The sequence below is a fragment of the Oryx dammah genome, unplaced genomic scaffold, assembly GCF_014754425.2.
Source record: "Oryx dammah isolate SB20612 unplaced genomic scaffold, SCBI_Odam_1.1 HiC_scaffold_29, whole genome shotgun sequence".
In the NCBI taxonomy this organism is placed as follows: domain Eukaryota; kingdom Metazoa; phylum Chordata; class Mammalia; order Artiodactyla; family Bovidae; genus Oryx; species Oryx dammah.
The window spans coordinates 60,008,635-60,076,346 of NW_024070213.1; the positions used below are offsets into that span (position 1 = coordinate 60,008,635).

The window sequence follows — 67,712 nt, forward strand, 5'->3', positions numbered from 1 at the left end:
GGAATGTATTAACAGAGACTAATTAGATAGTAGTAAGAATACACAGAGAACTATACAAAGAGGTTTTAATGATCCAGATAACCACGATGGTGTGGTCCCTCACCTAGAGCCATACATCCTAGAGTGCAAAGTCAAATGGGCCTTAGTAAGCATTACTATGAACAAAGCTAGTGAAGGTGATGAAATTCCAGCTCAGTTATTTCAAATCCTAAAAGATGATGTTGTTAAAGTGCTGCACTCAATATGCCAGCAAATTTGGAAAACTCAGCAATGGTCACAGGACTGGAAAAAGTCAGTTTTCATTTCAATACCAAAGAGTGTTCAAACTACAGCACTGCTGCTGCTGCTAAGTCGCTTCAGTTATGTCTGACTCTGTGCGACCCCATAGACAGCAGCCCACCAGGCTCCCCCATCCCTGGGATTCTCCAAGCAAGAACACTGGAGTGGGTTGCCATTTCCTTCTCCAATGCATGAAAGTGAAAAGTAAGAGGGAAGTCGCTCAGTCATGTCTGACTCTTAGCGACCCCATGGACTGCAGCCTACCAGGCTCTGCCGTCCATGGGATTTTCCAGGTGAGAGTACTGGAGTGGGGTGCCATTGCCTTCTCCATTGTGCTTATTTCACATGCTAGCAAGGTAATGCCCAAAATTCTTCAAGGTAGGCTTCAACAGTATGTGGACAGAGAACTTTCAGATGTACAAGCTTGATTTAGAAAAAGCAGAGGAACCAGAGATAACAGCTGATGGATCATAGAAAAAGCAAGGGAATTCCAGAAAAACTTCTACTTCTGCCTCATTGACTATGCTAAAGCCTTTGACAGATCATAACAAACTGTGGAAAATTCTGAAAGAGATGGGAATACCAAACCACCTGACCTGCTTCTTGAGAAACCTATATGCAGGTCAGGAAGCAACAGTTAGAACTGGACATGGAACAACAGACTGGTTCCAAATAGGAAAAGCAGTATGTCAAGGCTGTATGTTGTCACCCTGCTTATTTAACTTACATGCACAGTGTTGTTGTTCAGCTGTTCAGTTGTGTCTGACTCTCTGCCACGCCAGGGACTGCAGCACACCAGGGTTCCCTGTCTTTCACCATCTCCCAGAGCTTGCTCAAACTCATGTCCATGGAGTGGGTGATGCCATCCAACCATCTCATCCTCTGTTGTCCCCTTCTCCTCTAGCCTTCAATCTTTCCCAGCATCAGGGTCTTTTCTAATGGGTCAGTTCTTTGCATCAGGTGGCCAAAGTATTGGATTTTCAGCTTCAGCATCAGTCCTTCCAATGAATATTCAGGACTGATTTCCTTTAGGATTGACTGGTTTGATCTCCTCACAGTCCAAGGGACTCTCAAGAGTCTTCTCCAACACCACAGTTCCACAGTTCAAAAGCATCAATATATGCAGAATATATCATGTGAAATGCTGGGCTGGATGAATCACAAGCTGGAATCAAGATTGCCGAGAGAAATAACAATCTCAGATATGCAGATAATACCACTCTAATGGCAGAAAGCAAAGAGAAACTAAAGAGCCTCTTGATGAAGGTGAGAGAGTAGAATGAAAAAGCTAGCTTAAACCTAAACCTTAAAAGAAAAAAAGATGACATCCAGTCCCATCACTTCATGGCAAATAGATGGGGATAAAGTGGAAACAGTGACAGATTTTATTTTCTTGGACTCCAAAATCACTGCAGATGGTAACTGCAGCCATGAAATTAAAAGATGCTTGCTCCTTGGAAGAAAAGCTATGACAAATCTAGACACAGTATTAGAAAACAGAGACATCACTTTGCTGACAAAGGTCCATATCGTCAAAGGGATGGTTTTTCCAGTAGTTTTTCATGTACTTTTATGAAAGCTGGACCATAAAGAAGGCTGAGCACCAAAGAATTGATGCTTTCAGGGACTTCCCTGGTGGATCAGTGGTTAAGACTTTGTGCTTCCACTGCAGGGGGCACAGGTTCAATCCCTGGTCCAGGAACTAAGATCCCACACACCACGTGGTGTGACCTAAATAAATAAAATAAAATACATTTTTTAAAAAAGAATTAATGCTTTCAGACTGTGGTGCTGGAGAAGACTCTTGAGAGTCCATTGGACTGCAAGGAGATCAAACCAGTCAATTCTAAAGGAAACCAACCCTGAATATTCATTGGCAGGACAGATGCTAAAGCTGAACCTTCAATACTTTGGCCACCTGATTTGAAGAGCCTTTGGAAAAGACCCTGATGCTGTGAAATTTGTGGGCAGGAGGAGGAGGTGACAGAGGATGAGATGGTTGGATGACATCACCAACTCAATGGATATGAGTTTGAGCAAACTTCGGAAAATAGTGAAGGACAGGGAAGCCTGGTATGCTGCAGTCCTTGGGGTCGAAAAGAGTAGGACACAATTTAGCAGCTAAACAACTTTATTCAGAAAGCTGACTGACTGAGAAGATTGCAGACTAATGTTTCAAAATAACTATCTGGACGGATCTGGATGCCAAGTTCTTTTATAGGACAGAGAGGGGGAGGAGTTGAAGTAAAGACCATTATCTTGCAAATATCTCCTGGAATCAGAAGGGGAGGTGTTAATCTCTTTAGGCAGAGTGACAGGGTTCCCTGAGGCAGGTTGTTATGTATGATTATAGTAACAAAAGCAATGAAAAACAAAGACTAAAGTTAAAGAAACAGATCCATCATGGAGTCAGAATCGTCTCTTCTCTGCCACAATAGGTAAGAAGTGGATTTATTTAGAGAGATACACACTCCATAGACAGACTATGGGCCATCTTAGAAGGCAGAGTGAAAACGTTTACCTCAGAATGGGACTTTGAACCCATGTGCTGGGACTCAAACCCAGCTGAAACCCAGTTTAGGACTTGAACCCTCATGGCCAAGACTTTCGGTCGCTCAGTTCAGTTGCTCAGTCATGTCCGACTCTTTGCGACCCTATGGACTGAAGCACGCCAAGCCTCCCTGACCACCACAAACTCCTGGAGTTTACTCAAAGCCATGTCCATTGAGTTGGTGATGCCATCCAACCATCACATCTTCTGCTGTCCCCTTCTCCTCCTGCCTTCAATCTTTCCAAGCATATGAGTCAACTCTTTGCACCAGGTGGCCAAAGTATTGGAGTTTCAGCTTCAACATCAGTCCTTCCAATGAATACCCAGGACTGATCTGCTTTTGGATGGACTGGTTGGATCTCCTTGCAGACCAAGGGATTCTCAAGAGTCTTCTCCAACACCACAGTTCAAAAGCATCAATTCTTCAGCACTCAGCTTTCTCTATAGTCCAACTCTCACATCCATACATGACTACTGGAAAAACCATAGCCTTGAGTAGATGGGATTTGATTTAAGTCATACCTGAATGGTCTAGCAGTTTTCCCTACTTTCTTCAATTTAAGTCTGAATTTGGTAATAAGGAGTTCATGATCTGAGCCACAGTCAGCTCTTGGCCTTGTTTTTGTTGACTGTATAGAGCTTCTCCATCTTTGGCTGCATAGAATATAATCAATCTGATTTCGGTGTTGACCATCTGGTGATGTCCATGTGTAGAGTCTTCTCCTGTGTTGTTGGAAGAGGGTGTTTGCTATGACCAGTGCATTTTCTTGGCAAAACTCTATTACTCTTTCCCCTTCTTCTTTCCACATTCCAAGGCTAAATTTGCCTGTTACTCCAGGTGTTTCTTGACTTCCTACTTTTGCATTCCAGTCCCCTATAATGAAAAGGACATCTTTTTTGGGTGTTAGTTCTAAAAGGTCTTGTAGGTCTTCATAAAACCGTTCAACTTCAGCTTCTTCAGCATTACTTGTTGGGGCATAGACTTGGATAACTGTGATATTGAATGGTTTGCCTTGGAGACAAACAGAGATCATTCTGTCGTTTTTGAGATTGCATCCAAGTACTGCATTTCGGACTCTTTTGTTGACCATGATGGCTACTCCATTTCTTCTGAGGGATTCCTGCTCGCAGTAGTAGATATAATGGTCATCTGAGTTAAATTCACCCACTCCAGTCCATTTTAGTTCACTGATTCCTAGAATGTCAACCTTCACCCTTGCCATCTCTTGCTTGACCACTTCCAATTTGCCTTGATTCATGGACCTGACATTCCAGGTTCCTATGCAATATTGCTCTTTACAGCATCGGATCTTGCTTCTATCACCAGTCACATCCACAACTGGGTATTATTTTTGCTTTGGCTCCATCCCTTCATTCTTTCTGAAGTTATTTCTCCTCTGATCTCCAGTAGCATATTGGGCACCTAATGACCTGGGAAGTTCCTCTTTTGGTATCCTATCATTTTGCCTTTTCATACTGTTCATGGGGTTCTCAAGGCAAGAATACTGAAGGGGCTTGCCAGTCCCTTCTCCAGTGGACCACATTCTGTCACACCTCTCCACCATGATCCACCCATCTTGGGTTGCCCCACAGGCATGGCTTGGTTTCATTGAGTTAGACAGGGCTGTGGTCCTAGTGTGATTAGATTGACTAGTTTTCTGTGAGTATGGTTTCAGTGTGTCTGCCCTCTGATGCCCTCTTGCTTAGATATGCAGATGACACCACCCTTATGGCAGAAAGTGAAGAGGAGCTAAAAAGCCTCTTGATGAAAGTGAAAGAGGAGAGCGAAAAAGTTGGCCTAAAGCTCAACATTCAGAAAACGAAGATCATGGCATCCGGTCCCATCACTTCATGGGAAAAAGATGGAGAAACAGTGGAAACAGTGTCAGACTTTATTTTGGGGGGCTCCAAAATCACTGCAGATGGTGACTGCAGCCATGAAATTAAAAGACGCTTACTCCTTAGAAGAAAAGTTATGACCAACCTAGATAGCATATTCAAAAGCAGAGACATTACTTTGCCGACTAAGGTCCGTCTAGTCAAGGCTATGGTTTTTCCTGTGGTCATGTATGGATGTGAGAGTTGGACTGTGAAGAAGGCTGAGTGCCGAAGAATTGATGCTTATGAACTGTGGTGTTGGAGAAGACTCTTGCGAGTCCCTTGGACTGCAAGGAGATCCAACCAGTCCATTCTGAAGGAGATCAGCCCTGGGATTTCTTTGGAAGGAATGATGCTAAAGCTGAAACTCCAGTACTTTGGCCACCTCATGAGAAGAGTTGACTCATTGGAAAAATCTCTGATGCTGGGAGGGATTGAGGGCAGGAGGAGAAGGGGACAACCGAGGATGAGATGGCTGGATGGCATCACGGACTCGATGGATGTGAGTCTGAGTGAACTCCAGGAGATGGTGATGAACAGGGAGGCCTGGCGTGCTGCAATTCATGGGGTCGCATAGAGTCGGACACAACTGAGCGACTGAACTGAACTGAGTAGATGGACCTTTTTTGACAAAGTAATGTCTCAGTCTTTCCCATTCTATTGTTTTCCCCTATTTCTTTGCACTGATCACTGAGGAAGGCTTTCTTATCTCTCCTTGCTATACTCTGGAACTCTACATTCAAATGGGTATTCTTTCCTTTTCTCCTTTGCTTTTGGCTTCTCTTCTTTTCACAGCTATTTGTAAGGCCTCCTCAGATAGTCATTTTTGGTTTTTGCTCTTCTTTTTGGGGGGGATGGTCTTGCGCCTTGTCTCCTGTACAATGTCATGAACCTCTGACCATAGTTCATCAGGCACTCTTGTCTATCAGATCTAGTTCCTTAAATCTATTTCTCACTTCCACTGTATAATCATAAGGGGTTTGATTTAGGTCATACCCCAATGGTCTAGTGGTTTTCCCCACTTTCTTCAATTTAAGTCTGAATTTGGCAATAAGGAGTTCATGATCTGAGCCACAGTCACCTCCCAGTCTTGTTTTTGCTGACTGTATAGAGCTTCTCCATCTTTGGCTGCAAAGAATATAATCAATCTGATTTCAGTGCTGACCATCTGGTGATGTCCATGTGTAGTCTTCTCTTGTGTTGTTGGAAGAGGGTATTTGCTATGACCAGTGTGTTCTCTTGGCAGAACTCAATTTGCCTTTGCCCTGCTTCATTCTGTACTACAAGGCCAAATTTGCCTGTTACTCCAGGTGTTCCTTGATTTCCTACTTTTGCATTCCAGTCCCTGATAATGAAAAGGACATCTTTTTTGGGTGTTAATTCTAAAAGATCTTGTAGGTCTTCGTAGAACCGTTCAGCTTCAGCTTCTTCGGCATTACTGGTCAGTGCTTAGACTTGGATTGCCATAATACTGAATGGTTTGCCTTGGAAATGAACAGAGATCATTCTGTCATTTTTGAGATTGCATCCAAATACTGCAATTCAAACTCTTTTGTTGACTATGATGGCTACTCCATTTCTTCTGGGATTCTTGTCCACAGTAGTAGATATAGTGGTCATTTGAGTTAAATTCACCCATTCCAGTCCATTTTAGATCACTGATTCCTAAAATGTTGATGTCCATTCTTGCTATCTCCTGTTTGATCACTTCCAATTTGCCTTGATTCATGGACCTGACATTCCAGGTTCCTATGTAGTATTGCTCTTTACAACATCAGACCTTGCTTCAATCACCAATCACATCCACAGCTGGGTGTTGTTTTTGCTCTGGCTCTGTCTCTTCATTCTTTCTGGAGTTATTTCTCCACTGATCTCCAGTAGCATATTGGGCACCTACCAACCTAGGGAGTTCATCTTTCGGTGTCCTATCTTGCCTTTTCATACTGTTCATGGGGTTCTCAAGGCAGGAATACTGAAGTGGTTTGCCATTCCCTTCTCCAGTGGACCACATTTTGTCAGTTTAGGACTTGAACCCACATGGCCAAGACTTGAATCCGACCAAAACCCTGCTTGACACTTGAACCCACGTGGTATTGAAACACCTGGTTTCAGGACCTAATGGAGCTCAGGTTCTTGAGGTCTTATCACAGAAAGAATTCCATGAGAGACAAAGTATTAGGAAAAAGTGGATTTATTCAGATTCAGAGAGAAGCAAATGCCAAAGGCTGAGTGTGGGCCATCACAGAAGATGAGTCTGACAGCTGTGAAATGTGGTGTGATTAGTTTTTATTCAGTTCAGTTCTGTTCAGTTGCTCAGTATTGTCTGACTCTTTGTGACCCCATGGACTGCAGTACGCCAGGCTTCCCCTTCCATCACCAATTCCTGGAGCCTTCTCAAACTCATGTCCATCGAGTTGGTGGTGCCATTCAACCATCTCATCTTCTGTTGTCCCCTTCTCCTCTTGCCTTCAATCTTTCCCAGCATCAGGGTCTTTTCTAATGAGTCAGTTCTTTGCATCAGGTGGCCAAAGTATTGGAGCTTCAGCATCAGTCCTTCTGTTAGGGGAAGCACACTGATTGAAACCACCCACCCTGGTCAGGCACCATAGTAACCATTTGCATGAGTTGTTTTATGACAGGAGACCCTGATAAGGAATACGGAACTGATAAACCACCAACAACCAGAAGAGTTTGGGAAAAGTTGAGAGGAGACACCACGTGTCCATCCACTTCCGAGAATCCCTCTCGCTAGCATGCATCTTGGCTGAGCGATGTGTGTGCCACCAGGAAAGACTGTGAATTAGAGTGATTGGCCAAAGACCACCTGGAAACTAATCCCATCACCATAAAACCTTGAGACTGCTGAGCCACAGGTAGAGCTGTTCTCCTGGATTCCCTTACCCTACTGCTCTCCACCCAGGTGCCCTTTCCCAATAAAATCTCTTGCTTTGTCAGCACATGTGTCTCCTTGGACAATTCATTTCCGAGTGTTAGACAAGAGCCCAGTTTGGGGCCCTGGAAAGAGTCTCCCTTCCTGCAACACTTCCAATAAATATTCAGGAATGATTTCCTTTAGGATTGACTGGCTTGATCTCCTTGCAGTCCAAGGGACTCTCAAGAGTCTTCTCCAACACCACAGTTCAAAACTATCAATTCTTCAGCGCTTAGTTTTCTTATAGTTCAACTCTCACATCCATACGTGACTACTGGGAAAACCATAGCTTTGACTAGATGGACCATTGTCAGCAAAGTAATGTCTCTGCTTTTTAATATGCTGTCTAGATTGGTCATAGCTTTTCTTCTAAGGAGCAAGCGTCTTTTAATTTCAGGGCTGCAGTCACCATCTGCAGTGATTTTGGAGCCTGAGAAAATAAAATCTCTTACTGTTTCCATTGTTTCCCCATTTATTTGCCATGAAGTGATGGGACCGGATGCCATGATCTTAGTTTTCGGAATGTTGAATTTTAAGCCAGCCCAATGAGTGGGAGGATTATTCCATCTATTTGGGGGAACGGCTTGAGATTTTCAGTAATTGGGCCACCACCCATTCCTTGGTCTTTTGAGAATGCCTTGGAACTTTCATGGCACTTCTGGGTGTGTCATTTAGCTTGCTGACTGAGGATCAAGTTCTTGTCTTATCTGCCATCTTGGTCCCATTTGATTCTAATTGGTTTATGTCGTGTCCTTGGGCTGTGTCATTCTTCCAAAAGTTGTGCCCCGCCACTTCCCTCCTGTTACAAGAAAGTGAAGTGAAAGTGAAGTTGCTCAGTCATGTCCAACTCTTTGCGACCCCATGGACTATAGCCTACCAGGTTCCTCCATCCATGGGATTTTCTGGGCAAGAATACTGGAGTGGGTTGCCATTTCCTTCTCCAGGAGATCTTCCCAACCCAGGGATTGAACCCAGGTCTCCCGCTTTGTAGGCAGACACTTTACCATCTGAGCCACCAGGGAAGTCCATTCCCATTACAAAAGCAGCCTTGAACTATGGCATGGTTAGTTTTTATGGACTGAATAATTTCATAGACTAATGAGTGGGAGGATTATTGAAAATTATTTCAGAGGGGGGTGTGAATTTCTAGGAATTGCGCCACTGCCCACTTTTTGGCCTTTTATGGAGGGTCTGTCCCAAAGAAAGGCAATGCCAAAAAATACTCAAACTACCACACAATTGCGCTTGTCTCACATGCTAGTAAAGTAATGCTCAAGATTCTCCAAGCCAGGCTTCAAAAGTACGTGAACAGTAAACTTCCAGATGTTCAAGCTGGTTTTAGAAAAGGCAGAGGAACCAGAGATCAAATTGCCAACATCTGCTGGATCATCAAAAAAGCAAGAGAGTTCCAGAAAAACATCTGTTTCTGCTTTATTGACTATGCCAAAGCCTTTGACTGTGTGGATCTCAATAAACTGTGGAAAATTCTGAAAGAGATGGGAATACCAGACCACCTGACCTGTATGCAGGTCAGGAAGCAACAGTTAGAACTGGACATGGAACAATAGACTGGTTCCAAATAGGAAAAGGAGTACATCAAGGCTGTATATTGTCACCCTGCTTATTTAACTTATATGCAGAGTACATCATGAGAAACGCTGGGCTGGATGAAGCACAAGCTGGAATCAAGATTGCTGGGAGAAATATCAATAACCTCAGATATGCAGATGGCATCACTCTTATGGCAGAAAGCGAAGAAGAACTAAAGAGTCCCTTGGACTGAAAGGAGATCCAACCAGTCCATCCTAAAGAAAATCAGTCCTGAATATTCATTGGAAGGACTGATGCTGAAGCTGAAACTCCAATAATTTGGCCACCTTATGTGAAGAGCTGACTCATTTAAAAAAGACCTTGATGCTGGGAAAGATTGAAAGCGGAAAGAGAAGGGGACAACAGAGTATGAGATGGTTGGATGGCATCACCGACTCAATGGACATGAGTTTGAGTAAACTCCAGGAGTTGGTGTTGGACAAGGAAGCCTGGCATGCTGCAGTCCATGGGGTCATAAAGAGTCGAACATGACTGAGCAACCGAACTGAACTAACTGATGGAGGGTCTCAGAACTGTCATGGCACTGATGGGTGTGTCATTTAGCTAATGTACTACAATGAAGGTATAATGAGGCTCAAGTTCTATTAGAAGTGGAATCTTCTACCATTTTAGACCTAGTTGGTTCTAACCAGTTTTTATCATGTCCTTATGGCTTTGTCATTCTTTTAAAGGTTGTGTGCCCTGTCCCCTTCCCTCTTGTTTCAAAATGATGTCAACTACAAATTGGTGCTTGCCAAGGGCATTTGCCATCTGTCTCTAAAGAGATTGAATCTCATCCTCCTGCAGCTGTTGACCTTCAATACACCCTAAAGGGAGTTCAAGGTGGAGAACGAGACACTCTGTGCTCCAAGGAAACTGGTGGAGCAGATCTTTAGATAACTAGTCATTTTCAGGAACTGATTTCAGGATTCCAATCCTTGCATCTTCTCATACCTAAGTGAAGTGAAAGTTGCTCAGTTGTGTCCGACTGCGACCCCATGGACTTTGCGACCCCATGGAGAGTATTCTGGCCTGAATTCTCTAGGTAGTCTTTTCCCTTCTCCAGGGAATCTTCCCAACCCACGAATCGAACCCAGGTCTCCAGCTTTGCAGGCAAATTCTTTACCAGCTGAGCCACAAGGGAAGCCCAAGAATACTGGAATGGGTAGCCTCTCCCTTCTCCAGCAAACCTTCCTGATCCAGGAATCGAACCAGGGTCTCCCACAGTGCAGGTGGATTTTTTACCAACTGAGCTATCAGGGAAGCCCTCTCATACCTAGAAAAGTGCTAAATCCCTTTAACTTGACATCAACTCCTCGTGACTAGCAGAAAACCTTCTGTAAGATAAGTGCTGGATTGCATTGAACTCCCCCTTCACCACAATTATGTATATTGACCTTCCCCCTCTACCTCTTTGGAACAGTTTCTCAGAGCTACCTGAAGTGCTGTCTCCCAGGTTGCAGTCTTCCTTTTGCCCCAAGTAAAATTTGCAACACTCAGGTTGTGTATTTTTTTTAAGTTGACAATGACAAGTTTGCCTCAAAACAGTATTCGGTAGGGGTGGGAAGGGAAAGTGGATGAGCATGTAGATGAAGCAAGATTGCCCATGGTTTGAAAGTTGTTGGGACTGGATGATGTATACATGGGTGCATTATACTATTTTATTAATTTTTGTTCAAATTCAAATTTTTCCATTATACAAAGTTTTAAAAAAGAGAGAATGATAAGATATAAGAAGAAGGAGAAAAAAGTCAGGGGGAGGGGGAGATTGAACGGAAAAATAAGGAGAATAAATTAAGTCCTAGGTTTTTGCTTGAGCAATTGAGCAATTGATTGTGCCATTATTGAGCTGGTGAAGAGAATGGGCAGAGTTAAACAAGAGGTTTGAGGGGTGTCATAAGTCCCATTTTGGACACATCAAGTTTGACACATCCAAGAAACATACTGAGGAAGATGTAAACAACTGAATATGCAAGTCAAATGAAACTCAGAGGGAAAAACTGCCCCAAGGAGATAAATATGTGAAAAAATAGCATAGACATGGTATTTAAAGTCATGAAAATGAGTGGTATTACTTAATGAGAGAATATAGACAAAGGGAGATCCAAAATCAAACCCAAAGAAACAAAATTTAGAAGACTGAGCAAATGAGAAAGACCTTAAAAGGGGCAAGGAGGAGTCTAAGAAGTAACACCTAGGGGGACGATATAAAAACAAGAAGACTGGGGAGTTCCCTAGTGAACCAGTGGTTAAGAATCCATCTTCCAATGCAGGGTTGCTGCTGCTAAGTTGCTTCAGTCGTGTCCGACTCTGTGCGACCCCATAGACGACAGCCCACTAAGCTCCACCGTCCCTGGGATTCTCCAGGCAAGAACACTGGAGTGGGTTGCCATTTCCTTCTCCAATGCATGAAAATGAAAAGTGAAAGTGAGGTCGCTCAGTCGGGTCCGACTCTTCGTGAACCCATGGACTGTAGCCTACCAGGCTTTTCCGTCCATGGGATTTTCCAAGCAAGAGTACTGGAGTGGGATGCCATCGCCCTCTCCACCAATGTAGGGTACACCTGTTCAATCCCTGGTGAAAGTGAAAGTCGCACAGTCATGTCCAACTCTTCGCAACCCCATGGACTATACAGTCCATGGAATTCTCCAGGCCAGAATACTGGATTGGGTAGCTTTTCTCTTCTTCAAAGGATCTTCTCAACCCAGGGATCAAACCCAGGTCTCCTGCATTGCAGGCAGGTTATTTACCAGCTGAGCCACAAGAGAAGCCCCAGTCCCTGATCAGTTCAGTCCCAGTTGAGCTCAGTCTCTCAGTCGTGTCCAACTCTTTGCGACCCCATGAATTGCAGCACACCAGCCCTCCCTGTCCATCACCAACTCCTGGAGTTCACTCAAACTCATGTCCATTGAGTCAGTGATGCCATCCAGCCATCTCATCCTCTGTCATCCCCTTCTTCTCCTGCCCCCAATCCCTCCCAGCATCAGGGTCTTTTCCAATGAGTCAACTCTTCACATAAGGTGGACAGAATTTTGGAGTTTCAGCTTTAGCATCATTCCTTCCAAAGAACACCCAGGACTGATCTCCTTTAGAATGGACTGGTTGGATCTCCTTTAGAATGGACTGGTTGGATCTCCTTTAGAATGGACTGGTTGGATCTCCTTGCAGTTCAAGGGACTCTCAAGAGTCTTCTCCAACACCACAGTTCAAAAGCATCAATTGTTAGGGACTCAGCTTTCATTATAGTCCAACTCTCACATCCATACATGACTACTGGAAAAACCATAGCATTGACTAGATGGACCTTTGTTGGCAAAGTAATGTTTCTGCTTTTGAATATGCTATCTAGGTTGGTCATAACTTTCCTTCCAAGGAGTAAGCGTCTTTTAATTTCATGGCTGCAATCACCATCTAGGGTGATTTTGGAGCCCAAAAAAATAAAGTCTGACACTGTTTCCACTGTTTCCCCATCTATTTCCCATGGAGTGATGGGACCAGATGCCATGATCTTCGTTTTCTGAATGTTGAGCTTTAAGCCAACTTTTCCACTCTCTTCTTTCACTTTCATCAAGAGACTTTTTAGTTCCTCTTCACTTTCTGCCATAAGGGTGGTGTCATCTGCATAGAGGTTATTGATATTTCTCCCAGCAATCTTGATTCCAGCTTGTGTTTCATCCAGCCCAGCATTTCTCATGATGTACTCTGCATATAAGTTAAACAAGCAGGGTGACAATATACAGCCTTGACGTACTCCTTTTCCTATTTGGAACCAGTCTGTTGTTCCATGTCCAGTCCCTGATAGGGGAATTCAAATTCCACATGCCACCTGACAACTAAGCCTGACCACCACAACCAGAGTACTCATGCACCAAAATGAAGACCAAGTGATGCCGAGCAGAGCCCTGCAGGACTCCTGGCATGGAGGCTTTTTTGTCCCCCATTTCTTATAAGCAAGACTTCAGCCTCCATGACCTTTTCTCAGTTCCCAACAGCAGAACAGTTACTAATCATAGGAGGAACAGCAATGAAACCACCTGGGGCAAGATTAAAGGAACAAAGAAGTTCATCAAGATTAGGAGACTGGACCACCTAAGACCCTAGTGTATACATGCTCAGTCATGTCCGACTCTCTGTGACCCCATGGACTGTAACCTGTCAGGCCTTCCTGTCCGGGGAATTTTTCAGGCCAGGATACTGGAGTGAGTTGCCATTTCCTACTCCAGAGGATCTTCCTGACCCAGGGATTGAACTGCCTCTCTTGCTATCTCCTGTATTGGTAACCTAAAACCCTGCACACACCCTAATCTTGTCAGCAACCTCACCTTTTTGACACTTTACAGAAGCAAGAATACAAGACTGTTACTACCTTGGTGCTAATCACATACTCCTGCCTGACTATATAACCTTTCCCTACTCACCAGGGACAGGAGGCACAGTTCTTGAGGTGCTATCCTACCGTCTTCCCCCTTTACCTGGCAAACTAATAAAGCTACTCTTTTCTTCTCCTCCATAATTCTGTCTCTGTATTTCTGTTTGGCTTTGGTGCACAGAGAGCCAAGATTTGGTTAATATAAATGCAGCCCCCCAAAAATGAAGAATAAGACTGTTGTCCTCAACATTCAGAAAATGAAGATCATGGCATCTGGTACCATCACTTCATGGGAAAAAGATGGAGAAACAGTGGAAACAGTGTCAGACTTTATTTGGGGGGGCTCCAAAATCACTGCAGATGGTGACTGCAGCCATGAAATTAAAAGATGCTTACTCCTTGGAAGAAAAGTTATGACCAACCTAGATAGCATATTCAAAAGCAGAAACATTACTTTGCCAACTAAGGTCTGTCTAGTCAAGGCTATGGTTTTTCCAGTAGTCATTTATGGATGTGAGAGTTGGACTGTGAAGAAGGCAGAGCGTCGAAGAATTGATGCACTTGAACTGTGGTGTTGGAGAAGACTCTTGAGAGTCCCTTGGACTGCAAGGAGATCCAACCAGTCCATTCTGAAAGAGATCAATCCTAGGATTTCTTTGGAAGGAATGATGCTAAAGCTGAAACTCCAGTACTTTGGCCACCTCATGCAAAGAGTTAACTCATTGGAAAAGACTTTGATGCTGGGAGGGATTGGGGGCAGGAGGAGAAGGGGACGACAGAGGATGAGATGGCTGGATGGCATCACTGACTCGATGGACGTGAGTCTGAGTGAACTCCGGGAGTTGGTGATGGACAGGGAGGCCTGGCATGCTGTGATTCATGGGGTCGCAAAGAGTCGGACACGACTGAGCGACTGAACTGAAATGAACTAAACTGAACTGGGACAGCCTACAGAAGATAATATTTTAAGGAGGATGTAGTAGGCAACTGAAGCTGTTAAGGGGTCAAATAATATATAAGAACAGGGAATAGCCACTGGATCTTGCTATGTGAAGTTCATCAACAGCCATCATAAGAACAGTTTTTATTGGAGCAACGGGTGAGGGGGCGTGGAAGCATGAATTAAAGGTGAGGAAATTTAGATAACATTAGCAGTGACTCAGTGTGAAGTCGATCTATAAAACAAGGTTGTAGCTAAAAAGAGGTGTGGAGTCAAGAGAGTTGAGTTTTTATTAAACTGGCATATATTAGAGCATGTTAGTATGTTGAAAGATCCATGAAGAGATAGAGATAAATGATTTAGGAGAAAGAGGAGATAAAACTAACATTAGAATTCATAGTAATATGGGCTTCCCTGGTGGCTCAGAAGGTAAAGCATCTGCCTGCAATGCAGGAGACCTGGGTTTGATCCCTGGGTAGGGAAGATCCCCTGGAGAAGGAAATGACAACCCACTCCAGTACTCTTGTCTGGAAAATTCCACGGACAGAAGAGCCTAGTATGCTACAGTGAATGGGATCACAGAGTCCTGAAGTGATAGAGATAAATGATTCAGGAGAAAGAGGAGATAAAACTAAGATTAGAATTCTTAATAGCATTGCTCATAACACAGAAAAAGTCTAAACAACCCGAATGAACATCACCTATGAATACGTAAACAAATTATAGTACATCATACATTGGAATGTTGTCTGGACATAAACAGGGTAAAGCATTGATACATGCTTCAACATAAGTTAACACTGAAAACATTAAACAATGTGAAAGAAGCCCATCACAAAAGGCTACAAATAGAATGATTCCATTTACGTGAAATGTGCAGAATAGGTAAATTCAGAGAAACAGAAGGCAGTTTGGTGGCAATGGGAAAGTTGGCAAAAACAGACTGAGCACTACTTAAGCCTAGAGTTTCTGTCGGGGGTGATGAAAATGTTCTAAAATTGACTGCTGTGATGCTTGCCCAGTTCTAAACTTACTGAAACCACTGAACTGCATAATTTAAATGGGCAAATTTTACGGTATGTGAATTGTGAATTATCTCAATAAAGTTGTTATGTAAGTAATACAAAAAGGTTGGGATATAATAGAGACCTAAACAGAGAGATTAACCCTAGGCAGAACAACACAGCCTCCATTGTAATAAAGGAAGGAAGGACTGGAGAAGATGCAGAAAACCTGTAGGTCTTGTGATAGAAAATAAAGTTTACATCTGATCATTTCTCCCATAAAGTGTGAGGTAAATTCATCAACTGGGAGTAAGGATAGAAGCAAAGTTACAATAGGATTGAGGACAGAGGACTCGGTGTGAAAGATGCATCTCAATACTTACTTAACACTATTAAGTACTTTTATCACAACCTCAAAGTCCACATATTCTGAATGGATGCGTTAGTCAAGGTCAACTCTAGCAGTTCCAAACAGAAGCAATGTAATGTACAGAACTGGTTTCAATGGAGATGTTAGGGAGGTTGAAGAAGGAAAAGGAAGAAAGGATGATACCCAGAGATCATAAGCTGCAAACACCCCAGGGCTGGATCCCACCAATTCCTGCTGCTATTCTGTTGTCAACACTGTCACAACATGTTCTCCACTTGCCAAACACGGCAGAGCTAGAGTTGCTGAAAAAAGTACAGCCTTTGGCTCAGGCTTATGGAGCCTTGAATCACCCATCCCCACTGCGGCTCCTGAACTGCCACTGCTAACAACAGCCACACTGTCCAGCTGGAAACAGGAGGCGCCCTCTTCTTCCCACAGTCTGATCTCCTCGAATGCTTACTATTGGCAGATCTCACAAGCAAGGGAGCCAGGTAAATGTAGCCTGCAGACTTTTAATCCCAGAAATATAGAGCAAAGTATAAAAGGGCGGGTGAAAGCCTGAGAAAAAAATACGTATAACCTGTGGGACAGTATTAGAACTATTCCTATTAATTTCAAGAACAAGAAAAAGGTATGGCAGAAACCAAAACAACATTGTAAAGCAATTATCCTCCAACTAAATCTTTTTTAAAAAACTACAAATAGAAGAGGAAAAAAAAGAACAAGATCAGGAATTTAGTATCGATACTACTATTCCCTGGTGGCTCAGAGGTTAAAGCATCTGCCTGCAATGCAGGAGACCTGGGTCGGGAAGATTCCCTGGAGAAGGAAATGGCAACCCACTCCACTATTCTTGCCTGGAGAATCCCATGGATGGAGGAGCTTGGTGGGCTACAGTCCACAGGGTCGCAAAGAGTCAGACACGACTGAGCGACTTCACTCACTCACTCACTCACTCACTCACTACTATTTAACATTGTTCTGAAGGCATAGTTAAAGCAAGTAAATAAAAGAAAAAATAAAAGATATAAAAATTGGAAAGGAAAAAGTAAAATCATCATCATTTACACAGATGATTTTAGACCCAGAAAGTCCAAATAATTAAATAGAAACAATTATTATAAATAATGAAAGGGATTTCCCTGACAGTCCAGTGGTTAAGACTTCACCTTCCAATGCAAGGAGTGTGTGTTTATTCCCTGGTCAGAGAGCTAAGATCCCACATACCTCATGGCCAAAACCCCAAAGTATAAAACAGAAGCAATATTGTAACAAATTCAATAAAGACTTTAAAAAATAAGTAAATAAAATAAACAATGAGAGTATTTATAAGATGACTAGGTACAAAAGAAACAGAAATCAAAAATTATATATATGTGTAAATGGAAACCAGTTAGAAGATACAAATGAAAAACAGATGTCTTATATTGACCAAAAACTAAAATAACTAGAAATACACTTAAGAAACGTTCGATATATCTGAAATACTGCTGAGAGGACCAAAGACGATGTGAACAGAGCACGTATGACCCACTCTTGAACAAGATATGTCGGTTCCCTCTAAAATATCATTAACACTATCCTAGTAAAATGGCCACTGCAAACATCATACTCGTAGCAAAAGACTGAAATCTCCTTGAAAGTAAGGAACAACAAAAGGATAACTGCTTTCACCACTTCTATTCTACGCGGCACTATAAGTTCTAGCCAGAGAAATTAGGCAAGAAAAATAAATTTTAAAACAATGAAATTGAAAAGAAAGAAGTAAAATTATCTTTGATTGCATATGATATGATCTTTTATGTAGAAAACCCTAAAGATTACACACACACACACACCCAAAAGCTTTTAAAACTAATAAATAAATTCAGCAAAGTGGAAGGTTACAAAGTCAATACACAAAAGTCAGTTGCACCTCTATACATGAACATAAACAATATGGGAAAAATCGATTTACAATAGAAAATAACAAAATATTTCAGAATTAATCAAGGAGGTGAAAGATGTACAATGAAACTATAAACTATTGCCAAATGAGAGACTTCCCTGGCGGTCCAGGGGTTAAGACTCAACTTTCACTGCAGGAGGCACAAGTTCGATCTTTGGTCAGAGAACTAAGATCCCACATGTTGTATGCAGCCATAAAAAAGAGAGAGAGAGATTTCAGCCTTAAAAAGAAAAAAATTCTTCTATATGCTACAACATGGATAATCTTGAGAACATTATGCTCCGTGAAATAAGCCAGTCACGGGAATATAAACACTGTATGACTTCACTTACATGAGGTACTTAGAGCAGTCACATAGAATCACAAGGACAGAAAGTACAGTGGTGCTTGCCAGGGGCTACGGCAAGGAGAGAATGGAAAGTTACTGTTTAATGGATGCAGAGTTTCAGTTTTACAAGAAAAAGAGTTATGGAGATGAATGGGTGATGCCTACACAACAGTGTTAATAGATTTAACACCATTGAATTGTACACTTAAAATGGTGAAGACGGTAAGTTTTATGTTATATGTATTTTACCACAACCAAAAAAAATTAAATGACATTGCCGAAACAAAAGAATATTTGTTGTTGCTGTTGTTCAGTTACCAACTCTTCATCCAACTGTTTATGACCCCATGGATTACAGCACGCCAGGCTTCCCTGTCACTCACCATCTCCCAGAGTTTGCCCAAGATCATGTCCAAGAATAATTACACATTCTAAATAAATGCATACATAGCCATTCCACATACAGGTATTTACGAACATGGGAAATGCAAGCATATATCCACACAAAGACATATATAAAAATGTTCATAGCAGTTCTGTTCATAACAGACAAAAACTGAACACAACTCAAATGTTCATCAACAACTGAACAGACAAATAATTTGTGGTAAATCCATAAAATAGAATACCACTCAACTATTTTCCATAAAATAGAATACCACAAATCAGTTTTGCTGATTATCAAAAGTTGTTGATTTTCTTTTCTCTAAATGAAAACTTCCTTTGGCCACTGTGCATGGGGACTATACAAGAGAGAAATGACAATCTAAAATCTCACAAACAGCCTTTTCCAGGGCCAGTGATGGCCTCTGGGGGAGGATGAGTTTAAACAAGGTCCCTGGTTGGGGCAGGTGCTCTGTCAAAGTCCATTGCCTCTGCCCTGCTGGTCAAACCCACTGCCCGGTCCAGTGGGGGCACTTAGGGGAAAGGTGTGGGGACAACTCCTGAGTCAAGCAGGGCTGAACTATTTCAGGAAAGTGTCCTTTACACAGGGCTGCTGTTGGTGGAGCTGGGGCAGCCCCTGGGCCAGTGCCCAGCAGAGAAGTTTTGTGACCCCAACGCGCCCCCCTCCCAAAGTTAAGACACTTTCGTTTCTGTGCTTCTATCTGGGGCAGAGGCCTAACTGGTTACAGTTTACAAAGCCCTGGGGGTGTTCCAGGGGCACTCAACCAGAATCCCCAGCTTACATAAACTGAGCAGAACCTGAGGCCAGGACATGCCTATGAGTCAGCTCTGCCTTGGCATTTGGCCCCCCGAAGCTGTGATCTGAGATGGAGCTCCCTTCCCCCTCCCCACAGCCCTCTGAGATGACTACACACACCAACCTCTTCAACCTGGCAGAGCGTCCCAGAACTCAGGACACACCAGCACCACCTGTTTCTTCGCCCCCGCTTTATTATGCCCCTATGTAACAAAATTTGTTAAAGAGCCTGTGGGACTTTGGGATTGCTGCTCTCTGCAGGAATTCAAACATCCACTGAACCCCAGCAGAGAGGAAACTGCCAATTAGGAAACGGAGCAAAGTCCTCTTGCAAGGCGAAAGGAGACTCGCACGCAGGTCAGCGGCAGCAGAGACCGGCCAGTCTCCCCAGGGAAGCTCCACTCAGGGCCAGGCTGCCATGGACGTCCTGGTCCGACTCCTGCAGCTGCTGGTGTTTCTCCTGACCCTCCCCTTGCACCTCATGGCTCTACTGGGTTTCTGGGAGCCCCTGTGCAAGACCTATTTCCCCTACCTGATGGCCGTGCTGACGGTCAAGAGCAACCGAGTGATGGAGAGCAAGAAACGGGAACTCTTCAGCCAGATAAAGGGGCTGGCAGGTACCTCGGGGAAGGTGGCCTTGCTGGAGCTGGGCTGCGGCACCGGTGCCAACTTCCAGTTCTACCCAGCTGGCTGCAAGATCACCTGCCTGGACCCCAATCCTCACTTCGAGAAGTTCCTGACAAAGAGCATGGCCGAGAACAGGCATCTCGAGTATGAACGGTTTGTGGTGGCTTTCGGAGAGGACATGAGACAACTGGCCGATGGCTCCATGGACGTGGTGGTCAGCACCTTGGTGCTGTGCTCAGTGGAGAGTCCAAAGAGAGTCCTGCAGGAAGTTCGGAGAGTTCTGAGGCCGGTGAGCAGAAAGGGAAGGATCTGGACGTGGAGCAGCAATGTAGCATCGGCCACCCCAGAGTCCAGGGCACCAGGATGGGGTATCTCGTGTACCAGAACATGAGTCACCCATCCCCAACTGCTTTTGATCAGGAGATATGACCAGGGCCTGGATGGGGCAGGATAGAGTGCTGTAGAAGTACACAGCAGAGCCCGAACAAAGTGGGGGCAGATCTGTGAAGGACATTTAGGGACATGGTGTTTAAATTGAGACCCGAGGGATTAAGCAGGGGGTGGAGAGAGTATGGGAAACAAAAACGCGTTCTAGGTAAAGATGTTAGGAGACGTGGAATCCGTAACAGGACTTCCGTAGTAGCTCAGATGGTAAAGAATCTACCTGCCTACCAGAAGATCCGAATTCGATCTCTGGGTCAGGAAGATCCCCTGGAGAAGGGAATGGCTACCCACCCAGGTATTCTTGCCTGGAGAATTCCATAGACAGAGGAGCCTAGCGGGCTTCAGTCCATGAGGCCACAAAAAGTCGGACACGACTGAGCAACTAACACACAGAATCCATAAGACTGGGAACCGGACGTGGAGAGAAAGGAGTTTAGGATGGTTTCCAGGTTTCTGGCATAAATGACTAGTGGAGGGAGTGAAGGGGGGTAGAGGGAAGTGCCATCTGCAAGAAAGGAGAAACCTGTTCTGAACTTATGAGGTCTGAGGTGCTATGGAGACAGCCAGGCAAGAGACACAGAGGCAGCTGGATGTCTAGATCTGTAGGTCAGCAAAAGATGTAGGCTGGAGCTTTAGATTTGGAAGTCTTCAGCTTGTAACTGGTAAATTCCAAGCATAGGGGTGAGATCACCGAGGGAGGGTACAGTGAGGAGGGAAGAGCTGGAGGAGCTCTTGCTTAATAAGGAGCCCAAGTGCAAAGTGTCCCTGGGATGCTGGCTGAGATGTCCGGAACACAGGCATCTGGGTCTCTGGGAGGGCTCTGGGAGGGCTCTAGGGGAACGTCTTTGTGTCCAGTGAGGTCTGTGCCTCTGGTTCTCCACCTCCCCATCTGTCTGCCCACAGCTAAGCTGTCCTGGTCATGGTTTAAAGATCTCTCTCCAGGCAACCCCCTGGGTCACCGGAGGCTTTTCACATTGGCTTCAAGTAGACGGGTAGGAGTCAAGGGAGACAGAGAAAGTCAAGAGCAGGATGCTGTCTGCTCCCTAAACTCATACACTGGCACCTCCCACACCACCAGGAGGCTCTGACTGGGCTTGGTCAGCGGGATGGCATGAGGTCAGAGGAAGGCTGCAGAGTGGAGCAGGTAGGTGACGAGCTCTCTTCTCTCACAGGGAGGAGTGTTCTTTTTCTGGGAGCATGTGGCGGAGCCGCTTGGAAGCTGGGCCTTCCTGTGGCAGCAAGTTTTAGAGCCCACGTGGAGGCACATTGGGGACGGCTGCCGCCTCACCAGAGAGACCTGGAGAGATCTGGAGAATGCCCAGTTCTCTGAACTCCAAGTGGAACAACACCCCCCTCCCATCAAGTGGTTACCTGTAGGGCCCCACATCATGGGAAAGGCAGTGAAATAACCCGTCCCCGAATCCTGCTTCCAGTCGGTCAGTCGGACGATCCCACCTACCCAAGTCTCCCTTCTCCTAAGAGGGATCCAGGCAGACCGAAACCATCCCCCGCCACCCCAATCTCTCCTCCCCCCATGTCTGCTGGGGAGACATCTAACTTCAACCCTTCTTCAGTGAAAAAGCTCCATTCCCACCCTTACCACAGGGAGAAGAGAGTTATACTCTGTCATCTCCTCAACTGCAAAGCCATGCACTGGGTCTCCCAATTTTTTCCCACCCACCCTTAGGACCCCTCCCCATCCCTTCCCCGTGGTTCCCCTCCCCTGCTTCTATGACTACACCCAAGTGCCCACTGGATGTGATCACAAACGTCAGCAAAGTCCCTGCCAGGCCCCTGCGCCCCCTCCCACCACCACCTGAGCTGTGGGGATGCAGAGAGAACAGGCCTCTCTGGAGACCCTGGGCATGAGGAAGCAGTACTCAGCATAAAAGACAGAGGTTTTGTCCTCAAATATTTTTTAATAAATAGACAAAATCCACTACATTGATGCTGCAAACTAGGGTCAGAGGAGAGGGGAAGCTAGGGAGAGAAGAGCCCCTGAGTCAGCAACGTAACCTCCTCCCCACCCTCTGGGCTTAAGGCACTTTCGGGAGACAGGTCCTCGGGGTCCCATTATACAGACTGAGTGGGAAAGGGAGGGACTAGAGTCCCTTCTCCCCACTTTTGAATCGGGACACCGCTGTCCTTCTCACCCTCCCCCACGACCCATCCCTGATTTACCCCCTCTCATCTCACAGCATCATAAGGGGAAGTTTTGCGGGGAGGTGGTCCTCATGGGGGGCAGAGATCTGTGCCCCAGAGGAAAGAGATCCTGCCAAATCTGGATGGGACACCAGCAACCCCAGTCTACCCTCGTCATCCCCAGGAGCCATCTCTGGAGAAGGGGTGCAAGGGGCCTATGGGCCAGGCCAGGGTGGAGAAGGCTAGGCTGTGCCTGGCACCGGGTGCCCATCAGAGCCCAGCTCTGGGTGCCCATCCCCAGCCAGGATGGGGTGGGCGTCTGGGCCCTCCCGCCGGGGGCTGCCCCAGTTGTTCCTCAGGATGGTGCCCGTCTTCTCCTCCTTGAACTGCTGCCGGTCTTCCCGCGGGATCTTCACCGCATGGTACTGGGGTATGGTGGCTTCGGGGTACCGCGCTCGCTTGAAGAATCCCATCTGGAAGAACAGCAGGCCAGACATGAGGAGCCTGTGGGGCTGGGGTCCCTGGAGCACAGGCCCAGCACAGCCTGGTTGCTGTCCCACTATCCCTGGGACAGAAAGAACCAACGGCGGCCTGCGCCAGAAGCAGCCCGCACAGGTGCCACCATCGTGGCTGGGTTCCCCCGGTCCTCATGCACAGCAAGAGAAAGACCAGGAGGGGCCTGAGCTGCAGGACCAAGGATATCTCCCTTGGCGCCTGAAACAGGGGTTGAAGGTAGAACTTCAGGACCGCTGTCCCAAAGATTTCAACACCCCTAAGCTTTTTAAGAGACGAAACAGCATCCCTGAGAAGACAAACAAGATCTAAGGGAAAACGTGACTCCCTAGACTCCTGCAAGATCTAAGAGGGGTTGAAGGTAGAACTTCAGGACCACTGTCCCAAAGATTTCAACACCCCTAAGCTTTTTAAGAGACGCAACAGCATCCCTGAGAAGACAAACGAGATCTAAGGGAAAACGTGACTTCTTAGACTCCCACAAATTCCAGAATGAGTCTTCTCAAGCCTCATGCACACAGTGCCTGGCTACTGGGCAGCATCTCCCTTAGGGGGGCCCTCTCCTCTGTGGCCACCCCCGCTAAGTCATGAGCATGCTGGCCCTTACATACCAAGATGGAAGTGTTCCCCTTGCACACTCACACTCAAGACTTCCCAGGACTCTGACATGCTGGACTGCATGGCACCTCCTTGCACTTGTGTCTCTGCACTCTCATGCCCAAAACAAGGCATGCAGGGCACCTCCCAGCACTCCCCACATGCTCACACTCCAGGAGCCCACCCAACCCGGCACATGCCTCAGGCTGGGTTATGCTCACCCTTATAACCTCACCCTACTAGTTACCTCCCACCCCAGTTCCTGGAACTCACACCACCCTCATGCAATCTCCTTTCTTCACTTTGCACATTCCTGAATGCTGGGAGCTTGACTTACACACACATACCTACTCCCTGACACATACAAATCTGGACACACACATGCTCACACCCAACAATTACCCCACAGTCCCTGGACCCCCAGCTTCCACAGCTGAGGGCTGCACAGCCAGCCGGGCCCGGTGATAGTTGGTGGGAAAAGATGAGCTCTGGCTGCTCCGACGGAAGAAGCCACACTGGGATGTAAGGGAGGAGGGGAGCAGAGGAGGTGGAGGATGGGAAGGCTGAGGAAGGATGGGGACCCCTATCTCTGCTTTGTCCCCCTTCCATGGTAGTGAGAAGGAGAGATCTTGGATCCAGTTTCTCAAAGGCCTCAATCTCCCTGAAGAATGGCAAGGTTCCCAACAGTCTGGATACCCAGAGGCCTGATGATACACATTTGCCAGAGGCTGTGCCTGGTCTGTGATTGGTCCTGGGGAGGAGGGCAGCTCTCCGGAGGGGCCCCAGGGCATGTGTGGTTCCACCTGGCTCAGATGTGGCATGTGTTTCGGGGGATGGCCGCTGATGATGGACGTGATTCTCGGTATTGACATATACATGTGTGTGCTCTTATGTGGAACCCCGGATGCACACATGATTCTGGCTACGCTGTGTGAGCAAGAATGGTTCCATGTAGAGCCTGGTATGTGGCAGCTCAGAGTTCAGTCCTAGAGACAGTTCCCTGGAGGCAGTTCTCCACACTGGTTGGCTTTCTTGGGCCTGGCTTTCTTCCCAGCCTTAGCCACCATGCTCTAGTTAAATCAGACCACACTTCCCTGCCTCCATGACTTTCCCCTCCCATGGTCTTCTGAAAGGCCCAGACCCACATTCCATTTCCCACATCCAGATCCTATTACTCTTCTAAGGCCCCTCCAGGGCCACCTGCTCTCAAGCTTTCCCTCCCCTGAATTCCCACTGTGCTTTCTTGACTCAGTCCGCTGCCTCATCCTGGATGACAAGGCTCCCCTCCCTGGCTCGACTACAAAAGCCCTGAGAACAAGATCTACATCTGACTTATCCCTGAAACATCCAGGGCCTGATAGAGATGTTGGCACACGTGGGTAAGTGCTCAACACAGATGTGCTCAGTAAATGGGACAGTGGGTGCAAAAACCACACCACAGCCTGACAGGGGAGCCCCACCACCAGCAGCACCACCCTCCCCAAGCCTCACCTTCCACATGAGCAGCACCAGCAGCGCCAATACCAGCAGCCCGGCTAGTACAGCCAACAGGATGACCCACCAGGGGACTCCTTCTGCCGCCACAGCCGCTGGGTCGAGGTACACCATCACCGGGATCTGGGGAGGGAGGGGCGAAGGGCGCAAGGGGTGGAGCAACTGGAGAGACGAGCTCCCCTGGCCGCACCACCCGTGAACCTTGCGCCGGGCAGCTCACCACCGTGGAAGCATCTCTGAGCAGCAAGTTCTTGATGGAGGATTTCACGGTGATGTTGGCCCGAACAATCACTTCCAGAGACTTCACAGCTGAGTACTCCTAAGGGAGCAGGGAAACAGAACCTCCTCCTAATGCCCCATGCCTCCACCTCCCCCCAGCTCCTGAAGCTGGAAATGGAATGGCGCCCAACACAGAGGGTGTTTCTGCCTGCCTCGAGTTGAGAGCATGCTGCCTTTGGACCGGGAGGAAGGAGAAGGAAAAGTGGGTCCCAGAGGGGCTACTGGGGAAGAGAAGCCCAGCTGTGCTCTCACCTCCAGGAAGGTGCTGTTCCAGAGGCGGCCCCAGACGTGCAGCACAGCCGCGCGGTCAAAGCTGTAGAGAGGGCAGCTGAACACCACGCAGTTGGCCGTGCCCCGGGCGCAGTCCTGAGGACCAGGACAGGCAGGGCTCTGAGCTGCTTGGCCCCGCCCCGCCAAGCTGCCCAGGGCCCAGCAACCCTCACAAATGTGGTCACACAGACACAGTCTGCTCAGAGCCTCCCCTCAATCCCTCTAGGAAACCCCCCTTTACCCCAGCTCTTCAGTATCTCTCCTGTTTTCCTTTCCTGACTTTAAACTCTCCTCCTCCAAGAAGTTTTCCCAAACTAACCCTGTGGTCTAGAATAGCAGCCTACCCCAAATCTGGGCTATTTGGCTTTGAAATGCATGGGGAGCAGAGAGGAGATCTCTTGACAGCAGCAGGCAGAGTAGCTTCCCCAATAGATGCATATGTTACCTAATGATGACCTCATTTATTGAGCACCTACTGTCTGCAAGATATTTATCTCATTTAAATTCACAACTGTCCTGCAAGGTGCAGATTATTATAATCCCCATTTTTCAAACTAGGAAATTAAAGTTTAAAGAATCTAGTGACCAGTCTCAGATCACACAGCTAGCAAAGCTGCTGGAGCAGATACTTGAACCCAGGTCCAGAGTGGGCAAAGTTGCACTCCTCTGCAAAGCCCAAACTCACTGAAGGAAGATGTGGCTGCCCCAGGAGCTGCTAAGGGGACAGGGGACTGAGACACTGCTCCTTCCAGGTCTGACCTAAATCCATTTGGTCCAATCTCACCTAATGGACCATCTGCCTAAAAACTAATGTTCTATTCATCACACTTCCCGTACAGAAGAATGGCTTTGAGAGTGTTTGAATTCTCTGCATCAGCCCTTATTTTGCCACTGTAGAGTAATTCAAGAATCCTTTGTCAATTTGTCTAAAAGTCATTTTAAGTAAAAGAATCCATTTCAAAATGTTTTTAAGATTTTTTTTTGATGTGGACCATTTTTGAAGTCTTCACTGAATTTGTTACAATATTGATTCTGCTTTATATTTTGTTTTTTTGGCCAAGAGGCATGTGGGATCTTAGCTCCTCCACCAGTGACTGAACCCGCACCTCCTGCATTGGAAGGCAAAGAACCCCTGGACTGCCAGGGAAGTCTCCCATTTCAAAGTACTTATCAAGAAGGGTGGCCTTGGGACTTCCCTGGTGGTCCAGTGGTTAAGACTCCATGCTTCCCATACAGGGGACGTGGGTTCGATCCCTGGTTGGGAAACTAGGATCTCACATGCCACTGCTGCTGCTAAGTCACACCAGTCGTGTCCGACTCTGTGCAACCCCATAGACGGCAGCCCACCAGGATCCCCCATCCCTGGGATTCTCCAGGCAAGAACGCTGGAGTGGGTTGCCATTCCCTTCTCCAAAGCGTAAAAGAAGTGAAAGTGAAGTCACTCAATCGTGTCCGACTCTTCACGATGCCATGGACTGTAGCCCACCAAGCCCCTCCGTCCATGGGATTTTCCAGGCAAGAGTACTGGAGTGGGTTGCCATTTCCTTCTCCATCACATGCCACAGGGCACCAGAAAAAAGATAAAAGATAGCATTTCAGTAGAAATCAGTCACCTGGAGAAAGCAAGACTATCCATGTAACAAAGAAACAGCAATTACACGAGTTCATACTACCCCCGGGGGGCTTCCTTGGTGGCTCAGACAATAAAGAATCCGCTTGCAATGCAGGAGACTCGAGTTCGACCACTGGGTCTGGAAGATCCTTTGGAGAAGAGAATGGCAACCCATTCCAGTATTCTTGCCTGGAGAATCCCTTGGACAGAGGAGTCTGGTGGGCTATCGTCCATGTGATCACAAAGAGTCGGACATGACTGAACGACTAAGCACACACATATTACTCTTCTGAAGCTTCCTGCCATGCTTTCAAGGGGGCCAGGGAAGCTAAGGGCCCCCAGGAAGGATGGACTGTGGCAGGGGAACTTTCTCCCAGACAGATACCACCAGAGTCGCCCAACTGCTGCCCTCCCCCTGCAAAGGTCTCTTTGCCTGTTTTTGCCTCTGTTGCCCATCCTTCCGTATGTAGGAGTCACCTTTTTGCCACCAAGCCAAGCACCGCCCTGATCTGTCCCCCGCCCCCACTCCCAACTCTCACTGCCAGCGCCATCCTAGAACGGACAGCACAGAGCCTGTGCTAAGCTGCTCAGTGAGTCCATTCAGGAACATAACTACGTGAAACAAGTAGGAAAAGGGGAGGCCAAACTGCCTGAAAAGGAAAAACTTAATGAATCACCTAAATATACTATCAAGTTAATTATTAGAACTTTTAAAAACCTTTTTGACATGGTGTTTTTAACATGGTGAAAACTATGTCAAATTCCCTTATGCAAACTGACTTTTTGTCCTAAAAGAATTCAAAAGAACTACAAAGAGACGTCAGAGGTGGCTAAAACCATCCCACCCCCTCTAAAATGTGACCTTCCATTTAGGCAGGGAAAACTGTCTGCACAGGGAACCAGCTGTAGCTAAGTGCCCTGGTCTCTAGTGAACACCTGGCGGGTGTTGGGGAAGCTGGGGTGGCGGCAGCTGCCCCCCAGGTGTGACGTGTCCGGTCAACTTGCCCCAGGTACCTGACCATCATACCTCGCCACAGGCCACCCCCTACCCTGAAGCTCCAGGCCCTCCCCCTTGCCCCCACCCTCTGTCATACGCCCTCCCCTCGCCCACCATCCTGGCTGAACCACGTTAGCCCTGTCCTCACCAGGGTGATGTTTTTCTTCTTCTCAGCAGAGGACACTGGCCACCAGGACGTGCTGGGCTCCGGCTGCTCTCGAGGTTCCTGCGACTCCGGTGGCCCCAGCTCCCGCCTCCTCCTGTCCCTGCTGTCCACATCCTGAGGCGGGGGAGGGGGCCCAGTGAGGGTCCCTCCAAACGCAGCAAGGAGAGATGGCACCTCTTCCCCAGCGGCTTCCTCCACAGGGCCCCAGCCCCAGGGCAGCCTTCGCAAAGTTTGAACCCCACACCCACCACCTCCACACCCCCACCCTGCTTCAGCAGCCCCACCCACCTCGCCTGAGCCTCACCAGTTGGAGGATGTTGGGCCTGGGGGAACAGAGCCCCCTCTGCCCGGACCCCTGCCCGCCTTCCAGCTCCACCCGCATGGGGTACAGCAACCACTTCCCGTTGGCAATCTCATGGGGCCACATGATGTTGAGGAAGGCCGAGCCCAGGGTGTTGAGCGACTGGCCTTGGTTGGAAACCTGTGGGCACAAGAGAGTGTGAAGTAGTAGTGTTAGTCGTCAGTCATGTCCGACTCTTTGCGACCCCACGGACTGCAGCCTGCCAGGCTCCTCTGTCCAAGGGCTTCTCCAGGCAAGAATATTGGAGTGGACTGCCATTTCCTTCTCCAGAGGATCTTCCTGACCCAGGGATCAAACTTGGGTCTCTGGCATTGCAGGCAGACTCTTTATCATCTGAGCTACAGGGAAGTCCCTTGATACTGTAGAAAATTAAATATATTTTATATCATTTTGTAATGACATAGCCTTACAATTTTCACACACCTCTAAGAATATCTAAGACTAAAATTCCACTATAAGCCAATTGGATTACCAAGCGAGGAAGAATATTCTTTGTTTACTGCTACATTGACTTCACTTCTGTGTGATTGTGAAGCCTGAAAGTGATACAGACGTGACTATTCAACCTTTCCCTGAAGGTTGGTAACCTGGAGGGCAAGGGTATCCAGAGCATTGTGTAACTTTACTTGATCTCTGATTCCTACTGTGAACTGCAACCCACTAGCAGTTTACTATTTAGCGGAATCAATTTTACCGGTTGCAATCAGCATTTGAAAAAAAATAAATAGAATAAAATAAAATAAACACCTGGTTATATCACATGCAGTAAGGAAGGAGTGTTCTATAAAACTTTTATTTATGTTAGATATATACATGTTTGGGCTTCCCTGGTGGCTCAGATGGTAAAGAATCCACCTGCAATACAGGAGACCTGGGTTCAATCCCTGGGTTGGGAAGATCCCTTGGAAGAGGGCACGGCAACCCACTCCTATATTCTTGCCAGGAGAATCCCCATGGGCAGAGGAGCCTGGGGGGCTACAGTCCATGGGGTCACAAAGATTTGGACATGACTGAGCAACTAAACACATATACATGTTTACTAGAAAATGATATAAAATGTAGAATACCCTAAAGATGCTTAAAAATAGCTGCATTATAGAACAATATATAGAAAAAATCGTGAATAAATCAATAAGGACACTCTCATATAGTGTGCGGAGAAGGCGATGGCACCCCACTCTAGTACTCTTGCCTGGAAAATCCCATGGACAGAGGAGCCTGGTAGGCTGTGATCCATGGGGTTGCGAAGAGTCAGACACGACTGAGTGACTTCCCTTTCACTTTTCACTTTCATGCATTGGAGAAGGAAATGGTACCCCACTCCAGTGTTCTTGCCTGGAGAATCCCAGGGACGGGGGAGCCTGGTGGGCTGCCGTCTATGGGGTCACACAGAGTCGGACACGACTGAAGTGACTTAGCAGTAGCAGTAGCGGTAGCATATAGTGTGATTCTTTAATAACATGAGTTCACAGATCAGTAGAGACTTGAAATGCTCTTGAAGAGCTAAAACGTGAAGTCTCCTAGAAAACCCTGGATCACAGTTTTTATGTGAAAGTGAAAGTTGCTCAGTCATGTCCAACTCTCTGCTGTTCCATGGACTGAATACTCTAGGCCAGAGTACTGGAGTGGGTAGCCTTTCCCTTCTCCAGGGGATCTTCCCAACCCAGGGATTGAACCCAGGTCTCCCTCATTGCAGGCGGATTCTTTACCAGCTGAGCCACTAAGGAAACCCAGTTTTTATATACTTTACCCAAAAAATTTCCATACCCACAAACCCAAAATGTTTTATACATGATTTAGTGGATTCATAGACATGGTAAATTCAATCTAGAATTGTTAAGAACTCCTGCTTTAAATATTTTAAGCGCCTAAAATTTCCTTAGAAAGTAGTAGAATCTCCCTGTCCTTATGGGGAAGCAAAACTCTAGACCTAAAGATTCTGAATGTACTTATGTAAGTAAATGCAAATTTTTATTCTAATCTAATATTTTGCTAAATTCTAGACAGGTACACGAACAGTTCAAAGGACAGAATGACATAATCCTAATACACAGAACTTTGAATTCTAATGTACCGACAAGGAGAGAATCGTAGAGGGTCCACTGGGAGCTGGTACTTTTTGACATAACAGAATCAAAGGGTGGGTTCTAAACCCATGAGATGGAGGAGACAAGGCTGCAGGGAAAGCTCAGGAAGCATAACTTCCACAAAGACTCAGGATCCTAATTCACACACCATTCCCTGCCCACCAAAAATCTGGGAAAACCTGGAGATGTCCCTGGGAGGTGTGGCGAGGCCCCGGGCAAGCAGGGAAGGGTTCTGGGAAGAGGCACTAGCCCTCCCCCAACGTCCCCATCCCCCAGCAGATGGCCCTGTGCTCTCACAGTGAGATGAGACATTCAGTCAGGAATGAGCAGGAAATGGTCAGCTGAGGCTGCAACACAAATACCTGCCCGCAGTCAAGGCCCAGGAGCTAGGGGAGGCCTCAGGCTCGCTGGACCACCAGGAGCCAGATGGGAGAAGAGCCACAGCCCCTGGAACACGTCTCAGCATCTCTTCTGTGCCAAGAAGGGAGAGACCTCACCAGGACACTCACCGTGACCTCGTACTTGACCTTGCTGCCCACATCCCGCTCAGACTGCATTGCACTCTCTCCCCGTACCACACCGGAGAAGAAGAGCTGCTGGGGAATGGCCACCCTGGCGAGGAGGGGTTAAAACAGGGGCTGAGGAGGGCTGGGGTTTGATGGAGGGTCAGGAAGGTCAGGCCAGTGAGGCAGAACCCAAGCCTGGGTCTGGAACTGGCAGTGCCCACCCCTCCCGTGGAGGTGCCCACCCAGGCAGGGCTTACCCCGTGATGGACAGCGGCAGCTCAATGAAGACACGGGCACGGGCCAAGACTGGATGCAGCTCCTGCTCGCTGATGCTGGTGAGTGGTGGGGGCAGGTGTGGGCAGCGAGCCCAGGCACCACCCCAAGCGGTCACAGGCAGACAGCAGAGCCCCTTCCAGGTGGACTTCCAGCCAACGGCCCCCACTGTCACCCACCCTGGACCCCCAGCCTTACGTGGCCAACAGCAGCTCCACCTCCAGCTCTGTGGTTTCAATGGTGATCCCCGAGGTGCTAAGGATGAGGTAGAAGGTGACCTAGACCAGGAGTGCAGCAAGATGAGAGTCTGGAAGGGTGAGGGGCTTGAAGAGGGGCCAGGGGTTAGAGAGCCACTTGGACAGGGATAAGGGCAGCTGTGGCAACCTGGGCGCCTCTCTTCATGGGGTTCCCCAGCTCACACTCGACATGGGAGGCATTCTCATCAGACAGGCACAGCGGCTTCTCCTGGAGTGGAGAGAAAAGGAGAGGTCAGCTGGGGTAACCGAAGCCCCCAAGACCTCACTTCTGAGAAAGCAAATTCTTAGGTAGGTTGATGAGTTTGGGGCCCTGGAGGAGGAGAAAGAGACAAACTTTTTTTTCTACATTGCTTTGTCTTAGTCACATAAGGCTTAAACTCTGAGTTGTTATGACAACAATCTTTAAGACTAACTTTTGTGAAAGTGAAAGTGAAGTCACTCAGTCTTGTCCGACTCTTTGCAACCCTGTGGACTGTGGCCTACTAGGCTTCTCTGTCCCTGGGATTTTCCAGGCAAGAGTAGGGAGTGGGTCACCTTTTCCTTCTCCAGGGGATCTTCCCGACCCAGGGATCGAACCCGGGTCTCCCTCAGATGCTTTATCCTCTGAGCCACCAGGGAAGCCCCCAGCTAATGATTACACAACAAAACAATGCATCTTGCTCAAGGATCTGTTTTTCCTTAAGCTCTGTATCAGTGATTATATAACGACAATTTATCTTGTCCGAGGATGTTTTTCTCCTTTTTAACAAGAACCTTCTGACTAATCTTATTAATTTAAGATGTATGTTGTGGGAACTGGTCTGGTAAAAGCCTTGATTAGACTAGGGAGGGGCCTAGTCTATCCCATGCCCCTTCTGATGTCTATGTCAGAAGCTTTCTCTGTCCTTTCTCACTGTAATAAAACTTCTGCCACACAAAAGCTCTGAGTGATCAAGCCTGATCCCTGGTCCCAAAGCTAAATCTTCTTTAGAGGTCACGAATCCGACATCGTTCACTGTAAGCTATCACTGCCACTCTGCCCCAGGTCCTCACCACAGGGTCCAGGCCCCGGACTCCCGAGTAGTGTAGAGCGGCAGGGAGGGTGACCAGGAGCTGGGCTTCATGAGCATCATCCCCATCAGCCTGGGGCTGGGCTGGGTCCGAGGGTAGATTGGTGACCTTCAGCTCCAGACCGATGACTGGCTGCCCACTCAGAGCAAACAAGGCTGTTGTCCCATCCGCATCCCTGCAGGACCAGATCCCAGTTGCTCTAAGACCTGAACACCTGCCCAGCCTCTCCCTCCCGCCCCCTCCCACAATGCATGGGATTCGCCTCCACCCTCTGAACCTCTCCCTCCACCTGGGCCTCCCTAATCTCCACACACTCAAGAAAGAGTCAAGACTGGAGTCAGGGACTTCCCTCGTGGTCCAGTGGCTAAGACTCCAAGCTCCTAATGCAGGGGGCCTGAGTTTAATCCCTGGTCAAAGAACTAGATCCCACATGCTGCAACTGAGATCCAGCACAGCCAAATAAATAAAAATTTAGGGGGCTTCCCTGGTGGCTCAGTGGTAAAGAATCCACGTACCAACGCAGGAGACATGGGTTTGATCCCTGATCTGGAAAGATCCCACATGCTGCAAAGCACCTAAGCCAGTGGGCCACAACTATTGAGCCTGTGCTCTAGAGCCCGGAAGCCTCAGCTACTGAAGCCTGCATGCCCTAGAGCCCATGATCTGCAACAAGAGAAGCCACCATGATGAGAAGCCTGCGCACCGCGATTAGAGAGCAGCCCCGGGCTCACCCCAGCTAGAGACAGTCTGTGTGCAGCAATGACAACCCAGCACAGCCAAAAACAAATAATAAAATTTAAAGAAAAAAAGCACTGAGTGGTTAGCACTTCAGTATATAACATAAAAATTAAAATTAAAAAAAAACATTAAAAAAAAGAAAGACTGGGAGTCAGGGAACCACCCTCCTGGTCCCCAGTCCGCCGCTTACTGACCTTGGGCAGGTAACTAAACCTCTCTAGGCTTCCAAGTGGAACTGATAGTAATTCCTACCTCGTGGGTTGTGAAGACTGAACAGTGAGGTGTATGTGAACTATATAATTTCAAAAATATGATGAAGGATTATTCTTCCCTGCCAGGTGAGCTGCTATGGGCCCGTCACCACCCTCATCCTGCAAACTTCCGAGCTGTCTGCAGGCCCTCCTCACCTTCCACCCTCCCCTCTGCAGGTTCAGGCCCCTCCGAGCCCTCCCCAGGGGACTTCCTCGGGTACTTTGAACTTTTGCCTTCCCACCCCATCTGCTCCCTCACTCCCCCTCACATGGGCAGAGGCTGAAACTCCGTGTCACTGACGCGGGCGCAGAACCGGGCATGGACCAGCTGCAGATTGCTCTGGCAGATCTTGTCTTCACCACAGCCTTGCTTCAGGAAGTGGATCTGGGGGGAGATTTGAAGAGGGGGTCCTTCTCAGGGAAAGAATGTGTCGCCAAGGCATGTGGCAGGGTAGGGGACCAGAGGAGTAAACAACCTGGATTCAACTTGCAGATCTGCTGCTTGCCAGCTGTGTGATATTGAGCTGGTCTCTTAACCACTCTGAGCTGTGTCCTCATCAGTAAAATGATGTGAATCACAGTAAAGTGATTACCAGGCCATGGCAGAGGCCAGAAGGCTAGTCCACAGCAAGGACACATTTCCTCGGCCTTTCTTGTGTGTAACCAAGTCCCAGACTTAGAAGGTGAAGAGAAGGGAAGAGCATCACTTTTGGACTGGCCATAATAACCATGCATGGAGCTCCCCTGTCCTCCTCCAGCAGACCAGGTTAGAGATGACCTAAGGACCTTCGAGGCCACATTTGAACACGGCAGACCCCCAGCACCATGGACGTCTGAAAGACTGCCTGACCCCCCTGACTAGGAACACATGATCATCTAGGCCATTTTACATCTGGGGCCCACCTGTCACAGCATCTTGAGATATGAGGAATGACTAGGGTAGCATGGGAAAGGATTCTGCAGGCTATGAATGAGTGTCACTGGCAAGGGACCATGATATCTATTCCTCCCATTTTTTCCTGGGCTCAGCCAGAGCACATGCTCACCTCTGTCCGCTGGGTGCTGGGCTGGTGGGCGTTGAGGATGGGGGCCACCGGGGGCAGCCCCTGACCAGGAGCCTGTCGTCGGAGCCGAGGGGTCTGGAGACCATAGGACAGGGTCACGACGATGGCCCGAAGCTTGTCTTTGACATTCTCCTGGGGAGGGAAAAGAGAGGGGTGGATGCAAGAACCACCCCCCAGGCCCCAGCCCCACCCAAAGCCCCAGCCAGACCTAGGACAGATCTTGAAGCCTGGAAAGAGGCTCTGGGAGATGAAGAAGGGAGATGGGGAGCTAAGCTAGAGAAGGGAGAAAAGCCAGGACTCAGGGCTTTGAGGACCACGCAAGGAGATGGGCTTGCCATCACCATCTCCAGGGAGAAGAGACTTGACAGGAGACGCAAGAAGGCAGCAGGTAAGAGAGAGGCCAGCCCAAAAGGGGGCCATCCCAAAAGTGGAGATTTTAGACTGAGGTGTGAGTGTGTTAGGGAAGAAGCTGAGAGGAATCCAGAAAAAGAGATGATGCGATGACAATGACCCTCAGAGGCCAAGGGTCAGCATCCACCTGAAGCTGGAGCATGGTGTCTCCACAGACTCGGTCATGCTGGTGTTTCAGCCACACGGTGCCTGAGGACTGGTGCTTGGGGTCATCGGGGCCACGGCTCAGGAAGGTCACACGGGGCACCTGGCCCCGGAGTCTCCGGTCTGTGTCCCCATCTAACATGTAATCCAGGGCTGTGGCAGGTGGGAGAGGAGGAGCCAGTGAGCTGGGGTGGGGGCAGCTCCAATGGGCCCTTCTCTGCACCCCGGAGTGACCCACCCTGAAACCCAATGCAGTGGGCGTGGAGGGGCCTTACTCACCCACAGTAGGGCTATAGCTGCTGGGCGATGCGACATAGCTGAAACAGACCCTTAGGTCCATGCTGTGGGGGCAAATGTAAGGTTGATAGGCCAAGGCCCCTCCCCCACTCTGCCCACTCCTGCCCCAGCCCCAAACTGGGCAGACAGAGGAGAACTAGACTCTGGAGGCTCCCCTCCACCCTCCCCTCGGATCCCGCCTCACCAGACCAAGTGGCCATTGGCACAGTTGGGCTGTTCTAGGTCGATGGCTCGTGGAAGAATAGAGACCTCGTGGGAGACATGGAGGACAGGCCTGGCCCTGGAGAACGGGGAGTCCAGAGCACAGGATACATGAGAACGTCAGGCTGGGAAAGGAGAAAGGCCGAAGACCTGGCTCTGCAGAGGGGCTCCGGCCTCGGGAGGGTGAGGGCAATGGGGATGGAGGACTCACCTGAAGAGCACAGCAGTGTCATCCAGGGAACCCACCAGCAAGTCTGGATAGTGGTTCCCATCCACATCCAGGCCACCCGACAGGGAGTAGCCAAAGCTCTTTATGCCCACGGCCTCGCCTTCCAACACCTGCAGGACCAGACCGTCAGCCCCCCACCCATCATCCCCAGCCTCTGCCTCCCCCATCCTCTGCTGCCGGGCCCCCTGGGTCCACCCACACCCCTCCCCTCACCTGGGAAGGCTTGGTGACAACCCCCAGACTGTTCCCATGGTAGATAAAGACCTTCCCGTCCCCATCGAAGGGAGCCCCGACAGCAAGGTCTGCAGGCATGGGAGAAAAGCAATCAGACCTGAGGGTGAGGGTGAGGAGGCGCGAGGTCCAGGCCCCAACTGTCCTTCAGACACTCAGCTCCAAACCCTGTTTTCTATTTTATTGAGAGGCTACTAAGTCCTGGACACCTTGCATGTGTCATCACTAATCTCTCAACTACTCTCGGCATCTATCACTAGCTCAGAAAGGGCATACTTGCCCAGGGCCACAAAGCTGGTAAATAGTAAAGCTCAGACAGGAGCCCAGGTTGCTCCTCTCCCTGAGTCCTCAGAGGACCTTGCCCTTGACCTCAGAGGCCTTTCCCCGCCTACCTCCCCACGCCCTCTCTCCTCATCCCTCAGCCTCTCCCATTCCCAGTCACACCTGGGAAGCCGTCTTGATTGAGGTCCCCCAGGACTGCCAGGCTGATCCCAAACATGGAGTCAGGGGAGCCGCAGAGCCGGAGAGGGGCGACCCCGGCCCAGTGACCCCCCTCGTTCATGTACACATACACGGCACCCCCCAGTTCTTCTTGGCGCTCGAAGAAGTAGGGGGCACCAACTACCAGGTCTGTCCAGCTATGGAGATAGGGAGGTAGGAGGAGGAGTCAGGAGGAGAGGCCAGAGGCCCCTCCCAGCCCCAGCCTCTCCTCCCTCACTCTCACCCATCATTGTTGAGATCAGCCACAGCCAGCGAGTAGCCAAAGCCGGAGGTCAGGCGCTCCCCGGACAGCGTCACTTCAGGCACCAGGCGACTGGCACTGTCTTTGCGTAGAATGACCACAGCACCCTTGTGGTTGGCACGGGGGGCCCCTGCCACAAAGCTCAGCTCCTCAGCTCGCATCAGTCCCTTCCCCGAGTCGATGGAGAAACCTGGATGGGGGTAACTCACCGGTGAGTTCTCCCCCACCAGACTCCCAGCCAGAGTGGGTCTAAGTTCCCCCACCCTGCCCCACCCCACAGGCTAGAGCCTAAAGGTGGAGGTGCCCCCCAGGGTATCTCCATCGCAGCTGGACCACTCCTCTGCCCCTCCAGACACCCGGCGGTCCTCCCCATCCGGAGACTGGAGCTGGGCACGAGACACGGGATGGGGTAGCCTTGGGGACTGGGGAGGAAGGAGGAAGGTGATGGCTGGGAGGCCAGGCAGCTGGGCAGCATCAGGAGCTGGGCCAGGGTGCCCCCATGATTCCCCGAAACTGCTCTCCCCTCGGCATGCCCAGGAGCCCCCCATCCCTCCAATGCACGTCACTCCTGGCAGGGAGAGGAAGTTTCCACATGGACAGGAGGGTAGGAAACAAGGGGGAAATGGGAAAGAGCTGGAGTCACCAAACATCCCCCAGGCCTGGTTTCTTCCCCTTCGGCAGAACAATGCGGATGAGACTAGAAGAGGAACGTACCAACACATCTCGACCTTTCTCCGCACACACCCGCCATCCACCCCTCAGGTCCAGCCTCCTTCCTTCCCACTACAGCCTCAGCCCACCTGGATCTTCCTCCATGGAGACCCCTGTTTATAGCCCTCTAGGCTATCACCCCCGGGGCCTCTTCACCGTGGGCCTGGCCACCGGGCTCAGCTTTTCTCTGCAATTTGGGCCAAATGGGTGTTTCTCTGGGTAGGTGTTGGGGGGTAGGGCAGGAGAGGCAGGGAGGCCAGGCCAAGCCCCCAGGGCCCAGGGGGAAGTGGAGGGGAGCTTACAAACCTAAGTAGCTATTCAGAGCCAAGTCGCCGGCCAGTCCTGGGAGCCGGTCAGCAGGGTCCAAAGTTTTATACACCAGCTGGTCAGGGTCTGAGCTATCAATGTTGGTCACAAAGAGCAACCCTGCGAGGGCGGGGCGGGGAGACACCAGGGCAGGGACATCCAGAGGACGGGCCAGAGAGTGCAGACAGAGGCAGAGAGAACAGCAAGAAGGCAGAAGAGGGAGAGGGAGAAAGAGGGCGAGCGAGACAGAGAGACCAGAGAGACAGAGACAGAAGGGTGGGAGTGTGGAGGGGGGACAAGAGAGAGGAGCAGAGGGTTAGAGTGGCTCTGGGCCGGGGAGGGGTCCCTACCAAAGTAGCTGTTGGCAGGGACCGGGATGAGGCGGGGGTCCTGCTCCTTCTCACCCCCCGCCTCGTAGGGCCCGTCGTCCAGATGTGCCAGGTCCGCTGAGCCCTGCACACAGAGCTCCACCCTGGCCGTGCCTGCAAGGACAGACCCGTTAGTGCCCAGGGTGGGGAGTGGAGACCGCCCACAGGCCTGGGCGCTCGTTAGGCACCCAGGGAAGCCCCTCCTCTCCTCTCCAGCCCCATCTCCACCCCCTTCCCAGTCCAAGCTGCCTGGGGTCTCTCTCTACCCCTGGACGTGGCATCACACTCACCACGTGTCAGCCCGGCCAGCGGCAGCGTGCGGAGATGGGAATGGGAGTGATGAGGTGTGGGCTGGCGTGTTGGAGCATGCAGGCCCCGGTTGGGCATGTGGGGGCTCAGGCCAGCATGCTGCAGAACTCTCGGCCATGCGGAGGACAGGAAACTGATGGCCCCAGTCGTGTGCGTGCCGGCGAGACGCGGTGGGAGGCGTGGCGGGGCCCCAGGGCTCCGTGGCGGTGAACTCGCAGGCATGCTTGGCCACATGCTGCCCCCAACCCCCTCTCTGAGGTACTGGGACATTTTGGTTCCCTTCTCCCCTCTCCGGGGAGTGACTCACCCTTCCAGTTATAGGTTCCTGGAGCCCCAAAAAGGAGATAGTGGCTGTCAGGGGAGAAGGCAGCCGCCGTGCCCTGCTGGCAGAAGCCGAACTGTTCGTGGCCCTGGGGGCGTCCCTCACAGAACTTCCACTCCCCACCATCCAGCTCATCTCGGATGGCCAGGTCCTGGCTTAGAACAAAGCAGCGGCCGATCACATCCCTCGTCTCCAGGATCTGGTCTACACGCTGCCGCGCCTCGTATCGGTGTGCACAGGTCTGTGGGAGGAAAGCAGATTTGGTCACTCCACTGTGAGGGCCAGGACCCTGCTTGAGCCACACTGCCCATGTGCAGGAATTTGGCAGATGCTGCTTCGAGTGCATATACACACACATGCATGCACGTGCACACACACACGCCTCTGCCAGCATCACTTGGGTACCACCTCCCAGCCTAGCATTAGGCAGGTATATAGAATACATTACCCCCATCCCTGCCTTCTCTGAACCCACTTCTTTGCCCTGGCAGCAAGAAGTCCTTGCTCTACATTCTCCCCTGGCACCCACAGCATGACTCGGCCACAGAACTCATGCCTCCTTGATCCCGCCAGATGGGACTGTCCACAGCATGCCCAGCTTGGTCCTCTTCCTGAACCTGAGAGCCACCACCTCGTCTGCAAATAATTCCCTCCATCTCCACTCTCCTAATTCCCTCCATCTCCACTCTCCAAGTATTGCTTATTCTGGAAATCCAGACTCAAATAACCCCCACCTGCAGTAGTCTTCACTCTCCACTCCTCCTTTGAACTGGTATAGACTGGGGACCACACCACTCACCTAGCCTTAACCATATTCTGCCCCAAAGGGACTTGTATTATCATGTTTGTGCATGTGTGATGAGAATCTCTGTAACTATGCAGGAGGCTCTCTGAGGCATGGACCAGGCTTTTCCCTGTGTTTACATGTCCTCTCTCAGTTCAATACCTGATACTTAAAAGGTTCTCAGTAAATTTAACACATGGCTGGGTGGATTAACTGTTAGATATTTTTAAATTTATAAAGACAGAACCATGCCTCACACCTGTTTACATCTCTCAGAAGTCATCAGAAGCAGAAAATCATATCATACTGCCAACCTGAGTTCTGTAAGCACATCTGTGTGTATGCACACACCATACATACACACACTCAACACCCTTGCAAAGCGTCACAAGAAGTGGTACCCACTGCCATGATATTACTGTTACAGAGTCAAACTGTTTTTCCCTCTTTTTAAAAACAAAATTTCATGCTCTTTTTCTATAAAATTGGTAAATATCAAAAGTCAAAAAAAAGATATGGTACTCACAACAATCTTGCCCCCAGGCCCCTGGCTCCGAACACTGACTCCCAGCCACTGGTTCTCCTTACTCTCCTTCTGCACATCAGCTGGTGGCAGGATACTAGGAATCAGGGGAGGAAAGAGGAGGCCAAGTCCTCCCCTCCCCTCCTCACACGTCCCCCCATCCCAGCCCCACAGAGCCCTCACCTCCCTGGTCGATGTCCACTCTGTAGCAGTCAGTCTCTTCCAGGCTCAGGGGGCAAGCGAAGAGACCTCCAGTGCGATTTGCCTGCTGCCCTGGCAGGGCCAGAGCCTGGGGAGCGCCCACCAGCAGCCTGCACGATGGAGGAGGGGCAGGAACTAGTGGCCAGTGCCCTCCACCTCCCAGAGCCACCCAGGCCCAACTCCGCGGTACCAGGCAGAGTGTTGAAGGACTAAGGCAAAGGGCCAAAAGTCAGCTTTCCCACGTCCGGGTACGGGCAAATTCATACACGTGGCCACGCAATCATTACATTACGTATGCGCATACTATCTGGGTGAGGGACCGCATAACAGTAGATACACACACACACACTGGCAACCTGAGCAGCCTGGCCCGTACTGCTGATTTGAAAGAACCGCCTGTTCCCAGCACCTGTTCCTGACCAAGCCTTCCTACCCCCACCCCCACTCCCTGGCCCCATCTCCGAGCTCTGCCCTCCTCCCCAACCCCAGCTCAGTTGAAACCTTCCCAGAAATGCCAAGAATGCTGGAAGCAAAAGTAACAGAACCATGAGGTGGCCTAGAGACCAGCTTCCGGGGCCAAACGAGAGAATACATGTGGGTCCCACTCCCTCACTCCCTATAGGGGATCCATCAAAACCCAGCACCCAGCAACCCTGCCAGCCCAAGATTCTATCAGTCACTTGAACTGGCATAGAAGTGGAGGCCAGTTTCTCATTCTGTCTCCAGTCCCAGCCCCGTTAGCCCCCTACATCCTGAATCCCCTTTTATCCTTCCTGCAGCTCCCCATGTCCATTTCCCCATTCCTCCCCACCCTGCCCCCGTCCAGCTTTCTCTCCTACCTCCCCCTCAGACTCTTTCCCAGCGACAACGTTCTTGGCAGGACAATTTTCCATGATCACAGCCAAGGCTTCTTCCCCAGGGAGGACTGTGCTGGGAATGGAGGCTGCCTGGGTCCCCTGGGGGGCCAGACCCTCAGGCCAGGAGTGAAGGAGAGGATGAGGCAAGGTGATGGGCACCTGGCTGGCTGCAAGGATCCTCTCTTCACAGAAGGAGACTCAAAAATGTCGGCAAGACGAACCTCTAGGCCTCTCTCCCCAACTCATTTACTCCATCTCCCCTACTGGGGCATGGGGCGATATGGCAGACAGGCATCTGTGGGGCGCTGTGCCAGTTCTGATGGGCACAGAGCCACTCTCCCTTCCCACAACTCCTCCTCGTCTCCGAGCAGCTGTCATCCTGCGTCAGAGCCAATGTCACGAGAGGAGGGTGGGGAGAAGAAGGGGAGACGGCATACACCGGGCATATGTTAACAACTATTTATTGAGAATCTATCATCTGAAAGAGGAGGGCATGGCAACCCACTCCAGTATTCTTGCCTGGAGAATCCCATGTACAGAGGAGCCTGATGGGCTATAGTCCATGTGGTTGCAAGAGTCGGACACGAACGAAGTGACTTAGCACAGCACACACATCATCTGCCAAGCCCTGTGTCAGACACTGGTGAGACAAGGAAATAATATTTATTCATCACCTACTATGAATCAGGCCCTAGCTAGATGCCAGGGATATGAGGAACTAAGATTTATGACTCTACTAAGTGCCGAGCACCAAGCTAGGCATGTTACCTGCATTATCTCATTTAATCTTCATGACAGTCCTATGTAAGGATTCTTTGCTTATCTTTCAGATGAGGAGACTCACTCAGAGACATTGGTAGCACAAAGGAATTCAAACCCACATCTGCTTAATTCCAATATCCATACCTTTTCCACCCAATGACTATGACTGACCACCTTCAGAAAAGGAAGAGGGAGATGGGGAGAGGAGGGTACTCCGAGCAGAAAAAGAAACTAGGTGGCCTGGCTAACCTCCAGACAAGTCCGTGGTGCCCCCATCTGTAAACACAGAGATGGTGAGCCCTTGGAGGACCCAGGCTGCTTCATTCATTTTTGCATTTGCCCCATAGGAGGCATCAAGCTGTGTTTGCTGGACCTACATGTCATGCAGACTCACAGAGACACACAGTGTATCAGTTGGTCGGCGCAGAACTAAGTATCAAGAGAGGCTAACAGTCCACGTTCAATGCTCACATCTCCCCTGGAGGTCACAAGTAGGGAGTTGAAAGAAGGGGAGGGGTCCATACAGAGGAAAGAAGCTGAGTGCATAGCTATACCCAGCCCCTCTCTTGATGGAGAACAGACCAGACCATCCTGCCTGGAACAAGATTTCCTACACACAGCCTCTCCATTCCCTCCACCTCTGCCCCAGCCACACACTCTTTCTTGGCTTCATCCCACGATCCCCAGCCACCCCAGACCTCTGGACAAACAGTAGCCACAGTTGCAGCCACTGTAGAGAGAAAGGCAGCTAGGAGCAAGGGACTGTCTGGGAGGCTGGCTAAGTGGAGGTGAAGGAGTAGCCTTTGCACCTCTTAATTTCCCATTCACTCCAGGCTGTGACCCAAGTCCAGCCCTCTCTGACTCTCTCAATCTGGGTGGCCCTCTGGGGAGGGTGCTTGGCCTGGAAGGTTGGCTCAGCCCTGGGGGTGCTCCGGCCAAGCCTTTGGATCCAGGCTCACTGTAAGGCACTAAAGCTATGCTCCAGCTCTGTGGATCACCATAAAAGAAAAAAGGTACCAACACTTTCGTACCACCCACACTGAACCTTGTGCTATGCTCAGAATTTTACATATGTTAACAAACCTTTCAATATCCACAATTACTCTATCTGGTGGCTTTCCAGATGGCGTTGGTGATAAAGAATCTGTCTGCCAACGCAGGATAGGCAAGAGACATGGGTTTGATGCCTGGGTCAGGAAGATCCCGTGGAAGAGGAAATGGCAACCCACTCCAGTATCCTCGCCTGGGAAATCTCATGGACAGAGAAGCTGGTGAGCTACAGTCCATGGGGCCACAAAGAGTCGGACATAACTGAGCAACTCAGCACACACACACATAGTCTATTTGGTAGAACCATTGCTGGTATTACAGTTGATGGAAACAAATGAGGCTGAAACCACAGAAGGCTGAACTTCAAAGTCTCATTCCTGGGCCAGACTGAAAGACATCCAAATGGATGAGGTTTTTCGATCAGAGAGTGGTGGGGACAACTATCTGCAACCCCAAAGCCAAGGACTTAGCCAGGGTATCCCACCCCTCACGTGCCACCAGACAGCAGAGCACCCCTTGCTGGAGCAAGAGCAGGGTGAGGGGGTGAGCAGGCCCCTCTGGGAATGCCCCCAGCTTGGCTCTGGGAGACAGAATCAGGGGCCACCTCCAGGGACAAGGGGGAAATGACAAGAGACCATTAAAAATAACCTAGAATTTGCCTGGAAATAGCTCAGAGACTTCAGCATGTCCTAAAAAGGCCTCCAGTCCTGGAACTCTGGCAGATGGGGGGAGGGGGGGAGGAAGGGAGACAGAAAAGAGGGAGGAAGAGGATAGCAGACGGAAGAAGAGATAAAGTCAGTAGCTTTCCATTGCTCCCAAAGAGTGGGGGATCTCTGACCCTGCTCCCTGATGACAGAGATAATGGAAAAAGAAGATCAGAGCTAGCCCCTTTTCCCTGAGCCAGGGAAGAGAAATGAGCTCTCGTCCCTTCCCTCTGCCCCTAGGCCAATAGCAGAGGGGAGGAGATGGTCCCAGTGGACAGCACTGATCCCAGTAATGGACATTGACTGTGGCTTAGGCACTAGCCGAGGAGAGAAAAGTCCCCTGGCAGGAAGGGGTGGGCCGCTTTCTCTTTCCTGCCTGTCTTTTTAAAATCTCACACAGAGATGGGGCCAATAGTACAGGAATCATGATAGTCACAGTCCCCACACACGAATCTATCTTTCTCCCACGGGTCCTGAACTGATTAGAAAATAACCAGAATTGTCCTCTGCCCCTCACCCCTCCCTGTCTCCCCCTACTGCTGAGATTCTTGGAGCTGGATATCTCCTGAGGAGGAGGAAGGGGAACAGCCTGGCCAGCATCCCCTCTAGATCTCTCACTACTGTTGCTGCTGCTACAACTTTGGGGAGCTCTGATTTCTGCCACCCTCTATCTCTAAACTACCTAGTACAGAGTGCCAAACCCTCCCAACCTCCCTCTAGTTTTGAGCCACAGAAGCTCAGATCTCTCCTGGCCTCCCAGAGTCCTGCTGCTCTCATTCCCTCCCATGGCAATGCCCTCGCAGGAAGTTATTTCTGGAGTCTACCCTCTATCCCTCCCATGGTACCCTCAGTCTCTCTGTCCTCTCCTTCACCTGTCCTAAACAAAGGTGAATTGCTCCCTCCCTGAGGGTGTTCAGCCTCCTAAAGAAGGAGGGGAGCCACAGGCCCTGGGACTGGAACAAGGATGCAAGTTGGGGTGAAAAGCGAAAGGGGATAGCTCCCAGCCAAGACTAGACTCTTGCTCTCCAACTCATCCCCAAAGCAAGATCGCCTGGGTCTCAGATCCAAGGCAGACAAGGCTTCAGGCTGGGGCGTGGGATATCTGGGGGCAGCCTGAGTCTTGATAAGGTTGGAAGATTGAGACATGGGGCGGAAGAACGGGGTGGGCATCTGTGGCTCGGGCGCTGGGATTCTGGGCGGGTGCGGTGACTCACCAGCTCTGGGGTCGCGGCTGCAACTGCCGGTGCAGAGCCACCGAGAAGCCAAAGAGGCTCCCCGGCTCGCCCTCCTTGCGCAGGGCGCCCATCACGTCCAGATTGAAGGCGGCAGCCCCTGGGAAGAGCAGTCCGGCGAGCAGGGAGCCGAAAAGGTAACAAATCCCAGGGGTCCCCCAAGGATCGCGGCCCGGAGTTCCCGCCATGGGGCAACCCCTTGCTCGCGCTCCTGGCAAGGGCAAGGAAATATACTGGCGCCCCGAATCTCAGATCTCCCGAGGAGGATCTCTGGTCTCCGAGTCTCGCTGGTCCTTCAGGAGGTCCTCCCAGTCTTCCACCTCGCTGCCCCTCTACCCCTCTCCCGCCGCCCCAGCACCGGCCAGCACGACCGCAGCGGCCGCAGCCCCTAGTCTCCCCGCGGCTCCCGCCTCCGCTCCCACCGGCGCCGCCCCGGCCCCGCCCTCGCCCCGCCCCCCGGCCCGCGGCAGGTGGAGGCCGCCCGGAGTCGCGGAGGGATGCCCAGGAGGGCGGCTCCGGGAAGGAGCAGGCCTTGCTCCCCACGTACCCCGAGCCGCACCCCAGCGCCGGCGCCGCCCCCGCCAGTGCTCTCCCCTTCCCCCCTAACTCCATCCCTAGCCAGCGAGTGATGGAGGCGGCGCCTGGGAATGGGGTAGGAGAATTACGGATAGAAAGGGGTCGAAAAGAGAAGGGGCGAGGGGGGTGAGCCAGGGATGAGAAGTGGATGAGGCTAAAAGACAGTCTGGAAAGAGAGACACAGAGAGGAAGAGATGCGGATGAGTCCGGTGTGGTGCCTTAATGTTCCCTCCTTTCCCCAAGGACACAGAACACCTCTCCTGCTCTCTGAATCAAGCCAGTTCCCACCACACCCCGTCCCGTCCCATCCCTCCCAGCCCGGCAGTGGCAGAGACTCTGCTAGACACACATCGTCAGCGTCCGGGGAAGTAAGGAAGAGACAGGCAGGGAGAAAGGAAAGCTCAGCAGGCCTAGGGGAGGGGAGCAAAGGAGGCGGGCAGAGAGAAAATAGAGCTGGAGAAAGAAGGGTAAGAGCTTGATCAACAGGGAAGGAATGGAGAAAACAGGGGAGAAACGGGGTGGCAGAAGAGGAAAGTGAGCTGGCGAAGGACTGACTGTCAGAGAAGGCCAAGGTGGGAGAGACTGCGCCCAAGAGGCAAAGGGATGGGGACGATGGCTCCACCCTCCAGATCCTTCCCAGAACCGTAGACTTCCTACCCTCCGCAGAGGAAGGGACTGGAGGGGGCAGCGTCCTGGACTGGCCCTCACAGGATCGAGGTGGGGCTTCCCAGGGATGTCCACAGGGACTCACAAGCGGTGCCTCTGCCTCTCCCTTCCCCCCAGGCTGAGACAAAGGCAAAGGGGGAGGACATTTTCCAGCTCTGCTATTTATAACTCCAACCCAGAAATGGGGCCAAGAAGAGAGATAGGAAATAATTTGGCACAACTGGCACGTCACTTGCTCCCACCGCCCCTTCCTAGGTCTCTCTTACTGGGTGTTGGTGTTGGGTATATCCATGTGCCCATCTTTCCCTCTCTCTCACTCTCTGGTTTTGTCTCATCCGAAACTCTGTCTTTACCCTTCTTGTCTCTGTCCAGTGGAATCCTACTAGATTGTTTCTCAGTGTCTCTAGTGTCTCCTCTGCCCCCTCAAACACTGTCATATTCTTAAGATTCTCTCTTCTCCCTGTTTGTCTTAAAAGCTCCAATACATGTTCTCCCTAATTCCTCTTCCCAAGTGTCCATTTTCTCTCTTTCTTCTTTTTCCAGGATTATACTTTTAAACAATTGATTTTTAATAGGCTCTCACTCTGCTGCCCAGTGGGACAGTGCTGGCCCTGGGTGAGTTACTATACATTTGAGAGTCTGTGCCTCCATCCTGGCAACACTACACTTCTGTCCATTCCTTCCAAGGGAGTAGCATACCTCTAAACAGGTGCTCTCCAGGTAACACAGCAGACTGGCCCTGAGATCCTACTCTTATCATCCCCCAGACATGCCCTCTGCATCCCTTTTCTATCTCAGAGCCCTGACATTGGAGAAGAGCTGATATGAGAATGCAAAAGAGTAAAATCAGGATGGAACCCAGACTCCTGACTCTCAGCCCAAATATCATCCAACTGGGGTCAAAATGCCTTTAGAGGGGTGGGGGTGGGGGGAAGGAGAGGGTGGGATATATTGAGAGAGTAACATGGAGACTTACATTACCATATGCAAAATAGATAGCCAATGGGAGTTTGTTGTATAACTCAGGGAACTCAGACCAGGGTTCTGTAATAACGGAGAGGGATGGACTGGGGAAGGAGGTGGGAGGGAGGTTCAGAGGAAAGGGACAAAGGTATACCTATGGCTGATTCATGTTGATGTTTGGCAAAAACCAACACAATTCTGTGAAGTATTTATCCTTCAATTAAAAAATAAATTGATTAAAAATAAATAGAAGTTTTTTTTTAATGGCTTTAGAGCCCCAAATGCCTCCCTCTCTCCACCTGAAGCTCCTGCCTCCTTCCATCTCTACTCTGCTGATTCTTGCTAAATCTGAGGTTGAGATCAGATGCCAAGAATCTGCTTCTGACCTCCTCTGCCCAAATATTTGAGAAGTCACCTCACTCGCCACAGGAGGAAGGAGAAGGAAAGAAAAGAGAGAGAGAGGCCACCCAAAATTAGCCTGGCTATAAATAGTGGGGCAAGGGAGGGCGGGGAACACGCAAGAGTCCCAGACCAGCCTAGTAAATTTAGACGTGTAGATTTTCCCTAAAGGAGAAATGAGGCCAGATTTGGAGTGGAGAGCAGCATTGCAGATTGAGGAGGGGATGAAGAAGCCGGAGGAATCCAGAGGACAGAAGAAGCTTAATATTCAAATAAATAATCTGCCAGCGAACCTTTCTTTTGAATTCGGAGTTCAGGAATTCATTAAATTAAAACTAATGCTGATGCTGTATGATTCCATTCACATGACATTCTCAAAACGAAAAACTATGGAGATGAAGAACAAACTAGTGACTGCCAGGGGACAGGGATGGGGAAGTGGAGGTGTCAATATAAAAGGGTAGTACAGACAGTTCCTTCATGGTGATGGAGAGTTCTGTAACTTAATTTTGGTGTTGGCTATTGAATCCATCTGTGGGATAAAATTACATCCAATTATAAATGAAAGCATGTTAAAAAAAAACTGGGGAAAATCAAATAGGCTTATAGCCTAGTTAACTGTATAATATCTATGTCAAAGTCCTGGTTTGGATATTGTGCAACAGTTATATAAGGTGTCGCCTCTGATGGAAGCTGGGTGAAGAATACACAGGATTTCACATACTACTTTTTGCAGTTTCCTCTGAGTCTACAATGATTTCAAAATAATTTCAAAACATTTTTAAAACTTTATAAATGTCCAGACCCAGCAAATGTCTCTTGCCCTTTTCTGCCAGCCCCTCCCCCCTCTAAGAACCCTCTTGCCCTCCATCTGGGCTCCCTATTTTTCAGCTCCCCCGGACCACACACTGCCCAGCTGCCGTCTCTAGGTGAGCAGCAGACACTTCCAGAACACACACTGCGGGGTTAACATCTCCCTCCACCTCATCTGGCAACAGAGCCTTGGAGCAGATGTCCCAGGGTCAGCCTCTTCCTCCACAGCATAGACAACACGAGGACTTTCTCACCCCACCCACCTCTCCAGCACTGGAATCCTTCTGCGGGCCTCTGAATGTCTCCTCTAGCCAAAGTCTGAACTATGGGCGTGGCTGGGAGAGAAAGGCTATACATGTGATTGAGGGCAGTCAGTGGGGAAATGACCGCTCTGGTCTTTGAAGATCCCAGGGAAACCCCTTGTGTCTTGGGGAGAGGGACTGGGAGATCACTTCCCACGGTGAGCCATTTAGACTGGGCCCCTTTTCTCTGAGCACTGGCCTCAGGCCAACATTTGGAACTCGGCCACACCACCAACGGCCCCCTCTTGAATCCCAGCCAGATTTCCCAGTAGGAGAAGCCTTCTCCACTCACACCATGTCCTGCCTCAGTCCTCACCCAATCCCTAACTACTCAGCAGCTTCCGGCCCTAAGGCTTGGCCCAGCCAGTCAGCCTGAAGCTTGCTAATTAAAGCAAGCTCTGAAAGAGAGGCCTGAGAAGAACAGAGAAATGAGTGGACAAAAGGAATATGGGGGCACATTCACTGATTCTAAGAGGAAAAATAATCTGGGTGGGAAAGTGTAAGCAGAGGTAGGTCAGAAAGAGATTTCAGATTTCAAGAGTCATTTTCCTACTATGCATGCAGCCTGTGTCCATCTCTACCAAAGGCAGGTGGAGCTGAGCTTCAACAACAGTAGAGACTGACGTTAGACAGTGAGCCACAGGGGCCCAGAAAAGAGTAGGAGGAGGAAGACCCTGGAGAGATCAGCTGGAGTCCCCAGATACAGGTACTCTTGTCCTCTGCTCAGCTCTAGGGCAAAGGAACAGTCAGTGTGTGGGAAAGGAGGGTGGGGCTGATGTCCGCAGAGCCCTGGCAGTCTCTATACCGATTATGAAAATGTCAGGTGGTTGTGCCAAGGGGGTGAGGGTAACACAGGATGGGCCTGGCACTCACCATGAGTCATCCTAATCTTAAATTACAGACTCACCGCTGAAACCCCCAACGCCAACCCCCCTCATTAGCCCCTGCCCTCTGTTTCACGGGTCCACTTGTCACCATTCTCTACCACCCCTTCCAACCTCTGCTTTTCTCTCCCAGCTTGGGGAGTGAGGCACTGGGCATCTTCCAGTCTGCCTCCAATTTGCTTGCTCACTGCAGTTGGAAGCAAAAGCCAGAAGGGGGGAGGACTGGCAAGGCTGCCCTGCAGTGCTCTCATTCTTCCCGCTTCTATTGATCAGCTCCTCTCTGGAGTGGAGCCTCTTCCCAAACATTCCTCCCCTGCTGGTATTCCCTTCAACTGATGCTCCACAGGCATACAGAGGCATAGTGACAAGAGACAGGGAGTTGTCCCCCAAAGTGCTCTGGGCCTCCCCCTGCTGGGGTCTTTCCCGTGGTTTCTGCAGTATAGTACAGTGGTTACACTCAAGCTCTGGCATCAGATAACCCGGCTCTGTATCCTAGCTCGACCGCTTATGTGCTCTATCACTGCACTGCTCTGTACCACAGATTCTTCATCCGCACATTGTTATACTTCACATGACTATTCTCAGAATTAAATGAAATAATACATGTAGAGTGATTCACACATGGTATTCAGTACTCAGGAGATGTTGTTAAAGAAGTATCCATGTAATAAGCACAGACACACAAACACAATATCCAACACTTTTTTTTTAATACTTATTTATTTGGCTGCATCGAGTCTTAGTTGTGGCATGCGGGATCTAGTTCCCCAACCAGGGATTGAACCCGGGGACCCTGCATTGGGAGCGCGAAGTCTTAGCCACTGGACCACCAGGGAAGTCCCAGTACCCAACACTTTTTATTCAGAGTTTTTATTTTGGCACTTAATGTTCTGCTTTCTGCTGCCAGTTAACCACTTCACTCACTAATCCTTTGACAGCTGGGCAGCTCCCTGGGATTTAAGATGCTGTTCTGCAAAGAGTTGAATGAACTGATCAGTAATCTTCAACTCTGACTCAGAAATTCAAGAATGTTCTATTCTAATCAGTCAGCATGCATTTCTCCTCCCCCTGCAAGTACATATAATGAAGTCAATTTTCAACCCTGTAACTGAAGTGAGAGAACACCAAAGTTTTGAAAACAGCTTTAGATATGGTTTAGTGCAGTGGTTCTCAACCTTGGGGGCACATTACATTCACCCGAACAACTTTCTAAAAAATACTTGTACCAGGCCTCCACCCTCAGAGATTGGTCACGGACCAAGGCATATTTTTTAAAACTTCCCCAACTGAGTCTAATGTTTAGCTAAGGCTGAGAACCGCTGATTTAATCCAATCTTCTAATTTTACTAAGGAGAAAACCAACATCCAGTGTGGATACGCAACTTGCTTGCCCAAAGCCACCCAGCATGTCGGTGTACGGCGCACCAAGAGAGAATGTTGTAAGAGCGAGCACATGTTGGTGATGTTTATAATTTTTTCTTGTTGGGGTTAACCCCAGAAACACTACTTTAGTTCAGAGAGGTGTTATATAATTTACCTTCTACTTTGGCAGCAGCACTTGTTCTGCTGGTAAGACTGAAATAAATGGGCTCGCATTCCCTGACCACAAAAGGACAGAGATGGAATGGCACATTCACCACACATAGCCAGCCAAATTAGCAAAGCTCCCTAGGAGGCCCATGGAAATGCCTAAAACGCTGAGGGACTCTGGCGGGGTGGCGAAAAGAGACAGGGCTTGAAGAGGACAGCATTCCCCCTCTAGAGGGAGGAGCTGAGGATTCACTGAAAACCGGCCAGAGCTGCCAGGAGGAAAAGGCCAGGGAAGGAAAAGAATTTCAACTAGTCCTGGGAACCTCTGCTCCCGCAACAACCGAATCATGATAGACAGCCTGGCAACAACAACCCTCGTAGGATCCAGAGGAGATTAAAAACTGTTCTGCAATCTGAGTACTAAAGAAAACGTCTCCCCACACTTACCAAAGTGAGTTCCCAATAAAGACAAGAGCTCACCTGCCCCTACTATCACCTCCCTTCCCAGCCAAGATTCTCCCTACCTATCACCCCAGGTCTCAAGAGGAGGGCGGTTCCTGGCCTCACGTGACATTGCTGCCACGTGACCCCGGCCCCGCGGGAGCAGAGAAACGAGTTCCAGTTCCGCGAGTCGGAGGGGGGCTGGGCACGCCCTACCCCGAGCCCACCGCGACCATGCTGTCCCGCCTGCTGAAAGAACACCAGGCCAAGCAGAATGAACGCAAAGAGCTGCAGGGTAAGCCGAGTATCCAGCCCGCCGTTTCCTCTCCCTCCGCGGCCTAGCCTCAGCCCGGAGCCTGGATCTCAAGTAACGGCCCAGATCCGGGGAAGGGAGCGGGCTTGGAGGAGAGGAAATTACAGGAGCTTTGGTTGGGGGGGAGTTCCGTTCCCCTGCCAATGGCTCTGGTGCCTTTAGCAGCAGTAGCGGCCCCTTAGGCAACGTCCCCAGCGCTGTGTCCGCAGTATCCTAGCCCCGCCCCCTGTTCACGGAACGCTGTGCCGATTGGTCCAGGGGGCCGCTCGTCCTGGAAGTGGGGAAGGAAACCTCCTGAAGAGAGGAGGGTGTTGAGGACCCGACAGGACTGGGATTCTTGGAGGCCTGAAATGGGGATGGGGCCCTTGTGTCCTGAATCCATGCTGGGAACCCCAGAGTTACCAACCTTTAGGCCAAACCAGTGGGGAAAATGTGCCTGAAAGTCTGGAGTCCTGGTCGCTGCCAAGGTTTCGTTAGCGTCCCTGGGCGAATCGCTTCCCTTCTCAGGCTACCAGTTTCCTCACCTCGAAAATGAAAGGGCTTGCTTTATGTTTTGCAAGGCCCTGTCAGCTCTGGCACTCTGGAATGACTTGAGGTGTTCCCATAGCTAGCAGAATAGTAATGAATGGGTGGGGAACCTTAAGCATCACTCCTCAAAAAAACAAGTCTCCTGTCTAATCCCTTTTCCCCTTCCACCCAGAGAAGAGAAGGCGAGAGGCTATCACTGCAGCGACCTGCCTGACAGAAGCTTTGGTCGATCACCTCAATGTGGGGTATGAACCTCTTCCCGTCAACAGGAACACCCCTCCACCCAAGTTTAGGCACTGGCCTAGCCTTCAGGCTGCTCCTGAGGGGATGAGCTGTTCCTCTCATTCCCCTACCCTCCCCAACCCAGCTTAACTTTTATGGAGAGAGTCTTGAGTCAGTTCTGACCCCTAACATTGGGCAGGGGGGAGCAGCTGTGGCCGGTGGAGAAGCAGCCAGATTTCCCCTTCCCAACAATAACCTCCCTGGTGCTCATGACTTGATGCCATCTGGCCACGTCCCTTCACCCCTCCAAGTCCAGCTGTCACTTCCAGCAGGAGGGAGAGCACCGTCCTTCCCCACAGCTTCCCACCCTCTCCTTCTACACCTCCCACCCTCTGGCAAGTCTGGAGAGCAACTGGCAGGAAAGAGATGACAGCTGGTAAGGGTGAGGGCAGAACCTATGCCAGGAGCCACCACAGAACCAGGCTGACACTCCCCCATCCTTCCAGGTCTCCAGAGACCACCCCTTGCTCCCATCCTAAGTAAGGATGCCAGTAATGACCAGATACATGGGAAGGAGTAGAGAACATTGCCTCTTGACCCCAAGTGACCCAGAAAAGTGCAGAGATGATGATTTGATAGCCAGGCCATCTGTTGGGAGAAAGGAGGCAGTGTGATACCTTCTACCCAGGGCAAGTGGAATAGCTTGGTTGTGAATTCAGAGGCTGAGTCACCCAAGTGAGCCAGGCAGGGACTGTCATCTTCATTGCTCATCTCAGGAAGATTAGGGGAAGAGAAGGCTGTGGTTGGGACCTCTGATCCCCCCTCCAGTTCTCCCCCTCCACTCAGTGTGAATGAGAGAAAGCAGGAGGTCAATGGGAAAAATGGGGATTTCAGGAGCTCCCAGGGGAAACTTGAAGCATTGGGAGCCCCCTGCGATTCCTGTTTCAGCTCCTGTAACACCCCGCACTGTGACCCAGCTGTCTCCCAAAGAGAAGGGACAGGGTCGACGCCTTCCCTCCCTCCCACATTGGCGCCTCCTGGGCTCTGCTGTGAGGTTGGCCCAGGCTTCTCCCACTTCTCTTTCTTTGCTTGGGGCCACCCTATGTCCAGCTTAGAGGGCAGCTAAGCCAAAGCCAGATTAGAAAGCCTTTTGTGCTGCTGCCCACAGCTCCTCTCATTCCCGGGAAAGGAAAACAAAGGCTCAGTCTATCTCAGCCCCTGTCAGGTGTCCTTCCCACTCTCTGGAACAAACCCCCCCCCCAACCCCCTTGCTCCCCTCCAGCCCCCACAGATTCCAGTGGGTGGGGGCACCGGATGTGGAGTCTACCAGCTGACCTAGAGCTTTGGGGTGGAGGATGAAAGATTCATCAACCAATTAGGGAGAACAATTGCTGCACAATTATTGCGGGGGTGGGGGTGACGAGGCAGAGGACTGGGGATACCAACCCCTTGGCAGTAATGGAACTGCAGCGAACCGTGATTGAGGAGAAAAGAAAGACTGTTGCCTAGAGCAGAAGGAAGAGAGAGTGCGTGTGTGTGTTCGTTCATCTGTGTGGGCGAAAGGAGGACTGGGAGAGAGACAGAGCCAGGAAGCAGCCCTTGGGATGTCTTCTCTTGACCCTGAGTTCCTGGGGAGGGGGTTGCTCTCCCATCCCACCCCGGATTCAGGGAGGGGCCCGATTTCCCTTCCCAACTTCTTGCACCGATCCCTGGCCTCCCAATCACTGCCAGATGTGTCCCTGCTGCTGGATTTTCCCAGCCTCCCCACAGCCCCTTTTCCCTCCCAGCTTCTTCCCCAGTGGTACCCCGTCCACCCCCGCCGACCAAGTGCACCCTCCCTTCTCTCCCCCAGCTTTGGGAGCTCCTTTCGGGGCAGGAAATGGTCTGTATCTAGTTAACTCTCCTGGGAATCCTGGGAGTGGAAGGAAGGGACCGGGCTCACTTGCGTGCACTCGTAGTCACTTGCCTTACATCCAGGAATGGCCGAAATCCCAAGGTTTTCTCCAGCCTGACTCCTGAGCAGCCTACTGCTGCAGCCCTGGGATGTTAGTTCTGGAGACCACTCCCCACCAGCTCCCTCCTCCAACCTCTAGTGTGGCCCAGGCCTACATGAACCAGAGGAAACTTGACCATGAGGTGAAGACCCTGCAGGTCCAGGCAGCCCAGTTTGCCAAGCAGACAGGCCAGTGGATCGGGATGGTGGAGAACTTCAACCAGGCACTCAAGGTAAGCCACACTGCCTGCCTCACCAGCCTCATCCTATGACCCCATTGACTGCACCCTCAGGGGCTCCCCTCTGGCCTGGGGTTAAGAAGGAAGTGGGGATAGTCCCAGAAAGCCCAGAATTCTGTGGCCTCAGTGCCACGGAAGTTAGAGGAAGAGGTAAAAGCAGCTGGAGGGTCCAAGCAAAGCCCTTTCTAGCGGGAGGATGGATGGAATGTGCCCCCATCCAGCCCCTGGAGCCACACCCCACCCACCCTTACTCTTGGGCTCCCGCCCCTCCCTTCCAGGAAATTGGGGATGTGGAGAACTGGGCTCGGAGCATCGAGCTGGACATGCGCACCATTGCCACCGCGCTGGAGTACGTCTACAAAGGGCAGCTGCAGTCGGCCCCCTCCTAGCCCTGCCTGCTCTCCCTGCCCCTACTCCTCCCACCTGCCCCAGGAGGGCAGGAGGGAGGCTGACAGCCCATGAATAAAACACAAGCCTCCATTTCTCCGTGTTTGTCTCTAGGAACTACTAGCTTAGTGTGGGGGGCGGGGATGGAAGATTCAAAGGCTCTTCCTCTTAAGAGACACTACCAAAATTTTGAGTGTCTCTTTTGGGTAGGGACTGGAACTAGCTTCCTGTTACAGTCTCAACTCTCTTCTCCTCCTCGGGCCTGGTACCTGTTGCAGGTACCTTCCGGATAAGCTGAAGGTGGGAGTTCCCCACCCCTCCCCAGAGAAGGGCAGTGGGTCCCAACCCAGGACTTCTGTTTCCGGCAGAGGAGAAACGAGACAGGGAGCAGGCCTGGTCTAGCTCTGGCTCTCTGCCTCTCCTCGTGCCCATGGCCCCTCCCAGCCTGGTGCTAAGCAGTGTCGTGAGCCTGGACCAGGTGGGAGATTAACTCTTGGGTGTGGGAGCACTTCAGGGCAGGGAGGGGGAGGAATGATAGGTCCAAGGTTACTGACAGAGGGGGGCAGCTGCCATCCTGGACAGATACCCTCGTCTTAAAAATCCATGACAGAGAGAGCCAGAAAGCCCCACTAGAAAAGACCAAGCCAGCAGGGGAGCTGGGCGCTCCTGGCCGGTGCCAAGCCCTGGCTTCAACCCGCAGGCCCAGCTTCCCTGGCTCCTCCTCCCCCACCCCCCCGCCAGCCCCACATGCACTTAATACTTCTGGCACCCAGTCCACCCACCACGGACTTTGGCCTTAGCTGTAGCTAGTGTGGGAGCCTGGGAAGACCTGGACCACAAGTTTCTCAAGCAAAACAAAAGGAGCAGCTTCAGGTGCTATAGTTCCTGCCAACAGCTTTCCCCTGAGGAGGTAAGCAGGGTGCTGGGGGGAGGGGAGGGGCAGTGGCTATGAGAAGACTAGTGATATTGATAACTTAAAGCCTAAAGTTTGGCCTGTGTCCCCTCACACTTGATCCCCTTTGATCCTCCACAGCTCCCAGGTGGGCGTGCTGGGCGTTAGCCCTACTCGGTGGATGAGAAAACAAGTTCAGAGACACAAGGCACTGCTCAGCCTCACACAATAAGTTTGGAGCCACCAGGACTAGAATGCAGGGGTCCCTTATGTGTTTCCAAAAACAGGGCTTAGCTGGTTTAGTGGGAGCTAAGAGGCGACAACAAACAGAATCCCTCTGCTCCCATGCAGCTGGTCTGCGCAGAACCCAGCTCATGACCTTTCAGTTAAGTTACCCACAGATACAGGGTCTGCCCAGATCTTCACTTCACTTAGATGAACCATAGTCTGTCTGCAGGTTATCTGCCAAGCAGGTAATTTGTCAATTTGCTCAAACCAGAGACTTCCAGCTAGGCAAGGATCTGAGGGGTGAGGGCTGGCGGGCCAGTGTCAGCTAGACACATCCCCCAGCCCAGCCTCGGCTGCCACCTGCAGGTCACCTGGGCTCCAGCCATGTGGCTGCCTCTGCTGCTGGGTGTCTTGCTCTGGGCAGCGCTGTGGTTGCTCAGGGACCGGCAATGCCTGCCGGCCAGCGATGCTTTTGTCTTCATCACCGGCTGTGACTCAGGCTTTGGGCGGCTCCTTGCTCTGAGGCTGGACCAGAGAGGCTTCCGAGTCCTGGCCAGCTGCCTGACACCCTCGGGGGCGGAGGACCTCCAGCGGGTCGCCTCCTCCCGCCTCCACACCACCCTGCTGGATGTCACAGATCCCCAGAGCGTCCGGCAGGCAGCCAAGTGGGTGGAAACGCATGTTGGGGAAACAGGTGAGTGTGGCAGGGGCCACGGGGATAGGCATGTGAGGTGTGCGCACACGGGGCTGTGGGAAACCAGAGAAACTGTGGGGGGGAGTAACAGGGCTCAGATCCTCCCGGGAAGGAGAGGGGCCGTGGGAATGCCTCCCCTACCCCACGCCTCTCATCCCCCAACAGGGCTGTTTGGTCTGGTGAATAATGCTGGTGTAGCTGGCATCATTGGGCCCACCCCATGGCAGATGCAGGAGGACTTCCAGCGGGTGCTGAATGTGAACACGCTGGGTCCCATCGGGGTCACCCTCGCCCTGCTGCCCCTGCTGCTGCAGGCCCGGGGCCGAGTGATCAACATCACCAGTGTCCTTGGCCGCCTGGCAGCCAATGGAGGGGGCTACTGCGTCTCCAAGTTTGGCCTGGAGGCCTTCTCTGACAGCCTGAGGTGAGCGGGGCAGGGACTCCACTCCCAACTCAGGGGGAGCATGCTCAACCAACAGATTAGCAGCTGCCCACCACATGGCATGGTGGAGTTTAGGGCTTAAGAGACAGTATAGGGCTCAACTTCCAGGGTTCAGATCCCAGCTTTCACTCGTGAGCTTGGTGACCTTAGTCAGTTACTGTTTTTTTCCAAGTTTGTTCCTCCTGTTAAATCACGATGAGGCCTGCCTCATGGGTTAGTTACATGAGGGTATATGTGAGGCTCCAGCAGAGCCTGGTACATAGAAAATGCCCCCAAAATCCCACTCTTGATGTTATTGTTACTAATGATAACCATTACTTACCATGAGTACCTTTACATAACACTCTCATTCAATTCTCCCTAAAATCCTGTAAGGATAGGTGTTAACACCCTTAGGGGATGGGCTTCCCTGGTGGCTCACACAGTAAAGAATCTGCCTGCAATGCAGGAGACCCAGGTTCAATCCCTGGGTTGGGAAGACCCCCTTGAGAAGGGAATGTCTATCCACTCCAGTATTCCTGCCTGGAGAATTCCATGAACAGAGAAGCCTGGTGGGCCAGTCTTCTGGCCCAGAGTCAGACACGACTAAGGGACTCACACACACCACACAAACATACCTAAAGTCACCCAAGCCCACACACTGGTGGGAGCACTGGCGCGCATACCTGCAGAGCCTGGTCCTCATGTCCTCCGGCCCCTATTTAGACAGTAACGTTCCAAGTCCCATGAGAGCACAAAGGAGACTCGACAACCACAGGAACAGGGCCTGAATTTGGAACAGACCTTTGATTCCCTCAAGCTGAGCCCGCCTTCTCAAGGAAGCCTTCCCAGTACCCAACACTTTTTATTCAGAGTTTTTATTTTGGCACTTAATGTTCTGCTTTCTGCTGCCAGTTAACCACTTCACTCACTAATCCTTTGACAGCTGGGCAGCTCCCTGGGATTTAAGATGCTGTTCTGCAAAGAGTTGAATGAACTGATCAGTAATCCTTTTCCCATCTCAGCATCCCTACAATGTCCATGAAGGTCCTCTCCCTATACAGACAAGAACCCAGAAACCTCTCTCTGCCCTCACTCCAGGCGAGACGTGGCTCCTTTTGGGGTACGGGTCTCTATCGTGGAACCTGGCTTCTTCCGAACCCCTGTGACAAACCTGGAAACTCTGGAGGACACCCTGCAGGCCTGCTGGGCACGGCTGCCTCCAGCCACACAGGCCCTCTATGGGGAGGCCTTCCTCACCAAATGTGAGTAGCTGGGCCCGCGAAAGGGTGCGTGAAGGGAAACAAGGGTGCCGGAAGGCCAGGCCTGCATCAGCCTGCTGGGAGGAGACATGCAGGGCAGTCAGGGAGGGGATGAGGGAGAACGGGGTGCCATAGGAGAACACCCCAGCCATAGGCAACCTGCCCACACCCTAAACTGGGGAGGGGACTGAGAACCCCAGGAGACACGGCCTGGGGTGGGTTGGAGCAGGACAGGGGACACTGATCACAACCGTCCACTGGGCTGCAGACCTGAGAGTGCAGCAACGTATCATGAACATGATCTGTGACCCGGACCTGGCCAAGGTGAGCAGGTGCCTGGAGCATGCCCTAACTGCCCGTCACCCCAGAACCCGCTACAGCCCAGGCTGGGATGCCAAGCTGCTCTGGTTGCCAGCCTCCTACTTGCCAGCCAGCCTGGTGGATGCTGTGCTCGCCTGGGTCCTTCCCAAGCCTGCCCAGATGGTCTACTAAATCCAGCCCTCCAGCAAAAGATGGTTGTTCAAGGCAAGGACTCTGATTTATTCTGTCCCCCCACCCTGGTACTGCCTGGTGCCTGGCATAAAACAGTCACTCAATAAATGTGTATTATTCAAAACAAAAAACACTGTGTGTGGGCAGAAATGAAGGTGCACAGTGGGAGTTCAGTTCAGTCACTCAGTCGTGTCCGACTCTCAGTGACCCCATGAATCACAGCACGCCAGGCCTCCCTGTCCATCACCAACTCCCAGAGTCCACCCAAACCCACGTCCATCGAGTCAGTGATGCCATCCAACCATCTCATCCTCTGTCGTCCCCTTCTCCTCCTGCCCTCAAGCTTTCCCAGCATCAGGGTCTTTTCCAATGAGTCAGCTCTTCGCAGCAGGTGACCAAAGTATTGGAGTTTCAGCTTTAGCATCAGTCCTTCCAGTGAACACCCAGGACTGATCTGCTTTAGGATGGACTGGTTGGATCTCCTTGCAGTCCAAGGGACTCTCAAGAGTCTTCTCCAACACCACAGTTCAAAAGCATCAATTCTTCAGCGCTCAGCTTTCTTTGTAGTCCAACTCTCACATCCATACATGACCACTGGAAAAACCATAGCCTTGACTAGATGAACCTTTGTTGGCAAAGTAATGTCTCTGCTTTTCAATATGCTATCTAGGTTGGTCATAACTTTCCTTCCAAGGAGTAAGCGTCTTTTAATTTCATGGCTGCACAGTGGGAGATTGACTCCATTTAACTCCTAACCTAGGCTGGGGCTTCCCTGGTGGCTCAGTGGTAAAAGATACACATGCCGATGCAGGAGAGGCAGCAGACATGGGTTCAACAACCACCACCACCTAACCTGACATCCTCCAGGGTCTCTGGCGTGTTTAGTACCTGCAGAACATCTAGTACCCACAATGGGGGCGCAAGCGGACAGTCTTGTGTGTTTGAAGCTGCACCTAGAGTCGTGGCCACCAGAGGGCACTGTTGGATGTCTCCTTTCTGCGTGAAATAAGTTGAAGTCGAGTGTTAAAAGAGTGGGAATAGTGGTGTGGGAGAGGTGGTGAAGAGGAGTCAAAGCCAAGCTGGATGGTTTCCATGGAAAAACAGGCACCCACCTCTTAAATTCTTCTATTATCTAAAGTAAGTCAAGAAGGACATAAACTGGCTGCACAGGTATAAAAGTGACTTGTCACCACCCTGAAAGAAGCTAGGCCCCCTTGAGGATTAGTGAAGCAGGGAGTACTTCCCTGGTGGCTCAGACAGTAAAGCGTCTGTCTACAATGCAGGAGACCTGGGTTCAATCCCTGGGTCTGGAAGATCCGCTGGAGAAGGAAATGGCAAGGAAATGGCAATCCACTCCAGTACCACTGCCTGGAAAATTCCATGGACAGAGGAGCCTGGTAGGCTACAGTCCATGGGGTTGCAAAGAGTCAGACACAACTGAGCGACTTCACTTTCACAGGTGGACAGAAGGCCAGGGAGAAGATGTCGAAAGTGGATATAGGCTGGCCTCTCCCAGGTAGCTGGCCTCTCCCAGGTAGGACCTTTGTAGGGAATCCCATTGACTTGGGAGATGGTCTCATGAACCCTTCAGCACTGAGCCTGGCAGCACAGGGAGGGCAGTGGGCCTCAACCTCCTCTGGATCCCCACATCCACTGCCAGACCAAAGAAAGCCTTGAGCAAAATCCTCCTTTCACCCCACCCTTTCCCAGAGGTGTCTTTCCCAGGCCAGCCTTTCCCAGAGGTGCAAATAGAATAGGGTCCCAGAGGATGGGAACATGGATAAAGGAGAAGGGTTAAAGTACCACTTTTTAAGACAAACTGAGACTCTTTCTCTTTGGGGTCTGAAAAAATAATCCGTTTAATTGAAAAACCTGGAGTATATTACCCCACTCCCCTGGATGAGGGGGCTGAAGAGACAGACCCCCTACATCACCTCATAGCCACTTCGGATGCTCTTCACAAGGCAGCACGCTAAGACAATACCCAGGATCTAGAAGAACAGAGAGAGATGGGGGTGAAGAGGAGTCAGGGAGCCAAGATAGAGACCCACCCAAGAGACCCAAGAGACAACCAGGGCTCTCCTCCACAGACCAGCCCCCTGCTCAGCACCCTCCCACTGCCCCTAGTTCTCAGATGCCCAAGGGGGCCTCTCACCTCCACAAAGGCAATGCCCAGGGCTGCCGCAGCCACCACCAGCACATTCTTCCTCAGCCAGGCCGCAATCTTCTCCACACAGCCCTGCCAGGTGGCAGGCACACAAAACAAGACGCCGTCAGAAATTTCCCACACCCCCCCTGCCTGCCCACCTGGCTCCCCCACTCTCTGTCCCTTTCATCCCATCCCCAGCATTACCAGATTCCCTCCCGACCCCTGATGCCCAGTTTCCCAGAGCCCCAACCTTCTTCACCTCCACCCCTGGTCCCTCTCACCTCCTGAAACATTTCCCAGCTTCCCCAAGTCCCCTACTATCTCAGCCCCCTTCCTACCTCAGTATGGATGTCCTTCACGACGAAATTAACCCCACAGTTATTAGTGATGTTGATGCAGCAGGAGTCAGGGACTCGACTGGCCATGGTCGGGATCTTCTCCCAGTCTGTGTAGTTAGCCGCCCCGCAGCACTTAAACTGGGGGAGAGTGGAGATATGCGGGGAAAGGCTGTTAAGTGACCCTCCATCTTCAACATGGAGGTAAGAATCTCCTTCTCCTACTACACCTGCTCCCACCAACCCCACTCACATCTTTCTGCATCTTGTCCAGGATCGATGCCGTCTCGTTGGCTTTTGGATAATTCTTCATCTGCTGCCGGAAGTCCTTATTAAATTCTGATCTCACCTGGGAATAGGGAGGGGCACCATTCAGGACTCAGGGCACCTGGGTCCCAGAGCAGCCAGGCCTCTGAGGCAAGGACTTCCCCTTATTCCCTGCTTACCTTGTCTCTAAACACATAGCCAGCAATGGCTGCAGCCACTTCAACAAGCATGATAAGGGACAAGAAGATGGCAAACTGCAGGTGCAAAGGACAGGAGTCAGGTTTGGAGTCTGGGTGGGAGGGCCCTGCCGGTCTCAGGAACATTCAAGGTTTCCCTCAGCCACCCACCGTCCAAACCCTGTCCAGAGAAATGCCCTTTCGGCAGCCCCAGGCACCCACGCTGGCCCACACCCACTCACCGTGATCATAAGACAGTAGTTCTCCTTGCAGGCTCCACAGCAGCCCACAAAGGCCACCAGGAAGAGGAAGGCCCCCACTGCGATAATGACCACAGGCAACAGGAAACTAGGGGTGGCCCCATGGGTCATAGTCTGATTCAGGACGAGCTGGGTCGCTACGCCCACAGCAATCAGTCCCACTGCACAGGCCTGTGAGGAGGAGGGCAAGTCAGGACTCGGAAGGCCCACCACCCACCAGCCCCCCACGGTGGAAGGCGGCGGGTGACCCAGGACACAGACGGAAGCCCACTCTAGAGAGACTGATTCTCACACCTCCAGGAAACTTTTGACAGTGAGGGAGGAGGCTGACCCATCCATCCTTGCCCCACCGTGAGGGCTAGGCAAACTGTTCAAGGCTCTCTGGGAGAAAGCCATCAGAAGGAACCACACCTTCCTTCAAGCAACTTCTCACAAAATGCAAAAAAAGAGAAGTTTCCAGTAAGCCTTGATCCCAGGACACACATGCCTCACAAAGAGCAGTGCTTCCTTTGTGCCCTCTCACTATCCTCATCAGCGACCACATCCTCACCAGCTGTGAGAAGGGCTCCTCAGGCCTCCTGGGCCTGGGAGAAGGAAGGGGTTAAAGGGGTCAGAGTAGCCGGTCCCTCCCTGGACAAACAGTAGCCTCTCAAGCCAGGAGCCCAGGACTGGAGCAAGAGATGGGCAGAGCCCTTACCCACCGCGAGCGGCCCGGAGGGGTGATGAGGGAATGAAGAGGGATGAAGGGGTGGCGGGAGAGAAAGAACAGAGAAGCGGGGAGCAGAGGCACACTCGAGGCGAGGCGTGGGGCGGCGATAGCATCAGAACTGGCAGTTGGCTGGTTGCCCCACTGCCCCATATCACAGGAGGCTGGGTCACCAGACAGGAAGGGCCCGGAAGGCTTACGGAGAAGGAGACCGGCCATTGTCGGCCCAAACCAGCCTCAGAAGTTCCCGAAAGCTGGAGGAGGGGACGGCCGCGCTGGCTTCGGCTGTAGCCCGGGCTTTTTCCTCCCACATCTGGTCTCCAGCTGCCTTCATTGTTGGCCGTTCAGCCCTCATCCCTCCAGAGCCAGGTCGCCCTGCACCCTGCCAGCGCGCCCCCGCCGGCCCCGCTCCCCACTCACGCAGAAGGCCAGCAGGAGAACGTAGAGCAGGAACTTGACACATTTCATTCCTCCTTCCACAGCCATGGCTGCCTGGCCTGGGGCAGAGGGGCGCGCAGGGGGATCAGAACCGGTCGAGGCGGGATCTCGCTTTCCGAGCTCCCAGCCGGCCCTCGAAACCTCCCCTGCGCCGCCCCCATTCCCGGCCCCTCCCACCCGGAAACCCGCGGTCAGATCCACGTCTTCCAGCCCCCTCTTCTACCCGCAGGAGGAGGGTGGGGGCGCCCGCAGTCCAGCTCGGACCCCGCCCCGCCGCCTCCCGGGGGCCCGGGACCCACCCGAGGGCGCCGGCAGCGGCCAGGACCGAACGCCCACCCTCGACCCTCCAGCCCCCAGATGTTAAACACCCCTCTCCACTCAACCAGTCACGGAAAACTCTCCTCAGCCCCAGCCCGACCCCCGGGTCCTTTTCCCTGGGTTCTGATCACCGAAGAACAGAAGTGTGGCCGGCGCCCCCGCACCCCAGCCCGTCCCGGGCCTCGGGAACTTCACCAAGTTGCAAAGTTGGGAGCGGCGGGGAGCGCGGCGGATCTGTGGAGGCCTGGGGAGAGCCCCCGAGCTGGGGGCGACCGGTGACCCCCTCCCTACTCCCCGCCGCAGCCTCGCGGCCCCCGCGGCCTCACCTGGGCTCCCGGAGGCTGTGTGCTGCTCTCCCGCCGCCGCTCAGGGGCTCTCTAGCTGCGCCCCCCGGCTCCGGCCCCGCCCGGCGCGCGGCCCCGCCCCGGCTCCAGCCACAGCCCCCTCCCCCGCCGAGTGGCCTCCAGCCTCCCTCATGTGACGCGGGAACAGCTGCGGCCTGAGTCACTGGGCTCACATGGGGAAGGCCAAGCCCCCGCCCGGAAGACAGCGCCCACCCCCACCAAGCGAGGGCACCCAGGGCAGGACCTCGGGGTGCCTGAGGCCCTTCTGGCGCCCCCAGAAAGGGGCCACCTCGGGGTAGGAGAGCGGGACCCGGCGCCGCCTGGATCTCTCTGGCTCAGGGAAAGGGAGGAGACATGTGAAAGCCAAAGGAGGGAGAAGCCGCCCGGAGTTACTGTCTCAGCGCCAGGTCGGGCTGCAGAGCTGAGGCGAGATGACCAATGGTCTTCAGAAGGCCTCCTCATCCTCCACCCAGAGCCCACCCTCCTCCTCTCGCTCCAACTCCTTTACAGCCCCCGACCCCTGCCCCGGAGTCAACAGAGGAAGCTGCTGGCTCTCTGGGATCTGGCGGGGCCAGAATAAACTTTAAGAAAGGCTCCAGCCTCACAGCCTCCAGCGTTCTGGAGTGGGTGTTCCTGTCCCCCTCCTCCGTTTTCTGGGGCTCCAGAGTAATGAGCCGAGAAGTGGAAGAAGCCCTTCCCAGCACCATGTCACCCAGCCAATCAGGACACGTCAGAGTCAGGCTCCTCCCTCTATGGGAGGGTGGCCGAGGTGGCCTCCCACCCCTCCGGGATCTCCCTGTTGCGATGGAGGTTTGGGGGCGACCCTCACGCGGGCATGGCATATATACCCTGGATTGCCCCATCCCATCCTGTTGGACAGCCCAGAGGGTAAGGCCAAGAGAGGACTGAAAGGTGAGGGGGTGGTCTCAAGCTGCCTCCCTCCCTGTGAGCCATGGTGGTCCCCAGGAGCTATGTGAACAGTTCAAGAACATAACCAGCCACTACAACCTGCCCGCCCCGCCTGGGCTCCCGTCCCTTAGATTCTTCTCATCCAACCTGAAGAACCATTTCCTGAGCCTCAGTATATGTCAAGGAAGGAAAGAAACTAAGAGCAAAAGGAAGGCGATCTGGGCTAGGCTGAGAACCAGTTTCCAGGATCACAATCTTCCAGTGAGACACACCAAGGCCCTTCTGGACCTTGCGTGCCTGTGTGCATGCTAAGGCGCTTCAGTCCTGCCCAACCCTGTGCAACCCTATAGACTGCAGCCCGCTAGACTCCTCTGTCCATGGCACTCTCCAAGCAAGAACACTGGAGTGGATCGTCATGTCCTTCTGCACTTCTGGACTTTGTTTCCCACTTATCACCACAGGAGGGCTGTGCAGGAGGAGCCAAGATGCTGAAGAAAGGAGTATTCATCTGTTTCTGCCAGCCATGTGCTGGGCACAGGGCCAGTGCCGCAAGAGAACTGGTGGCCCCGTCCTGTGCCAGCAGGCAGAAGCAAGCCCACACTGTGAACAGAGGCAGAAACCCCTGGTGACAGCTGGATGAGCTCAGAGGGAGGGACAGGTGGTGCCTCTGCCCCAGAGAAAAACAAAAACGAATGAATTTCACCGAGGTGGTTGGTGCTTTCTGAGGTGTATGTGTTAGTCACTCAGTCATATCTGACTCTTTGTGACCCTATAGACTGTAGCCCACCAGGCTCCTCTGTCCATGGGATTCTCCAGGCAAGAATACTGGAGTGGGTTGCCATGCCTTCCTCCAGGGTATCTTCCTGACAAAGGGATCGAACCTGAGCCTCTTTTGTCTCCTGCATTGGCAGTCGAGTTCTTTACCACAAGTGCTACTTGGGAAGCCCCACTCTCTACGGTGACCTGAAACAATAAAAGGGCAGTCACTCAGTTCCAGGGACAAGGGAAGGGCCAAGTGTAAAAAGGATTAGTTTTAAAAGTCCATGGCAGGAACTGTCCTGGTGGTCCAATGGTTAAGAATCTGCCTTGCGGTGCAGGAGACACTGGTTCGATCTCTGGTCCAGGAAGATCCCACATTTCATGGGGCAGCTAAGCCTGTGTAGCACAGCTACTGAAGCCTGCACTCCCTACAGCCTGTGTTCCGCAACAAGAGAAGGAAACCACTGCGATGAGAAGCCCACACACCACAAGTGGAGAAAGCCCACATGCAGCAATGAAGAACCAGAGCAGCCAAACACAAATCAATTAAAAAAAACAAAGCCCTTCCAGTACAGGGGCATGGGAACTAAAGATCCCTCATGGCATATTGGGGTTGGCTGGCTCACAGGGCTGGGGAAGGATGTGGTGACAGATGGTGGGCAGGGAGGTGGTCTGCAGTCAAGACTGAGAAACTTTAGCATAATGCTTGGTCTTTGACTGAATCTTTGCCTAAACAAACTGACTATGAAAGACATTTTAGGAAGAACTTGTCATTCAGTTGCTAAGTCATGTCTGACTCTTTGTGACCCCATGGACTGCAGTCTGCCAGGCTTCCCTGTCCTTCTCCATCTCCCAGAGCTTGCTCAAACTCATGTCCATTGAGTCAATGATGCCATCCAACCATCTCATCCTGTCACCCCTTCTCCTCCTGCTCTCAATCTTTCCCAGCATCAGGGTCTTTTCCAGTGAATCACCTTTTCACATCAGGTAGCCAAAGTATTGAAGCAGCTAGGCAAATCTGAATATAACTGAAGATTAGACATGAGAAAATAATGTTATTGATCGTATAGGAAATTTTCTCTATTTTTTTTAAAGATGCATACTAAAATATTTCAGGGTGAAATGTCACATCTGTAATACTTCACAAAACAACAGATGAAGTGAAAAGAAGACAGTCTGACGTGTACATCCATGGCTGATTCGTGTCAATGTATGGCAAAAACCACTACAATATTGTAAAGTAATTAGCCTCCAATTAAAATAAATAAATTAAATTTTAAAAAAGAAGACAGTCTGGGTGACAC

At 51.1% G+C, this 67,712-nt stretch overlaps 5 protein-coding genes across 18 annotated transcripts; 3 read left to right on the plus strand and 2 right to left on the minus strand.

Annotated features, from left to right (window-relative positions):
• The first annotated feature begins 19,489 nt into the window (after positions 1-19,489).
• METTL7B (methyltransferase like 7B) lies at positions 19,490-22,400 on the plus strand. The gene is made up of 2 exons (XM_040232856.1): positions 19,490-20,306; positions 21,634-22,400. Exons 1-2 carry the CDS (start codon positions 19,809-19,811, stop codon positions 21,868-21,870), a joined length of 735 nt encoding a protein of 244 aa, XP_040088790.1. The 5' UTR covers positions 19,490-19,808; the 3' UTR covers positions 21,871-22,400.
• On the minus strand, positions 22,361-45,940 carry ITGA7 (integrin subunit alpha 7). Of its 11 annotated transcripts, XM_040232850.1 has the most exons (27): positions 45,485-45,940; positions 40,880-41,007; positions 40,700-40,779; positions 39,375-39,630; positions 38,741-38,872; positions 38,391-38,510; positions 37,356-37,563; positions 37,076-37,269; positions 36,614-36,702; positions 36,383-36,510; positions 36,155-36,250; positions 35,953-36,014; positions 35,657-35,826; positions 35,101-35,250; positions 34,324-34,439; positions 33,048-33,240; positions 32,143-32,223; positions 31,957-32,036; positions 31,743-31,817; positions 31,489-31,591; positions 28,836-29,012; positions 28,514-28,645; positions 25,739-25,852; positions 25,428-25,526; positions 25,205-25,330; positions 24,116-24,228; positions 22,361-23,076 (listed from the first exon to the last, which is right to left on the minus strand). In XM_040232850.1, exons 1-27 carry the CDS (start codon positions 45,688-45,690, stop codon positions 23,016-23,018), a joined length of 3,489 nt encoding a protein of 1,162 aa, XP_040088784.1. In that variant the 5' UTR covers positions 45,691-45,940; the 3' UTR covers positions 22,361-23,015. The 11 variants fall into 11 exon arrangements, with proteins under 11 accessions (XP_040088784.1, XP_040088788.1, XP_040088781.1 ...); XM_040232854.1 differs by lacking the exon at positions 38,741-38,872; XM_040232847.1 differs by lacking the exon at positions 24,116-24,228 and having other exon boundaries at positions 25,205-25,526; positions 37,076-37,116; positions 37,204-37,269.
• A 6,215-nt stretch (positions 45,941-52,155) lies between these two features.
• On the plus strand, positions 52,156-55,851 carry BLOC1S1 (biogenesis of lysosomal organelles complex 1 subunit 1). The gene is made up of 4 exons (XM_040232863.1): positions 52,156-52,371; positions 53,090-53,162; positions 55,233-55,365; positions 55,650-55,851. The coding sequence occupies exons 1-4, from the start codon at positions 52,311-52,313 to the stop codon at positions 55,758-55,760; spliced, it is 378 nt and encodes a 125-aa protein (XP_040088797.1). The 5' UTR covers positions 52,156-52,310; the 3' UTR covers positions 55,761-55,851.
• Positions 52,217-59,878, plus strand: RDH5 (retinol dehydrogenase 5). Of its 3 annotated transcripts, XM_040232860.1 has the most exons (7): positions 52,217-52,371; positions 53,090-53,162; positions 55,233-55,365; positions 55,650-57,572; positions 57,738-57,996; positions 59,095-59,258; positions 59,524-59,878. In XM_040232860.1, the coding sequence occupies exons 4-7, from the start codon at positions 57,263-57,265 to the stop codon at positions 59,745-59,747; spliced, it is 957 nt and encodes a 318-aa protein (XP_040088794.1). In that variant the 5' UTR covers positions 52,217-52,371; positions 53,090-53,162; positions 55,233-55,365; positions 55,650-57,262; the 3' UTR covers positions 59,748-59,878. The 3 variants fall into 3 exon arrangements, with proteins under 3 accessions (XP_040088794.1, XP_040088793.1, XP_040088791.1); XM_040232859.1 differs by lacking the exons at positions 52,217-52,371; positions 53,090-53,162; positions 55,233-55,365 and having other exon boundaries at positions 55,944-56,665; positions 57,245-57,996; XM_040232857.1 differs by lacking the exons at positions 52,217-52,371; positions 53,090-53,162; positions 55,233-55,365 and having other exon boundaries at positions 55,944-56,236; positions 56,459-57,996.
• A 1,703-nt stretch (positions 59,879-61,581) lies between these two features.
• Positions 61,582-65,408, minus strand: CD63 (CD63 molecule). 2 transcript variants are annotated; one of them, XM_040232862.1, is made up of 8 exons: positions 65,265-65,408; positions 64,061-64,137; positions 62,917-63,105; positions 62,678-62,752; positions 62,485-62,580; positions 62,235-62,372; positions 61,903-61,986; positions 61,582-61,738 (listed from the first exon to the last, which is right to left on the minus strand). In XM_040232862.1, the coding sequence occupies exons 2-8, from the start codon at positions 64,124-64,126 to the stop codon at positions 61,673-61,675; spliced, it is 714 nt and encodes a 237-aa protein (XP_040088796.1). In that variant the 5' UTR covers positions 64,127-64,137; positions 65,265-65,408; the 3' UTR covers positions 61,582-61,672. The 2 variants fall into 2 exon arrangements, with proteins under 2 accessions (XP_040088796.1, XP_040088795.1); XM_040232861.1 differs by having other exon boundaries at positions 64,723-65,396.
• Positions 65,409-67,712: the final 2,304 nt, after the last annotated feature.

What these genes read in the sequence shown, in the direction of transcription:
- METTL7B (XM_040232856.1), top strand. Translation starts at nt 19,809, where the DNA reads ATGGACGTCCTGGTCCGACTCCTGCAGCTGCTGGTGTTTCTCCTGACC. An exon ending in TTCGGAGAGTTCTGAGGCCG is followed by an intron (nt 20,307 to 21,633) that starts GTGAGCAGAAAG and finishes CTTCTCTCACAG; the next exon opens with GGAGGAGTGTTCTTTTTCTG.
- ITGA7 (XM_040232844.1), bottom strand. Translation starts at nt 45,690, where the DNA reads ATGGCGGGAACTCCGGGCCGCGATCCTTGGGGGACCCCTGGGATTTGT. An exon ending in AGTGGACATCGACCAGGGAG is followed by an intron (nt 40,780 to 40,879) that starts GTGAGGGCTCTG and finishes TCCTGCCACCAG; the next exon opens with CTGATGTGCAGAAGGAGAGT. An exon ending in AGAAGAAAAACATCACCCTG is followed by an intron (nt 25,853 to 28,513) that starts GTGAGGACAGGG and finishes CCTGGTCCTCAG; the next exon opens with GACTGCGCCCGGGGCACGGC.
- BLOC1S1 (XM_040232863.1), top strand. Translation starts at nt 52,311, where the DNA reads ATGCTGTCCCGCCTGCTGAAAGAACACCAGGCCAAGCAGAATGAACGC. An exon ending in TGAACGCAAAGAGCTGCAGG is followed by an intron (nt 52,372 to 53,089) that starts GTAAGCCGAGTA and finishes CCTTCCACCCAG; the next exon opens with AGAAGAGAAGGCGAGAGGCT. An exon ending in GTCGATCACCTCAATGTGGG is followed by an intron (nt 53,163 to 55,232) that starts GTATGAACCTCT and finishes TCCAACCTCTAG; the next exon opens with TGTGGCCCAGGCCTACATGA.
- RDH5 (XM_040232859.1), top strand. Translation starts at nt 57,263, where the DNA reads ATGTGGCTGCCTCTGCTGCTGGGTGTCTTGCTCTGGGCAGCGCTGTGG. An exon ending in GCCTTCTCTGACAGCCTGAG is followed by an intron (nt 57,997 to 59,094) that starts GTGAGCGGGGCA and finishes CCCTCACTCCAG; the next exon opens with GCGAGACGTGGCTCCTTTTG. An exon ending in GGAGGCCTTCCTCACCAAAT is followed by an intron (nt 59,259 to 59,523) that starts GTGAGTAGCTGG and finishes ACTGGGCTGCAG; the next exon opens with ACCTGAGAGTGCAGCAACGT.
- CD63 (XM_040232862.1), bottom strand. Translation starts at nt 64,126, where the DNA reads ATGGCTGTGGAAGGAGGAATGAAATGTGTCAAGTTCCTGCTCTACGTT. An exon ending in TTCTCCTGCTGGCCTTCTGC is followed by an intron (nt 63,106 to 64,060) that starts GTGAGTGGGGAG and finishes TCCTCCTCACAG; the next exon opens with GCCTGTGCAGTGGGACTGAT. An exon ending in TGAAGGACATCCATACTGAG is followed by an intron (nt 61,987 to 62,234) that starts GTAGGAAGGGGG and finishes GCCACCTGGCAG; the next exon opens with GGCTGTGTGGAGAAGATTGC.